This window comes from Gossypium hirsutum, chromosome A08 (genome assembly GCF_007990345.1).
Source record: "Gossypium hirsutum isolate 1008001.06 chromosome A08, Gossypium_hirsutum_v2.1, whole genome shotgun sequence".
In the NCBI taxonomy this organism is placed as follows: Eukaryota; Viridiplantae; Streptophyta; class Magnoliopsida; order Malvales; family Malvaceae; genus Gossypium; species Gossypium hirsutum.
In genome coordinates this window covers 21,180,837-21,252,925 of record NC_053431.1, presented here as the reverse complement: position 1 = coordinate 21,252,925, position 72,089 = coordinate 21,180,837, and the positions used below count along the sequence as shown (strand labels likewise).

General features: G+C 36.6%; 1 protein-coding gene, 2 long non-coding RNA genes and 2 other non-coding genes across 6 annotated transcripts; all 5 read right to left on the bottom strand.

Annotated features, from left to right (window-relative positions):
• Nucleotides 1-25,771: 25,771 nt before the first annotated feature.
• Nucleotides 25,772-25,877, bottom strand: LOC121205260 (small nucleolar RNA R71). Its single transcript, XR_005900345.1, has one exon. It is a non-coding gene; the product is annotated as a small nucleolar RNA R71 (small nucleolar RNA).
• A 5,894-nt stretch (nt 25,878-31,771) lies between these two features.
• Nucleotides 31,772-33,126, bottom strand: LOC121204563 (uncharacterized). Of its 2 annotated transcripts, XR_005899621.1 has the most exons (3): nt 33,073-33,123; nt 32,784-32,985; nt 31,772-32,103 (listed from the first exon to the last, which is right to left on the bottom strand). It is a non-coding gene; the product is annotated as an uncharacterized lncRNA (long non-coding RNA). The 2 variants fall into 2 exon arrangements; XR_005899620.1 differs by having other exon boundaries at nt 32,784-33,126.
• Nucleotides 33,127-33,321: 195 nt separating this feature from the next.
• Nucleotides 33,322-34,979, bottom strand: LOC121205004 (homeobox-leucine zipper protein ATHB-15-like). Its single transcript, XM_041075935.1, has 4 exons — nt 34,935-34,979; nt 34,674-34,769; nt 34,464-34,577; nt 33,322-33,554 (listed from the first exon to the last, which is right to left on the bottom strand). The coding sequence occupies exons 1-4, from the start codon at nt 34,977-34,979 to the stop codon at nt 33,513-33,515; spliced, it is 297 nt and encodes a 98-aa protein (XP_040931869.1). The 3' UTR covers nt 33,322-33,512.
• Nucleotides 34,980-35,985: 1,006 nt separating this feature from the next.
• LOC121204562 (uncharacterized) lies at nt 35,986-36,404 on the bottom strand. Its single transcript, XR_005899619.1, has 2 exons — nt 36,196-36,404; nt 35,986-36,085 (listed from the first exon to the last, which is right to left on the bottom strand). It is a non-coding gene; the product is annotated as an uncharacterized lncRNA (long non-coding RNA).
• A 27,273-nt stretch (nt 36,405-63,677) lies between these two features.
• On the bottom strand, nt 63,678-63,784 carry LOC121205593 (small nucleolar RNA R71). The gene has a single exon (XR_005900669.1). It is a non-coding gene; the product is annotated as a small nucleolar RNA R71 (small nucleolar RNA).
• Nucleotides 63,785-72,089: the final 8,305 nt, after the last annotated feature.

Genomic DNA, 72,089 nt, shown 5'->3' with positions numbered 1-72,089 from the left:
TCTAAAACCTTATTTTGATGAGAATGATAGCAGGAATGAGGAGTATAAACTCTTCAAACCACCATGACCATTCAATGGAGAGGTAAGTCGAGCTTAGACTATAATTAAGAGCTTCTCGGGAGGCAACCCAAGCACTAACAATATTAATTTCTTTAAATTTTAGTATTTAACACCTAACTTACTAATAGAGATCTTGAATACAGGTTTTCCACACAAACACGACAAAGCACACAGGCGTGCTTAAGGACGTGTGAAAATAGGGGAAAGATTTCCCCAACACGGGCTACGATACACAGGTGTCTAGAACCCATGGTCGAACCTGTAAAATGAATACAGGAGTGGGCCTACATACACAGGCGTGGGAGAAGAGAACAAAGCGAAGCACGGTCATGCGACACGGCCGTGTGCACCCACACGCCCAAGGAACACGGGCGTGGACTAAAAGTTAGACGCACCCAAATTCAAAATTCGAGACTCATACGGGCAAAAATTGGCAAACACTCTCGTATTCCCTGGCCGTGTGCCCCAAAATCTATAAATAGGCTATACTATTCATTGTCTTCTTCACCCAAAAAACCCTAACCCTAGCCGCTGCAAGTCCACACGCCCGTACGCCGCTTCCAACTGTATTTTTGACACCCAACCTCTTTCCTTTAGCGTTTGTTTACTCCTTTCTCTTTTATTTCACTAATTTATAATGCTATTTATCATAGTAATCTATATTTTTCTTATTATTTTCATCTTTCTATCACTCAAATGTCATTTATAGAACAAGTTATCATCTTTTTCTTGTTCAAATTCTTATTCATTACATGATTTCTCTACTCTACTTGATTAGTTAGAAGTGCATATTCATGGTTAGGATAGTTGAAATATTCATGCCTCTTGTGTTGACATTTATGTTCATTCGTATAGTATGATACATTCCATTCTTTTCCATTTTTACATATATCACCATGCTAATGCCACAAAATTAGGTCATTGAACTTATTGTTTTTGCTAAACTTAGTAATTGTGGCTGAACATATTTATGGATTTTCCTCTTTGAATTTAGTCGCATTTTCCCCTGTCTACTCATCAAGACGAATTAATGTTTCCAATTGTAGGCATACAATGTCGTCTTCACGTGGTAAAAAGGCCGCTGTCTCTGCTTCAAATAAAAGGAAGGGAGCGTCATCTTCTTTGGGTCCTACCGCAGAAGTTCGTCACCCTTTCCTGAGGTTCCCCATCGGGTACCAAGAAGAACATTTCCAAATACTCCAGGCCCAACCTTTAATTGAAGGCCGCTGCATTGACTGGGCTGTAATAGAACAAGTTCAGTTGGCTGATGCGATTCGGGCCCTCCTAACCACCGACCCTTGGGAGCTTTTCTTTGGGATCATCGAGCCAATGTATCTCGAGCTCACGATGGAATTATGCTCCACATTTCATCTTCAGACCGTGATGACAAACTACGATAATCCCGGCACGGTGCAATTTCGCCTAGGCAGATTAGTCTTCCAGCTCAGCATCCCAGAATTCGGTACTGCATTGGGTTTGTATACGGAGGAATTCAAGAAGGAGAATGACTTACATGCTCTCAACTGCCACATCCATCATTCTCCTTCACGGTGTTGGGACGCACTAATACTATGCGCGGCCACCTACAATCCTAGCCAGTCGAAGGCATTGGCTCTCCCTCCATCTCTGAGGTACCTACACGCCATTTTGGCTCACACGATAACAAGAAGGTGAGAGAGCACTAGCGTCATCAATACTCACGAAGCCTACTATGGTGTATGTCGCACGGGCACGTCATCGATCTTGCCTATTTTATTGCCCTCGCCATTCAACACTAGACAGAGTGGCATAGGAAGGGGGTCATCTCCATTGGCCCCTATGTGACGTGATTGGCTCAACACTTCGGGCTCCTCAGCACTGCGGCCCAAGAATCATCCTTGACCTTCATTGGTCAGATGTCTCCACAAGGTATCTCGAGCATGCTTAGCATGAGGATGATCGAAAAGCACCGAGAAACCTACCTTCCTCAATATCGTTTCACCCAATCTACCGAGGAGGAGGCCAACGAGGACATTACTGATGATGTCCCCCCATAGCATGAGGACCCACTATCTCAGCCACCACCACCCTCTCGTCAGTTCATGCGGTGGCTTCATATGCTGACATCTCTGAGCGCTTCACTCGATTCAAACAGCAATATTTTCAGTGATTTGACAACATTGATGCTACTCTTCAGCAGATTTGTCAGCACCTCCACATCTCATCGCCACCCCCACCTCACGAACCATTTAGCGATGAAGATGTTTAAAAACATTTATTTATTATTTTATGTTTTTACTTTTGTTTTATTTTAAGACTACTTTTTATTTTTCTTTCACCTTATTTTTATTAGGACTTATAATTATTATTTTACAATTTTTAATTTTGGCTAATTCCTATTGAGCACTTACCCTTCCCTATATATTTCCTAAAAGAGTTCTTGATTCTATAATAGTTATAAAGAGCTCCACAGCTCACTATTACTCAGGAACTTGAAACTCTACTGGGAAAGGTTCTCCACGACTACCATGTACTGCTCGACCACGACCATAACCAACTTCAGATATAATATTATTTTGGCGCAAGACTTATGGACTAATGAACCTCTACCACCGCCGGAGTATCCTCCTCCACCCTCACGCCGATTATTCTCCAAAACTTCAGTTTCAAGGAAATTCACTCATCACTTAGGAAGTTTCACTCCTCTCCCTATCTTATTTCTATATTCTTATATCTATCTTTGTACATTGAGGACAATGTACATCTTACGTGTGGGGGTATTCATTTCATTATCAGAAAAATCCCTGAATGACTGCCTTGTTCTCTTAAAAAGCTCTCATATCATATTTAGGATAAATTTTGATTGATTTATGATTTTTATTAATATATCTTGAATTAAAACATAGGCATTTATGCATTGATTTTTAAACTTTAAGACATTAGAGAATCAAGCATGATAAGTTGATTTTTAAGAATTTAAAATTTTAAGTTGTTTCCCCAAAGTTTAGGTATTACTTTGAGTTGGAATTCACAAGTTTTAAACATCAAAAAGCCATAATTTTTGTGAGATTTTTGAGCCTTTTGAGCATCTATTAATTCTTTCATGCTCACTTTTATTATTGCTTTGAGTGCGTCAGTATTGAACTGTTATTCTAGAACTTGCTTGATTATGCATGTCAAGACCACACCATTTGATTTGATATGTCAAAATGATTAAGGCACTTAGGATTAACCCACTCATGCCACGAAAAGCCTACCTCTAAAATTAACCCCTAATGAACCCTTTGAGCCTAACAACCCATTTTTTTGTAGCGGTTAATATTAACCCTTAACACATTATTGTTGAAATCCCCTAAATTAAATTTGATCCCTATTTTTGTCGAGATTTGAATTGAAATAGTTACTCAGCTATGTCTTGTTCTTAATAGTTAGTCTATGTTATTTAACTTGTTCTTAAAAAAAACTGTGTATACACATTAGTAGTAATCTTTTGTTTTTGAGCTTAAGTATTTAAATTCCATATTCTGAGAAGAAGCTCTGTTGTATGCAAATGATGATTAAATCTTTTTCTAGTTAAGTGATTTTCCAATTCAATCTCAATTCTAACCGTTTCTTTCAGCTTGTGACCACAGCCTCTAACCAAAGCTACCTTACAACCCTTTAAAGACCTTTTGATTGATGGATCATCTCAAATTATAGTGGTGGAGATGTGATTTTCATGCAAGCCTATGGTAATACCTTTTCATATTAACTGATGAGTGCTACTTACATTGTCCTTAAACACTTTGAGTAATTTGAGTGAATCTTTAGCGAGGATGTTAAACTCCGTGAGATTTTGAATCAAGGTAACCACTTAGATAAGGAGAGATGCTTAAAGTTTTGCATGATTAAATACTCAACTTGGAATGTTTGAAACTTTGATGTTCTTTTAGTTGAATTTTCAATGTATGATTACCTATGGATTATTTTGAGATATTATCGATAGAAATTATAGGTTGAGAAGAATTTATTTTGATTATGAGTTGAGAATTTTGCTTCAGGACAAGAAAATGCTTAAGTGTGGGGGTATTTGATAAACCGTAATTTATACATATTTTTACCCCATGCTTAACGCATTTTATGGATGATTTTTCCTTAGAATTGGTGAATTCGATGCTCCTAATGCCTCAATTTCATGTTTTATACTTAGCTGAGCATAGGAGAGCGAAAGGAACGAGAAACGAGCCAAAAACTGACAAAATGGGCCAAAGTACGAAATCAACACGGCCTGGACTTCCTCACACGGGCATACCACACGGCTGCGTCAATCTGGCAAAATCGAAGCACGACTCACACGGGCGTGTCACACGGGCGTGTCCCTGGCGAGGCCAAGTTGAGTCCAATTCGGAAAAGGCTAATTTTGAGGGCTTTTAGGCATTCTAAAGCCTATAAATACACCCTAAAGGAAGAGGAAAGGGGAGATAGAGAGAAGGAGGTAGGGAACTGCTCAAGGGAAGCCGATTGATCCATTTCAGAAGCCGGAGTCACCATCAAGACTGAAGATCTCCCTCAATTTCCCTTCAGGAGTTTTGGGTTTTCTTTATGTTTTGTATTCGTTATTCTTCTGAGATGTTTTCCTTTTTAGTTATGAACTAAATCCCCTAAATACCTAAGGGGAATGAAACCTAAGATGAATCTTGTTATTATTTTCTGAATTTTATGATAAATATTTAACTTGTTCTTAATTATGTGTTCTTAATTCTTGTTTTGATATCCCAGGATACTTATTCAAGATAAGCTCTTATTTAGAGGAGGAATAGACCCTGTTTAAGAGTACATTTGTCATAATTAAGCAGAGTTAATTGCACGCCTAGACATAGGGTGACAAGATTTTGTCGGATTAGGGTGAAACCTAATACAGAGATCCACAAATCGAGTTAATGCAACCCTAGGGTGTTAATTAGAGAAAAGTCTCAATTATTCAATCTAGGGATTAGAAGTTATTAGTCCTGAATAGTGATAATAACATAACTTAGGGATCTCTACGGGACAAGTTAAATGAATAAATCGTCCTATTCGGAGCCAGAATAACAAGTAAAATCTAGGTGGATTTTTCCTTAGGTATTGTCTTAATTCAATCGTTTTCCAAAAGTAATCCCCCAATTCTACTTTTTGCAAATTCTTAGTTTAGATAATTAGTTAGTTAAAACAAAACCCCCTTATTCTTAGGCTAGATAATAAAAAGACAGTCATTACTAGTACTTTTAGTTCCTTTAGGTTCGACAATCCGGTCTTGCTAAAACTATACTACTGTTCGATGGGTACACTTGATTACATCATGATAATAGTTAGTTTCAAGAACGATTCTTTATAAATATTTAAATCATGTCACACAAAAATCGCGATCAAGGCGCTACCTATCTCAACACATGCAAACATAAAATTTTCTAGTTACGAAATTTCGCTCCAATTTAAAACTTTTCACAATACCTTAATGTCCCTACTATGGGCCTATGAGGCGCCAAACACACTTTGGGATTGATTCGGGACTAATCTGTGCACTCTAGAAAACTTTGTAAAATTTCAAGAAGATAGGGGCACACACCCGTGTGGAAAGGCGACACGCCCGTGTGTTTTCTTAACATGGCCATGTTGAAGGCCCGTGTGGCTCACACGGCCTGAACATATCGAAACACGCCCGTGTCCCTAACATGTGCTAATTTATTTCTCGATTCGAATCTATAGGGGTTTTCAGACGGCTTGGCACACGCCCATGTCAATGACCCGTGTCCCCCACACGGCCATGACACGCCCATGTCTCGACCCGTATACAAAAACCTTGACATTTTGTTTCTGAAGTCAGCAACCCTTTAAGGGCACACGGCCACGGTACATGCCCATGTACTAGGCCACGTCCTCTACATGGTTGAGACACACGATCGTGTCTTCGCCCATGTGTTTGCTATGGGCATTCTGTTTTGCAAACTTTAGGTGCAGGGGACACACGGCCTGACTACATGCCTATGGGGCAAGTCGTGTGTCACATACAATCTAGACACACGCCCGTGTGTCTTCCTGTGTAGACAAAAATAAGGCTATCTACCAAGCCTTTTTTCCACCCTTAATTGCACCAGCCTATACAACATCAAACATAACAAATCCAAGCATAAACACACATAACCAAACAGCCACAACCATGGAAATTTTCATCAAATGCATTTCATAATAATAATCAATATTAGCCAACATTAATGGCCTATACAAAATGAATATCACATCCATATGAGCCAAAACTTGTGGCTAAACTAACATGACATTAAACAAAAGATCAAGTCCTTATACATGTCACACTCAAAACATTTAAACTAGCTATACCAAAAGCTTCAAGTGATAGTGTGATTGATGCCTTCGACGTCCTTTGATTCCCTATGTTAACTAGGCAGACCTATACGAAAATGGAAAAGAGAGGGAGTAAGCATAAAGCTTAGTAAGTTGCGTGTAAATAAGTAATAACATCAACCATGCATATTTAAACGCATAGCATATTATAAATCAACACAACATTCTTGAGTGAACAAAGGTAGATATCACTACATACTTATATATCACAAGTGTAAGCCAAATATAACAAAATCATCCCAAAATCATTTTCATAGATAGAACTTACTCACGTTATTCTTACCATTAAGGCAACATAACTAGACTCATATCTCATGAGTTTCAAATAAGAACTTGCACCACTCATAACATGATTATATCATTCCATATCTTTATCATAAGCTTTAAAATAACTCGTGAAACCATTTGGAATACTAAAAGATATTTGACAAGCCTTACACAAAAGGGTAAATTACCGATGCGATGTCCCAGGCATGGTCTTATACTAGCTTACATGTCGAGGCTGATGTCATGTCCCAAACATGGTCTTACACTAGCTCTCATCTCAATGACAATGCCATGTTCCAAACGTGGTCTTACACTGGCACCCATAATGTGGCCGATGCCATGTCCTAAACATGGTCTTACACTAGCACACATATCACCCAAATGTAATGGCATGGATATCCAATCTATTCCTAGGTTCAACCGGGAATTTACCACATTAAATTTCATCATGCATTATTCATAAGCATATTCAACATTATTATGCAAATTCAATCATTCAACACATAATAACGATAAAGTTGCCTTACTTACGTACAACTTACCTCGGTATACAAAAGGTGGGCGACTAATTGGATTTAGTCTACTAGCTTGGCCTTTCCTCGGTCTAGGCCCGGATTTCGTATTTCTTGATCTAAAAGGATAAAAATTCACTGATTTAATCATCATATTAATCAATGCATATCATAATTCACATTTTGGCAAAATGACCATTTTGCCCCTAAACTTTCGCAAAATTACGACTTTTTCCTTAGGCTCGTAAAATGATTTTCATCAAATTTCCACATTAACCAAGCCTATCTGAAACTACTTTAAGCCTATAGCATCTCACAATTTCAATTATTTTACACATTTGCAACCTATTTTATGAACTTTACAAAATGGTCCTCTTAGGTGTTTTCATGGAACCCACTTCACAAAAGTTATTTATTTAGCAACCATGATTCATTTTCTTCTATAATTTCAGTAAGTAACATGAGTACTCTCATGGATAAACCCTATACTCTCAACAATTTTGCAAAATAGTCCCTCCATTAGCTAAATTAAGACAAGGGTCCCAAAAGTACAAAAATTATCAAGAAAAGTCATCAAAATCACTTACTTATGAGAGAACTTAATGGCTGAAAGTTTCAAGCTTCAAAAACCCGTTTCTTGCTAATATTTTTGGTGGAGAAGATGAATGATAAAAGATGAAGCCCTTTTTGTTTTATTTAATCTTATTTCTAGTCAAAATAAGTTACCAACTTCACCAAATTTAATTTTTTCTATTCATCTTTGTCTCTGTAGCTGGCCACCCTTATTGAAATGGAACTATTTTCCTTTTAAAGACCCCTAATTATGATTCTCTAGTTATTTAACACCATTTGCTAGAAAAACAAAACTTTTTTCCATTTATGGGATTTAGTCTTTTTTTCGCAATTAAGCATGCAATCGCTAAAATTATTTCACCAAAATTTTCATGCACTCATATAATTATGCTATGACCCATAAAATAATATAAAAAAATAATTTCTCTGGCTTTGGATTAGTGGTTCCAAAACCACTTTTCCGACTAGGCCCAAAATTAGGCTGTTACAATTCTCCTCCTTAGGGATTTTCGTCCTCGAAAATCTTACAAGTGAAAAGACTTGGGTATTGGTCTTTCATGGCCTCTTCGAGCTCCCATGTGGTCTTTTCAATCCCATGTATATGCCATAATAGCTTCACAAGTGCTATACTCTAATTCCTCAATTTTTTAACCTCCCAAACTAAAATCTTAACCGGTTCTTCGCCATAAGTCATATCTAACCAAATCTCAATTTCTGTTGGCGAAAGAACATGCAAAGGGTTAGAACGGCAACGGCGCAACATCGACACAAGGAAAACATTGTGGATCTTCTCTAGCTCGGATGGCAAGGCTAGTCAATAAGCTACTGGTCCAATTCTTTCAGTCACCTCATAAGGTCTAATAAAACATGGACTTCATTCTCCTTTCTTACCGAATCTGAGGACTTTCTCCTACGGGGACACTTTCAAAAACACCTTATCACCACCTGAAACTCAATTTCTTTTTGTTTCAAATCCACGTAGGATTTCTGTCTATCTGAAGTGACCTTTAAACAATCACGAATGACCTTTACTTTCTCTTTGGTCTCTTTAACTAAGTCAACCCCGTGAATCTGATTTTTTCTAAGTTCAGTCAAAAACAAAGGAGTTCGACACTTACTCCCGTATAAAGCCTCATAAGGCGCCATTTTCAAACTTGACTGATAGCTATTGTTGTAGGCAAACTCTATCAACGGTAAATACTTTCCCAACTGACTTGGAATTCAAAAACACAACACCGTAACATGTCTTCAAGAATTTGAATTACTCTATAGAAAGCCGTGCTAAAACTCAACTTTGTCCCTAAAGCTTCTTGTAACTTTTTCCAAGACCGCGAGGTGAATCTCAGATCCCTCTCCGAAATAATCGACAATGGTACCCGATGAAGACTCACAATCTTAGAAATATACAACTCAACTAGCTTATCGAGTGAGTAGTCGGTACATACCGGAATAAACTGAGCTAATTTCGTTAATCAATCAACTGTGACCCAAACAACATCTTTCTTTCTTGGTGACAACGGTAATCCCGTCACAAAATCCATGGTAATTCAATCTCATTTCCACTCGAGAACCATCACAGGTTGAAGTAAACTCGAAGGTACTTGGTGCTCAGCTTTCACTTGCTGGCAAATTAAAAACTTAGGGACAAACTCTAAAATGTCTCTCTTCATTCCCGACAACCAATACATTTTCTTCAAGTCATTGTACATTTTCACACTACCCGATGGATAGACATACAACTGATATGTGCCTTATGCAAAATTTTTCAAATAAGCTTATCATTTTTAGGTACACAAATTCTGTCTCGAAACATTAAACAGCCGTCTAAACCAATCTGAAAGTTTGATTCTATACCCTTCTAGCACTGAGTCATCTTATCTTGCAATTCTTTATTACCGTTCTGAGCTTCGCAAATCTCTTGCAAAAACATTGATTTTGCTCTCAACTCAGCTAAAATCGAGCCATCGTCGGTTACTAACAGCTGAGTGTTCATAGCCCTCAAGACAAATAATGACTTCCTACTCAAAGCATCAGCGACCACGTTCGCCTTCATCAGGTGATAGTCGACCACCAGCTCGTAATCTTTTATGAGCTCTAACCATCTCCGTTGGTGAAGGTTCAATTCCTTTTAAGTCATCAAATACTTTATACTTTTATGGTCGATGAATACTCGGCATCTTTCGCCATACAAGTGCTGTCTCCAAATCTTCAGTGCAATCACTATGGCTGCTAGCTCTAAGTCGTGTGTCAGATAATCTTTCTCATGTGGCTTTAGTTGTCTCGAGGCATATGCTATTACCTTGCCTTCTTACATGAGCACACACCCCAATCCATTCAAGGATGCGTCACTATACACTACAAATTCTTTTCCCGGTTCCGGTTGCACTAGGACTGGTGCTTCAATCAACAGTGCTTTCAGTTTCTCAAAACTCTACTGGCACTTCTCTGTCCACTTGAACTTGACATTTTTCTGTAGTAACCTCATCATCGGAGTAGAAATCATGGAGAATTCTTTAACAAATCATTGGTAGTAACCTACAAAACCGAGAAAGCTTCTAATTCTCTGATATATTCCTCAACGGTTTCCATTTAACAATAGCCGAGATCTTAATCGGGTCAACTCTAATTCCCTCACCTGACACGATGTGTCCTAGGGATCCGACCCCTTGGAGCCAAAACTCACTTTTACTAAACTTGGAATACAAATACTTATCTCTTAGTGTCTACAAAACAGTTCTCAAATGCTTCGCGTGTTCACCCTCATTACGAGAATAGATTAATATATCATCGATAAAAACAACAATGAACTTATCCAAGTACGGTTGGAAAATATAGTTCATTAAATCCATAAACACAGCGAGAGCATTTGTTAAGCCAAAGGGCATGACAAGGAACTCATAGTGCTTGTACCTTGTCCAAAACACAGTTTTTGGTACATCTTGCTCCTTAACTCTTAGCTGGTAGTAGTCAAATCTTAAGTCTATCTTAGAAAAAACTATAGCTACTTTCAATTGGTCAAACAGATTATCGATCCTTGGAAAAGGATACTTGTTCTTCACAGTCACCTTGTTGAGCTATCTGTAGTCTATACATAACCACATCGACCCATCTTTCTTTTTCACAAAAAGTACCGAAGCACCCCATGGAGAATAGCTTGGTCTCGCAAAACCCTTATCCATTAACTCCTGTAGCTAAGCCTTCAACTCTTTTAACTCCAATGGTGCCATCCTATACGAGGCAATTGATATAGGCGTAGTACTAGGGACTAACTCATACCAAACTCGACTTCCCTAGTTTGAGGCAGTCCAGGCAACTCTTCTAGAAACACATCCAAAAACTCACATACCACAGGCACTGACTCAATCTTTACTTCTGGCACATGGGTATTCAACACAAATGCGAGATGAGACTTATACCCTTTTCTCATATATTTCTCGATCGTCATAGAAGAAATCACTACAAGTAAGCTACCTAGTTCACCTGATTCAACCCGAGGAATATCCCCATTTTCACATTTCAGTTCAATTAATTTCTTTCCACAATTCACTATAACGTCATGGGTAGACAACCAATCCATACCAAGGATAACGTCAAATTCATAAAAAGGTGGGTTAGCCGGAAAACAATGACCTCTAATCATCAAAGGACAGTTTCTACACACTTTTTCAACTAACACATGCTTGCCTAACGGGTTTGACACTTTTATCACAAATTCTGTAGACCCGACAGGCATATTCATGATAGACACCAGTTTTACACAAGCATACGAATGGGTAGACCCAGGATCAATCAAAGCAACAACAAAAATATCGTGAAGAGAAAAAGTACCTGTAATCACATCCAGTGATGATGCCTTTTCGCGAGCGCGAATGGCATAAGTCCTTGCAGGCGCTCTGCCCTCGCACCTCATGGTGGAATCTCTAGGTGCACCTCTACTGTTAGCCCCTCTTCCCGGGCTCTTCTGTGGTCTGCCTCTCGAAAGAGCATTACTCATTCTTGCATCTTACTTTTCGCCTTTCTCCTCCATTTGAGGACAGTTTCAGATGAAATGGTCTAATTACCCACATTTGAAATAGTCTCTTTCATTTCCTAGGCACTCACCAAAATGGCATCTACTGCACTGTGAACATTTTGGTCTGTTCGGTCGAGCACTACCAACACTTGCGACAGAAGTGGTTTCAGCCTTAGATGTCGTGTACTGTTTGTTCTTATTTCTACTCGAGAATCCCACTAAAGATTCGATCGAATAGTGAACTCTCTCGATCTCTTGGACGAGGTCTGAAACGATTTTCCTATTTGTCTTTTCTTTGAGTCATGAGACTCTTTATTAGCTTTTCTCTTATCCTTGACCAATTATTCTACCTTGCAAGCTCTCTCAACAAGTACCACAAACTCCCTTAACTCTAAGATGCCAACTAATAATCGGATGTCTTTGTTCAATCCGTCCTCAAATCTCTTACACATGATGGTGTCGGTAGATATGCACTCTCTATCGCATTTGCTGAGCCTTACGAACTCACGCTCATCCTCTATTACTGTCATTCGACCTTGCTCCGATTCTAGAAATTCTTTCCTTTTATGATCTATAAACCTCTGACTAATATGCTTATTCCAAAATTCTTCTTGGAAAAATTCCGAGGTAACCCTTTCCCTTGGTACAACCGGCACAAGCGTGCTCCACTATTGGTAGGCTGAGTCTCGTAAAAGTGACACAACACACTTCATGCACTCCTCAAGTGTGCAAGACAACTCATTGAATACCCTATTGGTATTTTCTAGCCAGAACTCTGCCCTCTCTGGGTCATCATCTATATTCGTTCTAAATTCCTCAACACTCTGCTTCCAAATTCTATCAACTGGAAGTTTCTCCCTTCTTAACATCTCCACCGCTTGGGGCGCTATGGGGTTAGACTGAAGGATTAGAGGGGGTGGGGGAGGTGGAGTGTTCAGATTTGCATAAACAAACTCAGAATACTAGGCATCCATCAATGGAGGTAGGCTTCTCTAGCCCCTCCACCCTGACTCAGTGTCACGGGCCCACTCTTGACTGGTGCAGTCCCCTCAGTAGGAGCCAGCGCATTTCTCTCCACATTATCTGCCACTACTTTTTCGGGATTCATTTACTATATGAAAACACAATTTAAAGGTCAGGAGTCGTCACACTATCACACTGTATTTATGGCATGTATAGCTAGACTTGTACACTCGCTACGTTAGTCTGAGAATAGACTAAACCGTAGCTCTGATACCACTAAATGTAATACCTTTTACTCTTATCCGACGCCAAAACAGAGTACGAGGCGCTACCTATCTCAACACATGCAAACATACAATTTTCTAGTTATGAAATTTCGCTCCAATTTAAAACTTTTCACAATACTTTAATGTCCCTACTGTGGGTCTACGAGGCCCCAAACACACTTTGGGATTGATTCGGGACTAATCTGTGTACTCTAGAAAACTTTTTAAAATTTCAAGCAGACAAGGGCACACGCCCATGTGGAACGGCGACACACTCGTGTGTCTTCTTAACATGGCCATGTTGAAGGCCCGTATGGCTCACATAACCTGAACATATCGAGACACGCCCGTGTCCCTAGCCCATGCAAATTTATTTTACAATTCGAACCTACAGGAGTTTTCACACGACTTGGCACATGCCACTGTCAACAACCCGTGTCCCCTACACGGCCATGACACGCCTGTGTCTCAGCCAATGTACAAAAACCTTGACATTCTGTTTCTGACTTCAGCTACCCTTTAAGGGCACACGGCCATGGTACATGCCCGTGTACTAGGCCATGTGGGCAAGCCGTGTGTCACACATAGTCTAGTCACATGCCCATGTGTCTGCCCATGTGGACAAACACAAGGCTATCTACCAAGCCTTTTTTCCACCCTTACTTGCACCAACCTACACAACATCAAACATAAAAAATCCAAGTATAAACATACATAACCAAATAGCCACAACCATGGAAATTTTCATCAAATGCATTTCATAATAATAATCAATATTAGCCAACATCAGTGGCCTATACAAAATGAATATCACATCCATATGAGCCAACACTTGTGGCTAAACTAACATGACACTAAACAAAAGATCAAGTCCCTATACATGCCATACTCAAAACATTTAAACTAGCTATACCAAAAACTTCAGGTGATAGTGTGATTGATGCCTCCAACGTCCCTTGATTCCCTATGTTAACTTGGCGGAACTATACGAAAATGGAAAAGAGAGGGAGTAAGCATAAAGCTTAGTATGTTGCGTGTAAATAAGTAACAACATCAACCATGCATATTTAAACACATAGCATATTATGAATCAACACAACATTCTTGAGTGAATAAAGGTAGATATCACTACATACTTATATATCACAAGTATAAGCCAAAGATTACAAAACCATCCCAAAATCATTTTCATAGATAGAACTTACTCATGCTATTCTTACCATTAAGGCAACATAACTAGACTCATATCTCATGAGTTTCAAATAAGAACCTATACCACTCACAACATGATTATATCATTCCATATCTTTATCAAAAGCTTTGAAATAACCCGTGGAACCATTTGGAATACTAAAGGATATCCGACTAGCCTTACACAAAAGGGTAAATTACCAATGCCATGTCCCAGGCATGGTCTTACACTAGCTTACATGTTGAGGCCGATGCCATGTCTCAAACATGGTCTTACACTAGCTTTTGTCTCAATCCGATGCCATGTTCCAAACATGGTCTTACACTGGCTCTCTCAAGATTGCTGATGCCATGTTCCAAACAGGGTACGAGGCATTACCAGACTTAAACATAAGCAAACATACAAAACCGAGACGTAAATTTCCATTCAAATTTAAAACTTTTCATCAATATTCATATTGTCCCTATAACGAACCTATGAGGCCCAAAACATGCATTGGAAGCGGTTCGGGACTAAACCGAGAGCTTTGGAAAATTTCACGACACTTAGAAAATTTTACATGTTTTAAGAGCCACACGCCCGTGTGGCTAGGGACACCCCTGTGTGGCTTGGGACATGCCCGTGTAGGCCAGCCGTGTGGTCACACATGCCCGTGTCCCTAACCTATGTAACTCTCTATTTCTCACATATGAACGAATTGAAGTCACACGGCCAAGGCACACTCGTCGATTTAATTTTCATAATTTCTCATAAAATAGGTGTAGACTTCACACGCCCCTGCCTAAGGCCGTGTCATCCACACGACTGATATACACGCCCGTGTGCTCAATACTGAGCATTCTATTTTGTAACAATTAAGGTGTAGGGGACCCACGGCTAGATCACACACCTATTGGGTAAGCTTTGTGTTACACACGGTCTAGACACATGCCCGTATGTCTACCCATGTGGACAAAAATAAGGCTATTTACCAAGCCATTTTGTCACCCTTCCATGCACACACCTACTCAACAAAAATAACACCAATCCAAGCAATTATATTCAACCAATTCTGTCACAATCAAGACATCCACACATCATTCATATGCTACCATTTACCACATACAAACATTACAAACTTATCTACTTCAAATCATGCAATTTTCCACATCCATGACATACATCATCATATGCATATATACTTAAATCAATATTAGCCAATTTCATATGGCCATTTACAAAATGAATTATTAACCAATATAGGCCAACACATTAGGCCAAATCAATTATGACACATAACAAAATAACCTAGTCCCTATACATGCCATAACTCAAAATATTGAAATCATTGGTACCCAAAATATTAAGTTGATAGTGTGACTGGCTCTCCGACAATCTTCGATCCCTGAGAAAGCTTGGTGACACTATAAGACAAAGGAAAAGAAAAGGAGTAAGTTATATAGCTTAGTAAGTTCCCATGCAAATAATAAGCATTATAAACTCACATTTAACATACAATTAACTTGAAGTAAATTAATATAATGATGCCATGTCGTAGATATGGTCTTACACATAGTCTAGGTAACCCTAATGTTATGACATTTGTATCCTATCTATTCCTAAGGTTCAATTAGGATTTCACGCTTGTCATAACTTTTTCAAACATGCTCAATAGTCGAACATAATTCATACAATAGTCAAACATTTAAAATATAATTAAAGCACTGCATTATTTACATAAGAACTTACCTCGGTACAAAAATAGTAGAAATAAGACCTAATCGTTAAATACTTTATTTTTCCCCCGATCTAGGTCCGAACCTCAGTTCTCTTGATCTATAATAGCAAATTTAACTCACTTATTATTCAAATTATTCAATTCAGTCCAAAAATTACATTATGGAAAAATTACAATTTTGTCCCTAAACTTAGACATATTTACATTTTAGTCCTTAGGCTCGTAAATTAAAACGTATTCAATTACTTTGTTACCTAAGACTAGTCGAACCATATACATACTCATATTAGCCCACATTATTCATCAAATCACATTCTTACTACACATTTTATAACTTTTTTACAAATAGGTCATTTTATGTATTTCCATAAAAAATCACTTAGTAAAAGTTGTTTATTGCACATCAAACTGTCATTTTCTATCATAAAACATCAAAACACATGCATGTCAACATGGGAAAAATTTTAAACATGATCCCTACTTCAAAAAAATGGTAGAAATAGAAAGATCGGGTGAATACGACTTTAAAAACATAAAGAGCATTAAAAACGGGGCTAGGATGTACTTACAATCAAGCTTGAAAGATGACAAAACCCTAGCTATGGTGTTCTTCCAAGTTTCGGCCAAGGTTGAAACAAGATGTGAAAATTTTGGCTTTATTTTTCCTTTTTATTCTTTTATTAACCAAATAACCAAAATGCCCTTTTCCAAATCACTAAAATTCTCTTACCTCATGTCCATATCTGTCCAATAACTTAACAAATGGTCTAATTATCATATAAGGACCTCTAATTTAAAATCCCATAGCTATTGGAAACCTTTAACATGTAGAACTCAACTTTTGCACTTATTACAATTTAGTCTTTTCGACTAAATTGAGTGCTCAAACGTCAAAACTTTAGAATGGAATTTTCATGAAATCATTCCGTAAAACTGTAGACCATTACAATATAATAAAAATAAATTTTTCTATGTCGAACTTGTGGTCCTGAAACCATTATTCCAACTAGGCCCTAAATCGGGTTGTTACATACATAGCAATTACACAATTCACATATACAACATTCAACTCAAACATATAAATATACACAATTTAGTTACATGAACTTACCTCGAAAAGTGTTCGTGTATGTAAAATCCACTAATCCAACACTTTATCTTTTCCTCGATCTAACTCCGTTTTTAATCTATCTAGATCTATATGAATAAATTTAACATCAATTTAATACATCTCAAATTCAATTCAATCCAATTCACATCTTAGGCAAAATTATCATTTTGCCTCTATACTTTTGATAAATTATGATTTTGTCCTTAGGCTCGGAAAACGAAATTCCTATAATTTAATCCTTATTCCAAGCCTAGATAATTTTTACATGTAACATTAACAGTCCATGTATTTCATAAAATTTAGAATTTTTCCATGAATTTTACATCTTTATGATTTAGTCCCTAAATCACAATCTCATCAAAATTCACTTTACAAAAGTTGTTTATCTATCAACAACCTTTCATTTTCTACCATAAAATTTCATAATTCAACTATATTCATCCATGGAAAAATCCTAACACTTTTTTACAAATTAATCCTTGAGATAGCAAGATTAAGCTATTACGATCTCGAAAATATGAAAATTATTAAAAACGGGATAAGAAAACATACCTAATTGAGCCAAATAAGTTTGCTCAAAACCAAAATTCCATGGCTAGGGTTTCCATCTTTTTATTTGGGAAAGATGATATAAAATGATGATATATTAGATTTTTTATTATTTATCATCTTTAACTATTTCATATTTTGAATTTCATCCTTTTCTTTATTTAAGTTTTCCATGGATGAATCATCATACTTATCTACTAACTCATCTTAATGGTCTATTTGCCATATAAGGACCTCAAATTTTGAATTTCATAGTTATTTAATCCCTTTAGCTACTAGAATTCAACTTTTGCATTTTATGCAATTTGGTCCTTTTTATCAGATTAAACATGAAATCAGTAAAATTTCTTAACAAAATTTTCATACGATATTCCTATCATATCGTAGACCATAAAATAATATTAAAATCAATTTTCTTTCAGACTCAATTTGTGGTACCAAAACCACTGTTTCGATTTTATTGAAAAGAGGCTATTACATTTTGATTCGTTGTAACAAGAATTTCATGTTTTAATCAAAATTGAGATTGATAATGGTCGAATTCAGGTTTTCAAATTAAACTATTGTTTCTAAGTTTTTTTTTACTTGTTTTGATGATAATCAATCGTTAAGAGATATTAAACATTTAATGATTTTTAGATCAAACTAGTCGTGAACGTCAATATTTTTCAAAAACTTAAATATGAAATTATGGGTGTTTTAAGGGTTGAAATATGTTCTAAAGTGAATAATTAGATGTTTAGAATTGATTTTAAGAAATAGAAACAAGTTTGGATCAAGAAATCTAAGTTTCGGCTAAACTAGTCAAAATTTTCGGTTTAAAGAAAAGCTAGGTAAAATATGTGTTTTGTTTGATTTTTGATGTGGTTGTGGCTATTAATGATATTTACATATTATGTGTATTATGTTTTTGAAGTTTCGAAACCGTTGGAGCCCTCTACGAGCAAGGCGAAAGGCAAGGCGAAGCTTTTATAAGCTTTTGGCTAGCAAACGAAAGCGAGATCGGTGAGTGTTCTAGAGTCGTTGTTGGTATGCGCAATTCATAGTGTTGATCAAGAGCTTAGGATTAGCTTAAAACCCTATCCTAAGTTCCAAGAGTAAGCATTTCCTATACTTTTGCTTTAGTTGTAAAATCATGCCTAAGTAAGTTGAGTTGTGTTATATGATGTTATTATGGTAGGAAATATGTGGAAATATGTGAATGTGATATGTGATTTACTAATTTTAACACACACATATGAGGTCTGATATATAATAGCTCAATGACCGCTATTGTGACACTTAATGTGCAATTGAATGTGAACCTGATAAGCATGTATTGTGTATAAGATTGTGATGTGAATTTAAGAATATAAATAAAGGTTATATGTATTAAAATAGTAAATAAAAATGTGTAATTGTGGATATTTTGGCCTTATGATCTCTTGAAACCATTGGATATAGTTGGCATGCTATAGGATTACAAGTATTCACCCTTGTGTTTTGTGATTTGGGCGTTGAGGCCCCAAGACAGGTTGGAGAGATAAGGGAATGTCAAGCTATGCTCCATTCATTAGGACATTCTGGTGTGTTGGAAAGTGTTTAGCTTAATGATACACTTTTTGGACATGTTAGACTCTTTGAGTCATTCGTGTGATGGAGATTCTTCTATCCAATGTGTGGTGATTGAGTGCACGTATATGTTTCATAATCCCAAGTTGTAAAATTATCATTATGTGAATTATAAATAACATATGTTGTGTGCGAATACATGTGAAAGAATATGCTAAACTTGTGAGATAATGAAGCATGAGAACATTCTTTTGACTTGATGAAAATGAGGTTGCAAATGTTCCTTAGTATGCTCTTGTTTAACTTATGCTATTGTTGTAACACCCATCACCCTTATTCAACGTCAGAATAGGGTTACGGAGTATTACCAAACTTATAAACATTTAAACATTCAATTCATATATAATTTCATATTTCATACAAACATTAATCAATCTCAAGCACAATGTCCCTATAGCGAGCCTACGAGGCCTTAAACATACATTAGGAGTAGTTCAAGACTAAACCGTTAACTTTGGAAACATATGGAACACTTATAAATTTTTTTCTCAAAACAGAGGACACACACCCATGTAGCCAGGCCTTGTGTCTCACACGGCCACCAGACACGCCCATGTCACAAGCCGTGTGAACATTCAAAATAGAACACGTGCCCGTGTCCCAGATCATGTTCGACCCTGTGTAACTCTCTAACTTGGGTCACACAGCTAACACACATGCCCGTGTGGCTAGCTCGTGTGCCCTAAAAATGGCCATACATGCCTGTGTGCCAAACCGTGTGCTAGGCCGTGCTAAACCTATAGGGTATACTGACTTATGCCACACGACCAAGTCACACACCCGTCTATAAGGCTGTGTGGAGCATACTGACTTGATTTCTAAAACCACACCAGGGGACACACGGCTATGTACTTAACCGTGTGTCACACATGGCTAAGACACACACCCGTGTCTCTACCTGTGTGGACAAAAATAGGCTATTTACCAAGCCATTTTGCCACCCTATTTTGTGCACACCTACACCAAATTCAAAGGCACCCATCCAATACACATATATGAGCAAATAATCTAGCCAATTAAACATATATCATGCATATCCAATACTTACATTTTACATATACACAAATAACCAAAACATGCCATACCAATCCTTATCTTCTCAAATCATCAAAATGACCATTAACAAATATGCATTATTTGGCATAATTTATCAAGCATACCAATAACCACAAATCATCAATTTAACACTTATAATACCTATTACCATCAATCATCACACAACCATCAACCAACTCAATTCACAAGACATAAACATACATATATGTACATGATTCAAACATACCAAATAAACCAAAATAAGCCATCACTCATGGCTATATATACATACCAAAACATAAACATTTACAATGCCAATTTAAATGGCCAAAATCATTATCAAGTCATAACTAAAATGATCAAAGTCCCTATACATGCCATATACTCTAAAAACCAAAGTTCATAGATACCAGGAGATAGGTGGATAGTGTGATACAATCTCCAACGATCCCCGAATCCGAGCTAGCTTTGAAAACTATAATACACAAATAAATACACAAAGTAACCTTTATAGCTTAGTAAGCTTGTATGAAATAAACTTAATGCAATCACATAAATATAATTTAATAATTTGAATACAACAACATATAGCTTACATTAGGTAACAAACCTTTCACATACTCAATTGTAAGATTATACACTACCTTCACAAGTTTCTTCGATTTGAAACTTATATAATTCATGTATGTACCTGTATCCTTTAACATCAATCTCATACTCATCCACTTCTTTCATTTACCCGTTGAACCATTCAGAATAGAAGTTAGATACTCAATGGTTTCACACGATAAGTACCTATACCATGGCTTGAAGCCAAATCAAGGTAACTTATCTCTGAAGTACTGATATCATGGCCCGAAGCCAAATCAGTCGATATTCATGGCCGAAGCCAAATCGGTATATCTTGCACCCGAAGTGCTAATATCATGGCCCGAAGCCAACTAAATGTATCCCCTAATGACATGTCACTAGTATCCTAAACTATTCCTAAGGTTCAACCGGGATTTCGAATGCCGAATTATCATCGCGTCCTTGTCGAACTTATCTGAAGTCTCATATTCACAACATATACAATATCAAAGCATTTAATATACATTTAAAATGAAATTTATCACATACGAACTTACTACGAATGTGGAAACGAAAAAATAAGTCGTTTAGTCGATAACTTTAGTTTTCCTCCAATCTAGATCTGAATTCCGCTTTTCTTAATCTAAATATATTCAAAATTAACTTATTTAATCATCTATTTATTTAATTCAATCCAAAATATACATTTTATCTATTTTAAACATTAGCCCTTAAACTTTTATATTTTTATAATTTAGTCCTTATTACACAAAATCGCAAATTCATGCAAATTTCAGAACACCCATGCTTAGCCATATTACCATTATACCCCTAACAGCCCATATTTTTCATTTATTTCACATTTTAACGACAAAGTTTCAACATTTCTCAATTTAATCCCTATTTTTCATTTTCACAAAAAATCACTTAACAAAACTTGTATATCTATCAACAAGCATTCAAAATCTTTAACAGTTTTGCAAAATAGTCCCTAGGCTAGTTAGTACTAGTTACAACGATCACAAAAACATAAAAATCATTAAAAATGAAACAAAAAAACAGACTTACAATTGAATATCAAAGTGACCGAAACTTTCAAGCCCTAAAATGCTTTTTTCCACGCTTCATTCAGCCAAGAAAGATGAATGAAACAAAATCTTTTTGTTTTGTTTTAATTAATAACCTTATTAAACATATTACCAAATTAACCTTGTTAATAAAACATTTATATCGTCCATTAATGTCCACTTACCATCATTATCGTCTAATTACCACTTAAGGACTTTTACTTTAAAGTTCTATAGCTATTAGACACCTTGAGCTATTAGAACTCAAGTTTTACGCTTTACGTGATTTAGTCATTTTTATCAAATTGACCATTCAAATGATAAAATTTCTTAATGAAATTTTCACATAATCACTCAATCATGCTGTAAACACTAAAATAATAATAAAATAAATATTTTGAATTCGTATTTGTGGTCCCAAAACTACTCTTTTGATTTGACTAAAAACGGGCTGTTACAATTGTGTATGCTTAGTGGTACTTTACGAAAATTCACTGATCATGAAAAAGCTCACACTCTTTTCCAAAAGCTTGCACACTGGTAATGCATCTAAGGAGTAAGGAGTGGGCAAGTGTGGTGATCTCTCCAAGGCACAACTTTCAAGTAGGTGGTTTTGTGATTTTTGGACATTTTGAACAAAGGCAATATGGGTTATTGTTATTATTATTATTATTATTATTATTATTATTATTATTATTATTATTATTTTGGGATTAAACTTATGGACTATTGATGTTATTTTTTCTTTTTTTTTGGATTTTTATTGTGGACATTTTGATGTTTGAGAATGAGTTTGATGATGCATGTTACTTTTTCTTGACGAATATGTATTAATATGGCATGTAAGATGGTTAAAAAATGTTAGTAGGCTTGAAACAATATTCTGGAAATTTGAGCATGTTTAAAATGAAAAAATGGTGCAAAATGGACATTTAGGAACCTTAGGAAACCTTGAGATGCTAATTAGCTATGTTGAGTAGTGATTTATTGGGGCGAAAGTATGATTGCTAGCATGATGGTTACATGGTATGTGTGCATGTTCTATTTGATGTTTGAAACACAAAAATATACACACTTTTTCATGCCATTTTTTAACTCAAATTCATGCAGTTTCAATAAAATTCTTGTCGAAAATAAATAATAATTATAAAATAGTTAAATTGCACTAAAATTATGAACATATTGCATTTTAATAAATTTTATATTAAATTTTGATTATTTCTGATAGATTTGCACAAAGGGCGAAAAATGGCTCGACAAACACTACTAGAAGCACAAAAACGAGAAACAATTTTGAAGCATCAAGGGGAAATAATTTTACAGCCTGAGACAGTCCAAATTATGTGTATTAATTCATAATATAATTAATTTTAATTTTAAACCAATTTAATTTGGGTTAAATAAATTATTATTAATTAATTATGAAAAGGGGCTCAATTGAGCTGAACCGAGAAAATTGATCCAACCGAGCACTGAGAAGCCCAAAACCATCCCACACGCTTCCCCAATTAGCTTGTTTGGCTGATTATTTGGTTTGTAAAATGGCCCTTCAAGACTCATTCAATTTGCATTCAATCCCCTCTACTATTCATGCCTTTCAAGATTTGCCCCTACCTAAAAATAGCATGTTTAAAATCTTCAAACATGCCACATGGGTGGCAAGCCATGGGGGGAGTCTTTGGCTGCTAATTTTGGGTATTTTTAGCAGCATTTTCAACCTATAAATACCCCCTTGGCTTCTCAATTCAAACACATCTAAAACCCATTCAGTTCTTCACTTTTCTCTTAGTTTTCTCTCTTCATTCCCTTCCATTGTTCTTCATTTTCTTCCCCTTTCCTTTTCCAATTTCACCTCTTGAAAAAGAGTCATTCAACCACCATTTTGAGCAGCATTCAGGTGTTATTGGAAGCCTCAGTTCAACAAAAACAAGCAGAGAAGGAGTGGAGCAAACTAGGCAAGCCTTAGAGAAACACTAGATTTGATTCTTATTCCCTATTGATAAACTGTAATTTATACATATTTTTACCCCATGCTTAACACATTTTATGAATGATTTTCCTTATAATTGGTCAATTCTATGCTCCTAATGCTTTAATTTCATGTTTTATACTTAGGTGAGCATAGGAGAGCGAAAGGAACGAGAAACAAGCCAAAAGTGGACAAAATGGGCCAACGTACGAAATCAACACAACCTGGACTTCCTCACACGGATAGACCACACGGCCGTGCCAATTTGGCAGAATCAAAGCATGACTCACACGGGTAGAACACATGCTCGTGCCATTCTAACAGGTTCGAGCACCGCCTGAAGTAGTCGCACACGGGCGTGTCCCAGCCAAGCCCAAGTTGAGACCAATTTGGAAAAGACTAATTTCGAGGGTTTTTGGGCATTCTAAAGCCTATAAATACACCCTAAAGGAAGAGGAAAGGGGACGCTGAGAAAATGAGGCAGGGAACTGCTCAAGGGAAGCCGATTGATCCATATCAGAAGCCAGATTCACCATCAAGACTAAAGATCTCCCATCAATTTCCCTTCAGGAGTTTTGGGTTTTCTTTATGTTTTGTATTCATTATTCTTCTGAGATGTTTTCCTTTTTAGTTATGAAATAAATCCCCTAAATACCTAAGGGGAATGAAACCTAAGACGAATCTTGTTATTTTCTGAATTGTCTGATAAATATTTAACTTGTTCTTAATTATGTGTTCTTAATTCTTGTTTTGATATCCCGGGATACTGATTCAAGATAAGTTCTTATTCAGAGGAGGAATAGACCTTGTCTAAGAGTACATTTGTCATAATTAAGCGGAGTTGATTGCGCGCCTAGACATAGGGTGACATGATTTTGTCGGATTAGGGTGAAACCTAATAAAGGGATCCATAGATCGAGTTAATGTAACCCTAGGGTGTTAATTAGAGAAAAGTCTCAATTATTCAATCTAGGGATTAGACGTTATTAGTCTTGAATAGTGATAATAACATAACTTAGTGATCTCTACGGAACAAGTTAAATGAATAAATAGTCCGATTCGGAGTCAAAAGAACAAGTGAAGTCTAGGTGGATTCTTCCTTAGGTATTGTCTTAATTCAATTGTTTTTCCAAAAGTAATTCCCCAGTTCTATTTTCTATGAATTCTCAGTTTAGATAATTAGTTAGTTAAAACAAAACCCCATTATTCTTAGGCTAGATAATAAAAAGACAGTCATTACTAGTACTTTTAGTTCCTTTGGGTTCGACAATCCAGTCTTGCTAAAACTATACTACTGTTCGATAGGTACACTTGCCTACATCGTGATTAGAAGAAACCCGTCAGGTGTTTATAGTTTATGACTAGAAGAAACCCGTCAGGACCACTACTTTTTAACGAAGAAATCAATTGCACAGCTAACAGAAACCAAAGAGAAATAAGGTGAAGCTTAACATACACAGAGAACGAGCAAGAGAAAGTTATTCAAACCCCAACTAAGAAGATGGCTGAAAACCAAGACAATTAGCTACCTCCGGCGATACCCGTTGAACTAGCAAATCAAAATCCTACTCCTCGTACTATGTATGATTATGCTAAACCTACTTTAACAGGAACTGAGTCAAGTATAGTTAGGTCTGCTATTGCTGCAAATAATTTTAAACTAAAACCTAACACTATTCAAATGATACAGTAATTTGTTCAGTTTGATGGTTTGCAGGATGAGGATCCAAACACTCACTTGGCAAATTTCCTAGAATTCTGCGATACATTTAAAATTAATGGCATTTCTGACGATGCCATTCATCTTCAGTTATTCCCTTTTTCATTAAGGAACAAAGCTAAACAATGGTTGAACTCGTTACCACGAGGGTCAATTACTACTTGGGAACAAATGACCAAAAAATTTCTACTAAAATATTTCTTGCCGGTTAAAACAGCCAAATTACGTAATGATATCTCTTCGTTTGTGCAGATGGACTTAGAAACTCTTTACAATGCATGGGAGAGATACAAGGACCTACTGTGAAAGTGTCCTCACCACGGATTACCTTTATGGTTGGAAGTTCAAACATTCTACAATGGTGTGAACCCCTCAATAAGGCAAACGATTGATGCAGCAGCCGGGGGAACCATCAACAACAAAACACCTGAAGAGGCTTACGAATTTATTGAAGATATGTCATTGAATAACTATAAGTGGCAAGTCATGAGGACTAAGCCAACTAAAATAGCAAGCGTTTATAATGTCAATTCGGTTACTATGCTATCATACCAGGTAGAACTTCTAAATAAAAAGATTGATGGTTTACTTGGTTCTACTCAAGTACATCTAGTAATGAGGTGCGAGATGAATAGAGGGGGAGTATGCACAGAGTATCAACCCTTCAACCCTAGCATCGAGGAGGAACAAGTCCAATATATGGGTAACAATAACTCTAGATCCTAAAATAACCCATATAGTAACATATATAATGCAGTTTGGAGGAACCATCCCAATTTCTCGTGAGGCGGTCAAGGAAATCAAAGACTACAACATCCTCTGGGCTTTCAACAACCACCCTATCAACAGGAAAAGAAACCAAACCTTGAAGAGATGCTGTCTAAATTTATCTCGGTGTCAGAAACCCGTTTCCAGAACACTGAAACAACACTTAAAAATCAACAAGCGTCGATCCAAGGGCTCGAAACTAAAATAGGCCACCTTTCAAAACTAATCTCCAAATGACCACAAGGTAGCTTGCCAAGTAATACTGAACCTAACCCAAGGGAACAGCTCAACGCGATTAATGTTCAAGATGAAGAAAGATTCGTTGAGCCTGAGCCAGAATCGAAGTAAGAAACTGTGGTGAGCAGAGATCAAGGTGAGGTAGGTCATAATAAAAACAAATCAGTGAATGATGAATATAAACCTCGTGTGCCATACCCCAACGCGACAAGGAAAGACCGCTCAGATGAACAATTTGGTAAATTCCTTAAACTCTTAAAAAAATTACATATTAACTTACCATTTATTGAAGCTCTATCACAAATGCCAAACGCAATGAAATTTTTAAAGGAGCTTTTAGCAAATAAACTGAAGTTGGACGAGGTGTCGCATGTGGAGCTAAACGCAGTTTGCTCAACTATTCTACAGAATAAACTACCCAACAAACTAAAAGATCCAGGGAGTTTTATGATTCATTGCTTAATTGGTAGTTTAGATGTTAATAATGCATTAGCTGATTTAGGGGCTAGTATTAACGTCATGCCCTACAAAATGTTTAAGAATTAGGTCTTAAAAAATCCAAGCAGACTAGGATGAGCATTCAATTAACAGATAAAACTATAAGATTTCCTAGGGGTATTGTTGAAGATGTGCTAGTTAAAATTTATAAATTTATATTTCCCGTTGACTTCATTGTTCTAGACATAGAGGAGGATAGCAACACTCCTTTCATTTTAGGACGGCCCTTTTTAGCAACTGCTAAAACGATTATTGATGTTGGCACTGGTGAGCTCACACTCCCTGTGCGAGACGAAACAATCACCATTCAAGCTCGCAATTCTGGCAGCACATCAGAAATTGAAGGTGATCGTCTAAACCATTCTACTAAAATTGACAATATGGTGCAACCTACTTTACAGGAAATGAGTCTGAAGGAAGTACATGAGCCATTCTCAAGCAGTAGCAGAGGACCTATTTATGAAGATCGAAGGCTACAAATCGAGGAGCTAGATGAATGGCAGACGCATAAACCGAGAACACAAGATAAACCAAAACTACTCCAGAACAAGCTCAATACCTTTCTAAATCAACTTAAGGTTGGAGATAAAGTATTATTAGATGCAGCAGATCCTCACATTGTCACTACCAAACTGAATGAAGAAATCCCTCTTACGGTACTTAGTATTTTCCCATTTGGTACAGTCGAGGTAAGTCATCCCAAGTTCGGCACTTTTAACGTAAACAACACCCGTTTAAAACCTTATTTTGATGAGAATGATAGAAGAAATGAGGAGTATAAACTCATCGAACCACCATGACCATTCAATGGAAAGGTAAGTCGAGCTTAGGCTATAAATAAGTGCTTCTCGGGAGGCAACCCGAGCACTAACTGTATTAACTTCTTTCAATTTTAGTGTTTAACACCTAAGTTACTAACGGAGCTCTTGAATACAGGTTTACCACACAGACATGGCCAAGCACACGGGCGTGTTTACGACTTTGTGGAAACAAGGAAAAGATTTTCCCAACAAGGGCTACGATAAATTGCCATGGTCGTGCGACATGGCCGTGGGTGAACCTGCCAAAACAGCACGGGCGTGCGACACGCCCGTACCTTGAACCCGTGGCCGAACCTGTCAAATTAACACGGGCATGCGACACACCCGTGCCAAGCAACCGTGGGTGAACCTATTAAATTAACATGGGCGTTGGCCTACATACATAAGCGTGAGAGAAGCGAACGAAGCCAGACACGATCGTATGACACGGCCGTGTGCACCCACACGCCTAAGGGATACAGGCGTGGACAAAATGTCACATGCGCCCAAATTCAAAATTCGCGAGTTACACGGGAAAAAATCGGGGAACACGGGCATGTTCCATGGCCGTGTGCCCCAAAATCTATAAATAAGCTACATTATTCATTGTCTTCTTCACCCAAAAACCCTAACCCTAGCCGCTGCAAGTCCACACGCCCTCCCTGCCACGCCCGTGCATTGCTTTCAACTCCATTTTTTACGCTCAATCTCTTTTCCTTAGTGGTTACCATGTCATCTTCACGAGGAAAGAAAATTGTTGTCCCTGTTTCAAAGAAAAAAAGGGAGCGTCATCTTCATCGGGTCCTACCATGAAAATTCACCACCCTTTCCTGCAATTCCCCATCAGGCCCAAAGAAGAACTTTTCCAAATACTCCGGGCCCGACCTCTAATTGCGGGCCGCTACATCGACTAGGCTGCAGTAGAACAAGTTCAGTTGGCTGATGCAATTTTGTCCCCCCTAACAACTGATCCTTGGGAGATTTTCTTTGGGATCATCGAGCCAACATATCTCGAGCTCACGATGAAACTATGCTCAACGTTTCATCTACAGACCGTAATGACGAACTACGATGATCCCAGCACAATGCAATTTCACCTAGGCAGATTAGTCTGCTAGCTCAGCGTCCCAGAATTTGGTACTTCACTGGGCTTATATACGGAGGAGTTTAAGGAGGAGAATGACTTAGATACTCTCAACCGCCATATCCATCGTTCTCCTTCACAGTGCTGGGACGCACTATTACCAGGTTCAGCCACCAATAATCCTAGTCACTCCAAGGCATCAGCTCTCCCTCCATCTCTGAGGTACCTACACGCCATTTTCACTCACACATTAATAGGAATACGAGAGAGCACTGGCGTCGTCAACACTTACAACGCCTACTTTCAATGGTGTATGTCGCACGGGCATGTCATCGACCTTGCCTATTTTATTGCCCTTGCCATTCAACACCAGACGGAGTGGCATAAGAAGGAGGTCATCTCCATTGGCCCCTATGTTACTCAGTTGGCTCGACATTTCGGGCTCCTCAACACCGCAGCCCAGGAATCATCCTTGACCCTCATTGGCCAGATGTCTCCACAAGGCATCTTGAGCATGCTAAGCATGAGGATGATTGAAAAGCATCGAGGAACCTACCCTCCTCAATATCGTCTCGCCCAATCTATCGAGGAGGAGGCCCCCGAGGACATTACTGATGATGTTCCCCCACAGCACGAGGACCCACCATCTCAACCACCACCACCCTCTCGTCCAGTTCATGCAGCGGCTCATATGCTGACATTTCTGAGTGCCTAACTCGATTCGAGCAGTAGTGTTTTCAACGATTTGACAACATTGATGCTACTTTACAGCAGATCTATCAGCACCTCCACATCTCATCGCCACCCCTACCTCAAGAACCATCTAGCGATAAAGATGTTTAAAAATTTTCATTTATTATTTTATGTTTTTTCTTTTATTTTATTTTAAGACTACTTTTTATTTTTCTTTCATCTTGTTTTTATTAGGATTTATAATTTTTATTTAACAATTTTGAATTCCGAATATTTTTTGCCGAGTAATCATTCTTCCTTATATAATTTCTAAAAGAGTTCCTCATGCTATCACAGTTATAAAAAGCTCCAAAGCTCACTATTACTCAGGGACTCAAAACTCCACTGGGAAAGATTCTCCACGACTGCCATGTCCTGCTCGATCACAACCATAACCAACTTCAGATATAATATTCTTTTGGCGCAGGACTTATGGACCAATGAACCTCTACCACCGCCGGAGTATCCTCCTCCACCCTCATGCCGATTATTCTCCAAAACTCCAGTTCAAGGAAATTCATTCATCACTCAGGAAGTTTCACTTTTCTCCCTATCTTATGAACTTACACTTACATTTGTCAAAATATCTATCTTTGTACACTGAGGACAATGTACATCTTAAGTGTGGGGGGTATTCATTTCATTATCAGAAAAATCCCTGAATGACTGCCTTGTTCTCTTGAAAAGCTTTCATATCATATTTAGGAAAAATTTTGATTGATTTATGATTTTGATTGATATATATTGAATTAAAACATAGGCATTTATGCATTTATTGTTTAAACTTTAGGACATTAGAGAATCAAGCATGATAAGTTGATTTTTAAGAATTTAAAATTTTAGGTTGTTTCTCCATAGGTATTACTTTGAGTTGGAATTCACAAGTTTTAAACATCAAAAATCCATAATTCTTGTGAGATTTTTTTGAGCCTTTTGAGCATCTATTAATTCTTTCATGCTCACTTTTATTATTGCTTTGAGTGCGTCAGTATTGAACTGTTACTCTAGAACTTGCTTGATTATGCATGTCAAGACCACACCATTTGATTTGATATGTCAAAATGATTAAGGCACTTAGGATTAACCCACTCATGTCATGAAAAGCCTACCTCCAAGATTAACCCTTAGTAAACCCCGTTGAGCTAACAAGTCATTTCTTATATTACCCTTAATATTAACCCTTAACCCATTATTATTGAAATCCCCTAAATTAAATTTGATACCTATTTTTGTCGAGATTTGAATTGAAATAGTTACTCAGCTATGTCTTGTTCTTAATAGTTAGTCTATGTTATTTAACTTGTTCTTAAAAAAATGTGTATACATATTAGTAGTAATCTTTTATTTTTGAGCTTAAGTATTTAAATTCCATTTTCTGAGAAGAAGCTCTGTTGTACGCAAGTGATGATTAAATCTTTTTCTAGTTAAGTGATTTTTCAATTCAATCTCGATTCTAACTGTTTCTTTCAGCTTGTGGCCACACCCCCTAACAAAGCCATATTACAACCCTCTAAAAACCTATTGATTGATGTCTCATCTTAATTTATAGTGATGAAGATTTGATTTTCATGCAAGCTTATGGTAATAACCACTACAGCAAAACAGGTTTTTAGTGGCTTTTTTTTGGGCCTATAGCGGCACTAATAAGCGTCACTAAAACTATTTGCGGCGCTTTTACAAACGCCGTAAAAACCGCCGCTAAAGACGACGCCGCTAACATTTTGTGGCGTTTATGAAAAAAACGCCGCTAAAAGTCATGACCTTTAGCGGCGCTTTTCCCACAAACGCCGCTAAAGGTCATGACCTTTAGCGGCGCTTATCCCACAAACGCCGCTAAAGGTCATGACCTTTAGTGGCGCTTTCCCACAAACGCCGCTAAAGGTCATGACCTTTAGCGACGCTTTTCCTACAAACGCCGCTAAAAATTATGACCTTTTAAAAAATTATTTTATTTTAATTAAATAATATTTATTTCTATGTTAAATATTATATTATGTTTAATTTTTGAAATTTGAAATCTAAACTATATACTTTTAAGGATAAATAAAAAATATTAATTAAATTAAATTTTCTATTAAAATTTAAATTTCAAAACTAAATATAAAAACTAATGAATTTAAATTTAATACATAAACATTGATTCAATATGTAATTTAATACATAAAAAAATAACACACACAAACACATAAAGTATTACAATTTCTAAAGCAAAATTCATCCTCATGAGAAAAGAATGCCAATTCATCATCACCTCTCATTAATCAAAGGAAAAAATCAAAAAAAAAAGAAACAATATACAACAGAAGGCTGGTTCAAGCTTATGTGAAGCCAAAGTATTGCCATGCCTGCATATAACTTAGAGAAGTCCTTTGATGCTTTCAATTCAACCGCCAGAAAATCCAAAACACCGAAACAGAAAGCCAAAGTATGCACCTGTAAGCCAAAGTCAGGCCAATAAGGAAATCACTTATACGACCCTCAAAGCCACATATGTCAAAGAACATTATCTGATCTCTTTGAATTATGATATGGAAAGATAAATTTTTAATAATGCCACCATAATGCAAGAATTAGAATTTGTTTCGACAAAAGTCATTGTTCATGTTATTAATCATGTGCCTTTGCATGTACATGCGTTGCATCTAAAACCTACATAGTTTAAATAAAAAATATCACCAAATCCATGGCCTATCCTCAAACAATCTATTATTTAGATATGTAAACAAGTCAAACGCAGCTCATGGCAAAGCATTTTCCTGATCCACTATGTTAGTTGTTTTTATCTTTATTTCTTCCCCGAGTTCAATTTTAAACCTCAAAATATCTAAATATATTGATCCTCAGAATGCTTAATATTGCGGACAACCAACACAATAGTCTAAAACTGGTTTATCTACTATGAAAAAAATACTAAATTGTAAGTTACATAGAGAACAATTTCAATTATTTTCACTTCAGAAAGCACCAAAAGAATTGAACAACCTGCCTAAATTTCATCTGTTAAGGTGGAAAACCTCAGTTACACAAAAGCCTCTCTCAGCCTTTTTGAAATAAATAACTAGCAACTACTATGAATCTTATAGCAAAAATATATATAAGAACAAGTATCTTACCTCTGCAACAAAAGGCCATAATTTGCTCAATTGCTTGTTCAACCATTTTGCCTAAAAGGACAACATAGTGTAAGACAGTAAGCAACTACACTGCATAAAATCTTAACACCAAAATGGAAACACCTTTTTCTACACCTAACACATGCAAATGTATCTAGTCTTTGAGATGCATATTTTATGCCTTGTCGCATAATGCTCTGACCTAAACAAGATAACACGAAAATAGAGTTACAACCAATTATAACCCAGATGAAACAGGGAAGAAAAACGAGGACTTCTATTGATCAACCTGAGAACAAAACAATACAAGTAAAACGTAGAAAAGTCTTGCAAATACACCAAGTTCTTCCGAAATCAACTACATCAAATAAATCAAAAGAATATATAAATGTTTTAAATGGAAGAGAGAAAAAAGCTGATTTTTTTCATTAATTATAACTAAAAGTTCACACGGTGATAGAAACTAATGCTATTGGAATAATATCTTAAAACAAATGTAATATAATAAAATTTGCTATTCAAGTGATGGAAATTAACTAATTAGATCTGCTATTAAAGTGATGGAAATTAACCTCGCGATCAAAACGACCTTGCCTGAGAAGTGCAGGATCTAACAAATCTCTACGATTTGTAGTAGCCGAAAATATAACACCTTTGCCAGTATCAAACCCATCAAGCTCTATTAGTAGCTGATTCAAAGTAGTTTCCCACTCCTGAGTCGCTGTATTATTATACATGTGGTCTGTTGTTTCCTTGAAAATCTCCTGACGTCTGATCAGATAGAAAGAAAGAGATAAAATCATTTACATATGATCTTAAAGACAGCTATGTTTTTCTCCTCTCCACTAAATTCATCTATAGTTATCTTCCTAATCATAATTGCAATGATAATTGGCCTGTAAAAGTATCGAATGTAGCCCATTCTCAGTGTCTTATAAAATACTATAAAAGATAACCAAGGCAACTATATTTCCATTTCCAATCACTTGATTTAAATCAGATGCAAAATATCAATCATGAAACTTTTAGCACCAAAAAGAATCAATTAATGAGAAATTTCAGTACTTGCAAAAAGGATGCAAAGTTAAGTCAAATTAAGAAAATGGCGATGCCTTTTTAACTGATCTTATTCAGCATTAAGCTTCCAGTTATCCAACAAGGTGGTTGAGATTTCAAAATAGCTGGGTTACAATATCAGACAAACCTTTTGATGAATAAAACACTATTAAAACCAGTAACAGAGAGTTGGACAAGCCGATTTGTTAATTGCTTGCCTTGATTTATGCACAATTCCTAATTGAATTTTTGTTTATCATTTAGGTAGAAGGTCATGGCATTCACTCTTCCAATATATGATGTTGACAAATCAAGATTGAAGAGGACAGAAATGAGTTATAGATATGTACTTGGATCCCGAAAATAGAAATGCTTTTCTTTATTTTCCTAATAATTTACCACTATACTATTTATTATGCTATTCTTTTCTTGGATTTATATCAGAAACAGGTCTTGGGAGTTGAAATTTGTGGGGATAGCGTATGTACTCACATGCACAGTATACCCTCAATAATTGGGTATGGTGAACAATTTAAATACACATACTAAGATCTCTGGTTTTGTCCAAATATTCACATAGACTTAGTTGGAAAAGTAGGATAAATTTGATATTAATTAGCTTACCTGCATATAAAGCAGTTCAATGGTTCCACCATTTCCAGTGGACAACACGTTTGTAACATCCACAGCTCGGCAATCACGATACCATGAAGGCCGATCTTTAAGGATTTCAGCGACCTACATGAAAAAGAAAACATATATTGATCAGTCAATTCTTTTCCAAATTTGAGCCAAGAAACGTATCTTTTCAGTAGAAAGCAAAAATGAACTTACTCTTGTAGGATCTAGTCCCACAAGTCCGCATGCACGTGCTGCCACACCACTGCAACCATGAGAAATAGCAACAATTCCAATAGAATCCGGACCAGGCTACACAGGTAAGAAAGATATTAGCAGTAGCCAGCAGGTAAAATTGGCACAGGCATTTGGAGCTAAGATTACTATTCATCAAACAAGAAGTTTTAACAAGGTTAGCTCTTTTTCTTAACTAGCATAATGATATTGGATTACTATTTAATTCAAGTTATGTTCTACAAAGGGAGCAAAAACAAGAGATCCATTTGAGAATATCATATGCATGTTTGAGTCCCAAGGTACAATCTACCTGGAATCTGTATGTAATGATTTAAAAGAAAGATAACAGCATGCTATTACCTAAAAATTGGTTCTCTAGTTTTATCTTTATCAGTATTAATTCATTATTAAAAAAAATCCGTAGATTAAAAAATTTTAAAGGTAAAAAGAAAAGAAAATCCAACTCATATGGGAAACAGGGAAATATTAGTAACCAATAGAAAAATGAGAAAGTGGGGTTGTCCTCGATATTGACATAACAAATATGGATTAGGATGTTGCTTAGAAGATTAGCAAGATTTTATGCTTTGTTATATAAATAAGAATTTATCGATAATGACAATGAATAATGGACTACATTAATATAGTTTAATAGTATTTTACAAAGAATAAAAGAATGATGACAGTAGAGAGAGAGTTACCTTCATCCCAGGCATTTGGACCCACTCGACAGCAGTTCCAGTGACCTTTGAAAGAAACTCTGTTAAAGTTTCCTCTGCAATGTACAAAAGTCTGGAATGCAAAAACAAAAGCACATAAGGCGCACTAGCAATTACACAGCAACAAAACAAAGATTCAATTTCATAGAGAAACGAGGAATGAAAGGGACATAACAATGGGAGTGTATAACAGTGACAAAATTTCCTACTACTACTAACCCTGCAGGGCTGGCGTCCCTTGGCGGATGTTGAGGAGTCAAATGGTGTTGACCACTCGTCACTACTGATTCACAACTTGTATCCGTGGTAGCTAAAGTCGTCTCCAACTACAACAACAACCAAAAAAAAACACCACTGCAATTAACAAAAATTCCCATATTTGAAAGCAAATCAAACACTTTCAAGTAAAGGGTACAAAAAAATTATAATATGATTGTACTGTAAAGTCCTCTTCTTCTTCTTTTTTTTTCCTTTAAAAATATGAAACGTGAAAGGGAAGATGAAGTTCTTACATTTTGAGTCTGTTGGCGGAAATAGTTGTTTTCATAAATAAGTTGTGAAACTTGCTTTTGTAACCTATCATTCTCCTCCATCAACAGTTTATTCATAGCTGTCAACTTCCTATTCACAGCTTGGAGGCGTGATGCTTCTTTTCGTTGTTTTTCTCTACATCTGTGATTAAAAATAAACAAAAATTCAACAACTACATAAAATCATCAAAAAATGGTGGAACCATTGAACTGCTTTATATGCAGATAAGACTTTATACGACACAACCCCACCTTCAACGCCGCCGTCTGGTTCACTGCCATCTCTTTTATCTCAGAGTCTAACTGGAAACCAAATCAAGACTGCTGCTGGAGAGTTTCTTAATTGAAAACAGCAACGGAGGGGTGAGATGGGGGTGTTTTGAGAATATGATTTTAGGGGGAAAAATTAGGGGTTTCAGAGGGGGAAAATTTGGGAATATAACCGTGCCCTTCTGAGATGATTTATTTGTGGCGTTTTTTATAAAAACGCCGTTATTGTTAACATTTTGTAGCGTTTTTCATAAAAACGCCGGTAAAAAATTATTTCATTTTAAATAAAACGACACTGTTTTGCTCTGTTAAAAGTTTTTTTTTTAAATTTTATTTTACTTCAAAAAAAAGTTTTTTATTTTATATGTTAAAAATTATTAGTTAAATAATTTTATAAAATATTTATTATTACTATTTTTTATAAATTAGTTTTTATAAATAAAAAATTAAGTACTCTGAAAATAAATATCGTGTATTTTAATAAGAAAACAAATAATAAATGGCTGTAATTAATTATTAAGTTAAAATTATCCAATGTAAGCAATTAATTTCTCACATATCAAATTTTTATTAAATATTGAGACGTTAATCATGATTTTATATTATTCTTTTCCGATCTAATCTCCATTTCATTAAAGATATTTCTTCCTAACTAAAATATAACTATTTTGCTAGAATTCGATGTGGAATGATTTTTGTTTTTGTATTTCATTTTTATTTGTTATAATCTGGTCCTATCCAAAATAGATAGTTACCTATCCATATCAATGATCTGTTACTTTTTTTATTTATTTATCAATGTTTTTTTAAATCTAATATTTAAATATATCAAATGGTTTAGATTAAATATTTTTAAATATAAAAGTATTAATTGATTGTAAAAAATTTCATCATTTAACAAATCTTAAGTAAATTTTAAATCCTAAACCATTTAATATATATAAAGTTTATCTATTATCTCTTAAATAATTTAAATTATAATCATAATTTTAATATATTAAAATTAATATTAGCTTTTTTACAATTATATAAGAAATTATTTAATATATAAATTAAAAAACACTAATTAATCTAAACCCTAAATTCCTAGCCCCTAACCCTTAAACCTTAAACAATAAAACATAAACCCTTAACCCCTAAACCTTAAACCCCAACCCCCCTAAAACTTAAACCCTAACTTTTAACCCATAAACCATAAACCATAATCCCTAAATCCATAATACATAAACCTTACAATAGTAACTCATAAACATTAAACCCTTAACCATATATCGTAAACCCTAAAATATAATGATAATTAATTCAATATTTTAAAATTAATACTATCTCCTAAAATATAATGATAATTAATTCAATATTTTAAAATTAATACTATCTCATTTACAATTATATAAGAAAATATTTAACATATAAATTAAAAAACAATTAGTCATATACCAAAAATCTTTAAAATTATTTTAAATAATAGTATTTTAATTTTTTCCGTTTTGTGGCGTTTTAAAAAAAAACCCGCTAAAGATCGAGCATTAGCAGTGTTTTTTAAAAAGCGCCGCTAAAGGTGTACTTTTAGCGGCGTTTCTTAAAAAAGCGTCGCTAAAGCCACTAAAATTTCAATACAAAACGATGGCGTTTTACAAAATTATTTTGCGGCGTTTTCTAAAAAGCGCTGCTAAAGGTGTACATATAGCGGCGTTTTTAAAAAAGCGCCGCTAATACTCGATCTTTAGCGACGTTTTTAGAAAGCGCCGCTAAAGCCACCAAAGGCTCAACACAAAACGAAGAAAGTGTTAATTTTTTTGCGGCGCTTTCTAAAAAGCGCCGCTAAAAGTGTACATATAGCGGCGTTTTTAAAAAAGCGCCGCTAATACTCAATCTTTAGCGGCGTTTTTGAAAAGCGCCGCTAATGCTCGTTCTTTAGTGGCGTTCTTCATTCAAACGCCGCTAAAAACCTGTTTTGCTGTAATGAACTTTTCATATTGACTGATGAGTGCTACTTTCATTGTCCTTAAACACTTTGAGTGATCTGAGTGAATCTTTAGTGAGGATGTTAAACTTCGTGAGATTTCGAATCGAGGTAACCACTTAGATAAGGGGAGATGCCTAAGTTTTGCGTGATTAAATATTCAACTTGGATGTTTAAAGCTCTAATGTTCTTTTAGTTGAATTCTCAATGTATGATTACCTGTGGATTATTTTGAGATATTTTCGATAAAGATTATAAGTTGAGAAGGATTTATTTTGATTATGAGCTGAGGATTTTGCTTGAGGACAAGTAAACACTTAAGTGTGGGGGTATTTGATAAACCGTAATTTATACATATTTTTACCCCATGCTTAACACATTTCATGAATGATTTTTCCTTAGAATTGGTGAATTCGATGCTCCTAATGCTTTAATTTCATGTTTTATACTTAGGTGAGCATAGGAGAGCAAAAGGAATGAGAAACGGACCAAAAACGGAGAAAATGGGCCAACATACAAAATCAACATGGCTTGGACTTCCTCACACGGGTAGACCACACGACCGTGTCAATTTGGCAGAATCAAAGCACAACTCACACGGGTAGAACACACGTCCGTGCCATTCTAATAGGTTCTAGCACGGCCTGAAGTAGTCGCACACGGGCGTGTCCCTATCGAGCCCAAGTTGAGTCCAATTTGGGAAAGCCTAATTTCGAGGGTTTTTAGGCATTCTAAAGCCTATAAATACACCCTAAAGGAAGAGGAAAGGGGACGCGGAGAAAAGGAGGCAGGGAACTGCTCAAGGGAAGCCGATTGATCCATCTCAGAAGCCGGATTCACCATAAGACTGAAGATCTCCCCTCAATTTCCCTTCAGGAGTTTTGGGTTTCTTTATGTTTTGTATTCATTATTCTTCTAAGATGTTTTCCTTTTTAGTTATGAACTAAATCCCCTAAATACCTAAGGGGAATGAAACCTAAGATGAATCTTGTTATTATTTTCTAAATTGTATGATAAGTATTTAACTTGTTCTTAATTTTGTGTTCTTAATTCTTGTTTTGATATCCCAGGATACTGATTCAAGATAAGCTCCTATTTAGAGGAGTAATAGACCCTGTCTAAGAGTACATTTGTCATAATTAAGTGAAGTTGATTACGCGCCTAGAGATAGGGTGACAAGATTTTATCGGATTAGGGTGAAACCTAATAAGGGGATCCATAGATCGAGTTAATGCAACCCTAGGGTGTTAATTAGAGAAAAGTCTCAATTATTCAATCTAGGGATTAGACGTTATTAATCTTGAGGGATAATAACATAACTTAGGGATCTCTACGGAACAAGTTAAATGAATAAATCGTCCGATTCGGAGTCAGAATAATAAGTGAAGTCTAGGTGGATTCTTCCTTAGGTATTGTCTTAATTCAATTGTTTTTCCAAAAGTAATTTCCCAATTATGTTTTCTGTGAATTCTTAGTTTAGATAATTAGTTAGTTAAAACAAAACCTTCTTATTCTATACTACTAGTACTTTTAGTTTCTTTGGGTTCGACAATCCGGTCTTGCTAAAACTATACTACTGTTCGATAGGTACACTTGCCTAAATCGTGATAATAGTTAGTTTTAAGAACGGTTAATTATAAATATATAAAACTTACCTGTCACGAAAATCGCGATCACCTATCCTTTTAATTTTGTTGTTGTTATGATGAACATGTTTATGAATATTTGTGATGTTGATATTTTTAATTTAATTAATATCGCTTAAATTTAATACATGTTAGGTTGATTGCATTTCGCCTACTTGAGTTATTGAAATTGTGTTTGTGTTGTTATAGGTCTCGGTAAAATGCTTGATTGAGTAAAACCATGACTAAATTATTCTTACATTACAATTATAAGGTAACTAATGAATTAATTATTTAAATGGATTGAAATTGTAATTAATTGACACAAAATTTAATTAGTGCATGTTTAATCATCTAAGGTAACTGAGGATTAAATTAGCAATCGTATCTAACGATACATTAGCCTTGCATAACTTACAAGATTATTGTGATTAAACTGTTTCAAGGTAGAAATACATTGTTACCTCACGTAACCTTTTATGTGATTATGAGATTGAATTAATTATTTGAATTGGCATAGAGATAAGTACAAGAGATTATTTTAATTTCATAAGTATGTATGTGCATTAACACATTATCTTATTAAAATTTGTTTAATCGGTTGAATTGACATAGAGATATAGTCAGGGGATAAATGGATTTTTGTAGGTAAGTATGTTCATAAGTTAGCAAATTACCGAATTGCCATGAATTTATTTGTAACAACATAAACTTGAGTTTAATAATTCTAAGTTAAGAAATGTAATTAATCTAGCACAATTATGTCATCTTGATTAAAATCATCTTTTGAAATCCTACATTGGAACTTTTATTTTATTTTTATTTATTTTATTTAGTTAAAATCTTAGTTTTTAATCACCTCCTCAAATAAAAATATTTTTCTTCACTAAAGTGTTTTTAATTGATTCATAAATAATTCTTTTCACAATCCCTGTGGGTACGATAACTCTACATTCACTTGTCACTTTATTATTTGTTGCGATTGTGTACACTTTCACATTTTCGTCGTTCTAAGTTTTTGGCGCCGTTGCCAAGGACTGTTTCTGTAACACCCCTAACATGTATCTTCGCCAAAACAGGTTTAAAAAGCATTACCGGAGTTTACAGATCAATTACAATTAATTCATGTCTTTTACTATTTATATCCGAAACAAATCATAATTCAATCATATTGTCCCTTAAATGGACCCTCAAGGTTCTATTTATAGATTAGAAACAAGTCGGGACTAAATCGAAAATTGAGAAAATTTTTCACAAAATTTCAAAAATTTTCCTAGATGCAGGGGACATAGGCCAATGTGGGTAAGCTGTGTGGCTCACATGGCCAAGTGACACGCCCGTGTCTCAAGATATGTGGACATTAGATGTGAGGCACATGACTGTGTCCCAGCCCGTGTCCATACCCGTATAACTCTTTATCTTGAGTCACACGGCCAGTCACATGCCCTTGTTCTAGGCCGTGTGGATAATTTAATTTTCAAAAATTAGGTGCAGGATTCACATGGCCAAGACATACACCTGTGTGCTAGGCTGTGTCACACACAGCTGAGACACACGCCTATGTCTCTACTTGTGTAAACAATTTAAAGCATTCTGTTTCTAAATTTTTAGGATGCAGGGGACACATGGCCAAACCACACGCCCGTGCGCATGGCCGTGTGTCACACACGGTTGAGACAGACGCCCATGTTCCTACTCGTGTGGACGAAAATAGGCCAATTTCAAGGCCACTTTTCTTACCCAATTTTTCCTTCAACCTACAACAATCTTTGCACATTTTCACCAACCAATTTAAGACATTATAACCTACCCCAAATTCAATCTTATGCACAATATATCGCTTCTTAAATGCATTTATCCAATTTACTTATTTGGCTATATTAACATATATATATTACCAAATCATGCATTCTTAAACATACTTGTATAACTCCCATCATTAATCCATTATAATACACATATCAAACATGTTAATACCTTATATAATTACATCAAAATATACCAAGCACTAGCCATTCCAATGGCTAGTTACAACCAAAACATTAGTGTGCCAACATTGGCTAATTTACCTATACATGCCATTTTACTCACAATAAAGTTTACTTTTTATACCAAAATGAGCTGAAGGATAGTGTGATGATACTATGACTGATTCCAACCTTTACGAGCTTCCGAGCACTATAAAACAAAGAAAAGAAAACTGTGTAAGCATTTCAAATGCTTAGTAAGTTCGTATAACAAGAATTTAACTTACCAATTATATTCAATTTAAGTAATCATGTAAATAACATGCATCCCAACAAATTGACCAATTGTCTAACCACATACACTCAATCAAGCAAGTTAGTCATGAATTTCTAAATACTTTTCAAGTAATAAAGATGAACTCATCATGTAATAACTTTCATACATATATCCTTTTCTTATCATATTTCTATATAACATATACATTTCTATGATAAATCATCTCAAGTTCAGATTAGCCATAATAGAACTTTGCCCGTTGAATTTAATTGAAATATCAATGGATACACATGTAGTACACTTAAAGTGTACAAAACTATAAACTGTCAACTCATGTTCAGGGGTACTCCTTAGGGCACATAATTAGGAAACACTCTCTCGAGCCATATAAAAGGATGCTCATGTGAGCCATGTAACATGAAGCTTATCTGGGCTAAATCAGGAAACTCATAAGAGTTTCAAATAGGAAGCTCATTGAGCTTAACAGGTAACTCCAAAGAGTTATTATCAAGGAGCTCCGGATAGCCATATAATAGGATGTTCAAGTGAGCCATATAAGGAAACTCACAAAGAGCCTATATCAGGATGCTCATAAAGAGTTGTGTCTGTGTCTGCAATATATGCAGGATCACAACCAACCATATAACAGGACGCTTGCAAAGAGCTGCGGTAGTCCGTAACATATGCAAGATCACTACTGATCAGGATGCTCACAGAAACCCTGTAATAGAAAGCTCGAGAGGGCTTATAACAGGATGCTCGTAAGATTTGTGGTGTGTCTGTGACATACGCAGGACTACAACCAATTCGGGAAATCCTGTATCCAACGAATTCCATTATTCAAATGGGATTTACCACACATCAGGCTTTGTCAGATATAAGACTTGTAACACCCCGAACCCGAGACCGACACCGGAGTCGGACACGAGATGTTAACAAACTTTGAAAAATTTTTCCAGACACTGCCCAGTCTGAGTACTAGTCGCTTCAAAAATCATATCTTGAGTTTCACAACTCGAAAATCAGTTTTGTGATTTTTCCCTGAAACTAGACTCATGTTCCCACCTATGTATTTTTTTCTAGAATTTTTGGTCGGGCCAATTAGTACAGTTTATTAGTCAAAGTCTCCCATGTTACAGGGGTCGACTACACTGACCTTTTCCCATTACGACTTGGATATCTCTCTTCACAGAACTTCAATACTGATGCCGTTTGTTTCTATGGAAACTAGACTCAGAGAGAAATCCATACATATATGGTATGACCCCTAATTATCTCTGGTCAATTTATAGTGAATTTCCAAAGTCGGAACAGGGAATCCAGAAACTATTCTGGCCCTGTTCCACAAGAACCCGAATATCTCTTACTGTACTGTTCATATGATTGTCTCGTTACTTTCATATGAAAGTAGATTCATCAAGGTTCGATTACATAATTTATTCGCTATTTAATTACACTCCTACGAATTCTTGTGATTTTTCCAATCCACACCACTGCTGCTGTCAGCCTCTGTTTTCAAAGTAAACCTTACCTATTTTCGGGGTTTCATGGACCAACTAGGGCCTTGTCATACATATGCCCACATATGATCATACTTAGCCATTCCAATGGCTGATCATTTGCTCAACACTTCCATTCCAACTATAGTTACATCATGAAACCATCTATACATTCATAAACACGAATGGTCTAATGCCATACTCCACTTCTACAAGCCATTTTCGCATGGCTGTACACTTATACATTTCATAAAGTACTCGAGAAACAACAATGGGTAGTCCTATACATGCCATATCAAAATTCAACCAAAATAGTACCCAAAAGAGCCTTTGATAGTGTGGGCGACTTTGACTTCAAGATCCCGAGTCCGATAGCTGGAGAACCAAAAATCTATAAAACAGAGGAGCAGTGTAACGAGTAAGCAATTTATGCTTAGTAAGTTTTGAGCAAGGAATTCCAGCATAAACAAAGAATAACACACATTTAGCTAAACGGAATATTTCATAATACGCAATTTACCGATATCAAACTTGCTTCACAACATTAACAACCCTTATGTACATACACAATAGACTAACTTAGCCGAAGGCCGGTAGCTCGTTTATCAACTGAGCGAACATTTATTTGTAAGGGCTCGATTAAATTCAACACATACGTAACATATCCCCATATTGGGATGTTTTTCGAGTATTCGCTGGAATTTTACAGCAAGCTCATTCATTACCAAATCACGTACCTTCGGGATTTAACCGGATATAGCTCCTCGTTCAAATGCCTTCGGGACATAGCCCGGTTTTAGTAACTCACACAATGCCTTCGGGACATAACCCGGATTTAATAACTCGCACGAATGCCTTCGGGACTTAACCCGGATTTAGTATCTCGCACAAAGGCCTTCGGGGCTTAACCCGGAATTTGTATCTCGTACAAATGCCTTCGGATCCTAGTCCGGATATATTCACTTAGCACAAAGCCTTCGGGACTTAGCCCGGACAGCATTCAATTAATCATGCACATCTAACAATAATTCATGGCACATTCATATTTCATTTTCATTTGCGAAACTCAAACACAAGGCACATATCGTCCTTGCACATTCGGCTCAATAGCCACACATAGAGCACGATTTAATCACATCGTAATTTAAGCTCTCTTACTCAAGAACTTACCTCGGGTGTTGTCGAACGATTCCGCTAGCTATTCAACCACTTTTTCCTTCCCTTTATCGGATTTATTTCCCCTTTGCTCTTGAGCTTAATTAAACAAATAAATTGATTTCATCATTTAGGCATCAAAAAGATGAACACAAGGCACTTAGCCCATATTTATACATTAGACATTAAAGTCTCATACATGCAAAAATCATGCATCAACACAACATATTAGCTAATTTCTTTCCCCTTGGCCGAATATGCATGTCTATTTTTGGGGTCGATTTCAACACTTAATACACACATATACACACTAGTAAAGCATCCTCCCCCTTTTCATCAATTTAACACATGCATTGCTCATTAACATGCAAAGTTACATTCGGCCTTAGCACACATCTTGCTAGCCGATTCTTCTCTATTTAGCAACCAATGCACATATGTGCTCACACAAAAATGCTAAAAAGGAGGTTCAAGAATCATCAAGCCATCATCACATGCATCATTAACAAGCTTCATATTTTGCATGCAATGGCATTAACACAACCTCCACCTAGGCCGAATCTTAACTCATCCTCATGCCTCATCACCACAACATCAAACACCAACCAAGAATGATGCATCCATGGTCAAGTGCCAATTCCATCACATAGCAAGATTTAGACCATGGGCTAGGTAGAACTCAAGCTAACAACTAAAACATGCATGCATCTCATGGAACATCATCAAACATACCTTAGCCTAGCTACATGCATGGCCGAATCTCTTCACCTTTCTTCTTCTTTCCTCCTTAAAATTTTTGGCCAAGGATGAACCAAAGGATGAGAAAATTTTTTTCTTTGTTTTTCTTTCTAATTTAGGCTAAATGAAGGTGAGAAAAGGATGAACAAAGATCTTCTCCTCTCTTTTCTTTAGCTCACGGCAATGGGGGGGGAAAAGAGTCAACTACACACTTTTTTTTTGTGTATTCATCATACTCCTTTTCATTATTTAATTTCCATGCCTATTATTTTATTTTTTTCCACCCATGATGCACCAACAAAACATGTCTATGACATGTCTTGGCCATCAAACTTGGTCTACCATGCTTGTCATGGCCGTCCACTACTAGTAGGGGGGAATTTGACATGCAAGTCCCCCCTTTGTCCACATGCACTAATAGGTCCTCACACATTGACCTATCACATTTTAGAATTTTCTCACATAAGTCCTATTGACTAAATTCACATGAAATCAACCAAATTGAAGCTTGAAATTTTCACACATTCATAATTACATATTCTAGACAATAAGTATCACATTCAAACATTTCGGTGACTCGGTTTAGCGGTCCCGAAACCACTTCCCGACTAGGGTCAATTTTGGGCTGTCACAACTCTCCCCCACTTAAGAAATTTTCGTCCCCGAAAATCTTACCGGTAAATAGGTTTGGGTATCGTTCTTTCATCGAGCTCTCGGTCTCCCAAGTAGCTTCCTCGATCCCGTTTTTGAGCCATAACACCTTTACTAGCGGAACTCTTTTGTTTCGCAACTCCTTCACTTCACGAGCTAGGATACGCATCGGTTCTTCTTCATAGCTCATGTCGACTTGAATTTCAACCTCTGATGGGCTAATTATATGCGATGGATCAGATCGATAGCGTCGAAGCATCGAAACATGAAAGACGTCATGAATCTTTTCTAGCTCCGGGGGCAAAATCAATCTATACGCAACCGGACCAACTCGTTCGGAGATTTCGTACGGCCCAATGAATCTTGGGCTCAACTTGCCCTTACGGCCGAACCTGAGTATCTTTTTCCAAGGTGAAACCTTAAGGAACACTTTGTCTCCCACCTGATACTCGATGTCTTTTCGTTTCAAGTCTGCGTACGACTTCTGACGATCCGTGGCTACCTTCAGACTTTCACGGATTACCTTTACTTTCTGTTCAGCATCTTTAATCAAATCAACTCCGAAAATTTTACTTTCACCGAGCTCGATCCAAAACAATGGTGTACGGCATTTACGACCGTACAAAGCCTCGTAAGGTGCCATCTTAATACTTGATTGAAAACTATTGTTGTAAGCGAATTCAATCAAAGGTAAATACCGTTCCCATGAACTACTGAACTCAAGGATGCAACATCTCAACATATCCTCAAGTATCTGAATTATCCGCTCGGATTGACCATCGGTTTGGGGGTGAAAAGCAGTGCTAAAATGCAGCTTGGTACCCAGAGCTGCTTGCAATTTCTTCCAAAATCGTGAGGTGAATCTCGGATCTCTATCCGACACGATAGAAACAGGTACCCCGTGTAATCTCACAATTTGATAAACGTACAATTCAGCTAGTTTATCCAATGAAATATCCGTACGTACGGGGATGAAATGAGCCGACTTAGTCAGTCTATCAACAACAACCCATATCGCATCCTTCTTACTTGCTGACAAGGGCAGTCCGGACACAAAGTCCATTGTGACTCGATCCCATTTCCACTCGGGTATCATGATCGGCTGGAGTAATCCTGAAGGCACTTGATGTTCCGCTTTCACTTGTTGACATATTAAACATCTCAAAACAAAGTCGGAGATGTCCCGTTTCATACCATGCCACCAAAATTGACGTTTCAAATCGTTGTACATTTTTGTACTCCCCGGGTGAATTGACATTCGGCTACAATGGGCTTCGTTCAGAATCATCGAAATGAGTTCCGAATTCCTTGGAACACACAAACGATTTCTGAACCTCAAACAATCATCATCATCAATTTGAAACTCCGATTCCTCGTTCGGAAAACACTTAGCCCGTTTTGCAACCAATTCATCATCGACTTTCTGAGCTTCACGAATTTGGTGAGTCAATAATGGTTTAGCTTTTAATTCAGCTACTAACACATTGTCTGGTAGAACAGACAAATGCACGTTCATCGCTCGTAAAGCAAACAATGACTTCCGGCTTAAGGCGTCCGCAACCACGTTAGCCTTTCCCGGGTGGTAATCAATGACAAGCTCGTAATCTTTCAACAACTCAAGCCAACGTCTTTGTCGCAGATTCAAGTCTCGTTGAGTCATCAAATATTTGAGACTTTTGTGATCCGAAAATACATGGCACTTCTCACCAAACAGATAATGTCGCCATATTTTTAAAGCAAACACGATGGCAGCTAGTTCGAGATCATGGGTCGGATAATTCCTCTCGTGTGGCTTCAATTGTCTCGACGCATAGGCCACGACTCGACCTTTTTGCATCAATACGCAACCCAACCCAAGTAGGGATGCGTCACTATAAATGACAAACTCTTTACCTGATTCGGGTTGCACCAAAATTGGAGCTTCAGTCAAATGAGTTTTCAGTTGGTCGAAACTTTTCTGACATTTCTCCGTCCACTCGAACTTAACATCCTTTTGAAGTAGCTTCGTCATTGGTGTGGCTATCATCGAGAAACCTTTCACAAATCGTCGGTAATAACCGGCGAGCCCCAAAAAGCTCCGAACTTCAGTAATATTTCTCGGAGGTTTCCAGTCAAGTATGGCTGAAATTTTGTTCGGGTCAACTCGAATACCCGACGCGGATACCACATGACCCAAGAAGCTAACCTCTCTTGACCAGAACTCACACTTACTGAACTTAGCATATAACTGCTTATCCCGCAAAATTTGCAGCACTAGCCTCAGATGCTCAGCATGTTCGGTCTCATCTCTTGAATAGACCAAAATGTCATCAATGAACACAACTACGAATCGATCCAAATACGGTCTGAAGATCTGATTCATCAAATCCATAAATACTGCAGGGGCATTAGTGAGCCCAAACGGCATCACTAAGAATTCGTAGTGACCATATCTTGTTCTGAAGGCAGTTTTAGGAATATCTGAATCTCAAATTCGCAACTGATAATAGCCCGATCTCAAATCTATTTTTGAGAACACTGAGGCTCCCTTCAGTTGGTCGAACAAATCATCGATGCGCGGCAACGGATATTTGTTCTTTATCGTCACTTTATTCAGCTGACGATAGTCAATGCACAACCTCATGGTTCCGTCCTTCTTTTTCACGAACAATACTGGTGCACCCCAAGGTGAGAAACTTGGTCGAGCGAAACCTCTATCCGTCAGTTCTTGCAACTGAGCTTTCAACTCCTTTAACTCGGTTGGTGCCATACGATACGGAGCTATCGAAATCGGCGTAGTCCCAGGTACAAGCTCAATACCAAACTCTACCTCCCGAACAGGTGGTAAACCCGGTAATTCTTCCGGAAAAACATCCGGGTATTCACAAACCACCGGCACAGATTCAGGTTTCTTTTCTAATTCTTTGTCATCAAGTACATACGCAAGGTATGCTTCGCACCCTTTTCTTACATATTTCTGTGCCAACATTGCTGATATTACAGCTGGCATCCCCTCCAAGTCCGCAGACTCAATTCGGACTACTTCGTTATTTGCGCACCTCAAATCAATAGTCTTGCTCTTGCAATTCACAATCGCATCATGCGCGGTCAACCAATCCAAACCAAGGATAACATCAAATTCATCAAACGGCAAAAGCATCAAGTCCGCCGGAAAACAGGAACCTCGAATTTCCAGGGGACATTTCTCACACACTTTGTCGACAAGCACGTAATGACCCAAGGGATTTGACACCCGAATTACAAACTCAGTAGACTCAATAGGTAAAGTCTTACTGGATGCTAAGGTTTCACATATGTAAGAATGAGTAGAACCAGGGTCAATCAAAGCAATTACATTAGTATCAAAGAGAGTGAATGTACCGGTAATAACATCAGGCGAAGAAGCATCCTCGCGGGCACGTATAGCATAAGCTCTAGCAGGCGCACGAGCTTCGGATCTGGTTATATCATCTCTAGATCCTCTCTGACCACCACTAGCATTGCCTGTATTTCCAGATGGTCTACCTCGAGCAGTGGTAGCACCCGGTTTCCCACTCTGATTTTCATTCTGTTCAAACAACCTCGGGCAATCTTTAATGAAGTGGTCAACTGATCCGCACTTGTAACAGGAGCGGTCAGGGAATCTACAACTCCCCGAATGACATTTACCGCAATATCGACATTTCGTTCTATCTCGACGTTCATTCCCAACACTGGCGACCGAAGTGCCTCGTGTACCCACAGGGGGTCGATCACGATCTCGTCTAAAAAGGCCCGAAGTGCCTCTAAACTGGCCCGCATCATCTCGAAATCTCTTCGATGTCTGTTGAAGAGACCTTCCCGAGGATCTTTTACGAAACTCTCCAGTTCCCTCATCAACTCTTTGCTTTTCTTTTCTAAGCTCTTCGGCTTTACAAGCTCGTTCAACAAGTACCACGAACTCTCGTATTTCAAGAACGCCAACGAACATTTTTATATCTTCATTCAGCCCATCCTCGAAGCGTTTACACATAATAGCTTCGGACGAAACACATTCCCGAGCGTATTTGCTAAGTCTAACAAATTTTCGCTCGTAATCAGTAACCGACATGGAGCCTTGCTTAAGCTCAAGAAATTCCTTCCGTTTTTTATCAATAAATCTCTGACTGATATACTTTTTCCGAAACTCAGTTTGGAAAAACTCCCAAGTTACTTGCTCTCGGGGCACAACAGAAGTCAGAGTACTCCACCAATAGTAGGCAGAATCACGTAGCAAGGAGATAGCACACTTTAGGCATTCATCGGGTGTACAAGATAGCTCATCGAGTACCCGGATAGTGTTGTCCAGCCAAAATTCAGCTTGCTCGGCATCATCGCTATCCATAGCCTTAAATTCAGTAGCCCCATGTTTTCGGATTCTGTCAACTGGGGGCTTATTTGACCTTATTTGGTCCGTTACCGGTGGTATTGTAGGTGCGGGGGTAGTATTTGTCGGGAATGGAGGTTGTGGAACAGCCATATTAGTTCGAATGTATTGGTTGAACCAATCATTCATCACGCTATAGAATGCTTGTCTAGCTTCATCATTCGGATTACTAGCATTAGGTTGAGAGTCTGTCGGCACTGTCCCTTGTGCGGGAGCAGGCGCTACACTCTCAAGATCATCAGCTACCTCTCGGTTGTTATAACTATAATCAGTTAACTAGTTAGTTAATAAACAAACTATTACGTCTGTTGTTAAAGTCAGTTAGTGCAGTTTAACCTTCCTGCTCTATAAATAAACAGCAACTTTGTACTGAAGTTTTCAAGAGTTTTAATAAAAGATTAGTTCGTATCATATCTTAACATGGTATCAGAGGTTTATTACTTCTTGTAGTTTTTTTTTTCTTCTTTTCTTATTTTTGTGTTTGATGGATCTGCCTTCCAGTCCTTCTGGTGTGCAATCCGCTGCTTATACAATGGTGTCTAATCTTGCTGATGGAATTGTTGATAGTCGTTTTTTTGCAACCAAGAAAATTAGCGTATTGCTTGATGATAATAACTATTTGCTATGGCGTCAGCAGATTCTTTTGGCGCTCAAAACCCATCGTCTACAGCATTTTCTTGACTTAAGCACGACTGCTCCGCCTCAACAGGTTATGGATCAAAGTGGGGTTCCTCAGGAGAATCCGGAGTTTGCCAGGTTTGAGCAACAAGACTGCGCTCTTGCCTCCTGGCTGTTATCTTCTGTAAGTCCGGGTGTATTGCCACATCTTATTGGTATGGATTCCAGTGCTCAAATCTGGAATGCCATTGTTACTTTGTATGGCAGCAAGACAACATCTAGGTTGATGTCGTATAGGAGAGCCTTGCATGCACAAAGGAAAGGAGATCTCTCTATGAAAGAATTTCTTGTGAAAATCAAAACCTATTGTGATAGTCTTGCGAGCTGTGGGGAAATTATTAGTGATCATGAGCACATCACTGCCATTCTTAATGGCTTGCCACCTGAGTATGAGTCCGTCATCACGATTGTCACCTCCAGCCAGGTTCCGTATACGCTCCAAGGAGTTACAACCATTCTTCTTGATGCTGAGACACGACAACAAGTTATCGTATGTGAGGTTCCTAGTTCGGCAAATTTAGTATCTAGTCAGGTTCCGAATGTTGTGAATGAGAATGTATCCACACCAGATTATCGACCTTCTTCTAATAACAGAGGACGTGGGCGTGGTCGTTCGTATGGGTCAAGAGTGCAATGTCAGTTGTGTGGGAAGACCGGGCATCTTGTTGATCGGTGTTACCATCGCTTCGATGCGTCATATAAAAGTATAGGTTACAGACCTTCTTCAGCCCCTCAAGCAAATCTCAGTATGTTTGGAGCAGGTTATCTGACTCCATCTTGGGTCGGCCCTACACCTGCAGTGAATCCGAATGTTTCCTCAGGTTGGTATTGTCCACCTACTCAAATTTCTAACTGGTCTAATCCATTTCTTCCTGCCTCTCCACAGCATGGTAACGTGTCTCAAGTCTCTGCATCCACTCCAACTCTACAGTCTCAAGCCTTTCTTACAACTCCTGGAACGGTGGCGGATAATGCCTGGTACCCCGACTCTGGAGCCACTCATCATCTGACCAATTCAGGGGCATCAATCAGTGAAACTATACCGTACAACGGTCCAGGTAAAGTTTATGTGGGTAATGGATCCGCTCTTCCTGTTATGTCAATGGGTCAATCATCCTTAATTACTCGATCACGACCTTTGCTTATGAAGTCGTTGCTGCATGTTCCCGGCATAACAAAGAATTTGCTTTCTGTTTCCAAATTTACCAAGGATAATAATGTGATGTTTGAGTTTTATCCCACACAGTGCCAAGTACGTGATCTACAGACGAGAAAGGTTCTTCTTGCTGGTTCTGTAAGTGACGGGTTATACAAGCTACACTCGAATGCTTCTGACTCAAAGATGAACTCTGCTCACTGTTTAACTGCCAGCACTATGGTACCACTTGATGTTTGGCATTATAGACTAGGGCATCCCTGTAATGCCACGCTTAAAAAAGCGTTGACTCAATGTAATATCTCAGTTGTTGAAAATAAAAATACTGCTTGTTGTGTTGCTTGTCATTTAGGGAAGGAACGCAAGCAACCTTTTGCACACTCTAATTCTGAATACACTGCCCCATTACAACTAGTAGCTGCTGATGTTTGGGGACCTGCTCCAGTCACATCAAATGGCTTTCGCTACTATGTTGCTTTCACAGATGCCTATTCAAGATATACGTGGATATATTTTCTTAAAAGAAAGTCTGATGTTCTGAGTGTGTTTCCTCTTTTTCATAGACAAGCTGAACGGCTTCTTGGGTGCAAGTTGAAAGCTTTGCAAACTGATGGTGGTGGAGAGTTTCAATCTTTGGCTGGTTATTTGTTACATCATGGTATTATTCGACGTGTCACATGCCCATATACGTCTCAACAGAATGGTCTGGTAGAGCGCAAACACAGGCAAGTTGTTGAAACCGGTCTCTCTATGATGGCTCACGCAAGTCTACCCATCACCTACTGGAATGATGCGTTTTCTAGTGCTGTTTTCTTGGTGAACAGGTTGCCTACTTCTCCCTTAGGGGTATCCCCTTATGAAAAGTTGTTTCATGAGCGTCCCAACTATTGTTTTCTACGGGTATTTGGTTGCTTGTGTTTTCCTAATCTACGGCCATTTAATAACTCCAAGTTGCAGTTTAGATCCAGTCCATGTACATTTCTAGGGTATTCCCCTAGTCATAAAGGCTATCGTTGTCAGGCAGTTGATGGTCGGGTGTATATCTCTCGCCATGTTACTTTTCATGAAGGAGAGTTTCCGTTCAAACAGTCTCCCTCCCAGACAACAGTTGCTCAACCTCCTGCTTCTGTTTCTAGCTCCAAGTTGCTGGTTCTTCATTCCAGCCCAACTGTTTCAGCTCCATCCACTACATCAGTTTTACCTGAGCCTTGTAATACTTTAGCTCGACAGCACAGTCCAATGGTCTCCTTCAGTAATAATTTGCTTTCTGACAGCACTAATTCAGATCATGGTTCTCGGTTACATACCAGCTTACACCAGTCTTCAGTTGGCCCTACTATTCCTACTGAACCTAGTTCGTTGCCTGTAAACTCACATGCAATGACTACCAGAAGCAAAGCGGGTATTTATAAACCAAAGGCATATCTTAGTAGTGTTAGTCATGAGGTTCCAAAGACTCCTACTAATATTCATGATGCCATGCAACATGGCTGCTGGCAAACTGCTGTTCAAGAGGAGTTACAGGCCCTACTTCGCAACAAGACGTGGGATCTCTGCCCTCTCCCTGACAATCGAAAGATTATTGGCTGCAAATGGCTTTTTAAGGTCAAAAAGCGGGCTGATGGCACTGTGGAGCGGTATAAGGCGCGGTTGGTGGCCAAAGGGTTTTCTCAACACCCGGGTTTTGATTTTCGAGACACATTTAGCCCCGTTGTTAAAGCAGCAACAATTAGAACTGTTTTATCTATTGCAGTCATGCATGGCTGGGTTCTAAGGCAAGTTGACGTGAATAACGCTTTTCTTAATGGTGATCTGACAGAGGAGATATATATGGCTCAACCTCCTGGGTTTGAAATAAAAGGAGCTAATGGGCAGACACTTGTGTGCAGACTGACCAAAGCGCTTTACGGGCTGAAACAAGCCCCTCGTGCTTGGTTTCAGACACTCAAACAGCATCTTGTTTCTCATCTTGGTTTTCGGGCTTCAAAAGCAGATCCATCTTTGTTCATTCGCTCATCTGGTGGACATCTATTACTGCTTATGGCATATGTTGATGATATTGTAATCACAGGGAGTTCTGATGAGGAGATAGACACTGTTGTTCGCTTACTGCACGAAAAATTTGCACTCAAAGATATGGGGCAACTGAACTACTTCTTAGGGATTGAGGTTCATCACACAACTCAGGGACTGTTCCTCAGTCAAAGAAAGTATGTTTCAGAGATTCTTCAGAAAACGGAGATGACAGGAGCTGCATCCACTCCAACACCCATGGTGAGTAACCAAAAACTTGTTACATCTGATGGTCATTCATTGTTTGCTGATGGTCAGCTATATCGAAGCATAGTTGGCATGCTTCAATATTTGTGTGTTACACGTCCCGACTTGGCCTTTTGCGTCAACAAGCTAAGTCAATATATGAACTCTCCTAGTGATGATCATTGGAAAGCAGTAAAACGTGTTCTGAGATATCTCATTGGGACTATGGACCATGGTTTATTTTTTTCCAAAGGGCAGTGCGAGTTAGTGGGTTACTCGGATGCAGATTGGGCTGCCTCGGTTGAAGATAGGCGTTCCACCACGGGGTACGTAATTTACCTTGGTCCCAATCCAGTTGCATGGTGCTCTAAAAAGCAATCAGTTGTATCTCGGTCAACTTCTGAGGCTGAGTATCGCAGTTTGGCTAATTGCGTTGCTGAGTTATTATGGTCTACTGTCTCCATGGCCGCCAATCCAACCCATCATGCACGCATGAAGCACGTCGAGATTGACCATCATTTCATACGAGAAAAAGTTACTGCAGGAGCTCTCCAGGTCAATTTTGTTCCCTCTGCAAGACAGATAGCTGATGTTCTCACAAAACCCATACCTCCAAAGCAGTTTGCTGGTTTTCGACAGGATTTAAAAGTTCAACTGTGTGATCAAAGTGAAAAATTCAAACCGAACCAGGAGAATGTTATAACTATAATCAGTTAACTAGTTAGTTAATAAACAAACTATTACGTCTGTTGTTAAAGTCAGTTAGTGCAGTTTAACCTTCCTGCTCTATAAATAAACAGCAACTTTGTACTGAAGTTTTCAAGAGTTTTAATAAAAGATTAGTTCGTATCATATCTTAACATCGGTCACGATCGGGATCCATTACTATAAACACATTTACAATTGTCAGAAATCACCACACTATCAAGTAATCACATAAAATGGCATGTATAGCTAGACCCAACACATTACGGTAGTCCTAGAATCGACTAAACCGTAGCTCTGATACCAATTTAATGTAACACCCCGAACCCGAGACCGACACCGGAGTCGGACACGAGATGTTAACAAACTTTGAAAAATTTTTCCAGACACTGCCCAGTCTGAGTACTAGTCGCTTCAAAAATCATATCTTGAGTTTCACAACTCGAAAATCAGTTTTGTGATTTTTCCCTGAAACTAGACTCATGTCCCCACCTATGTATTTTTTTCTAGAATTTTTGGTCGGGCCAATTAGTACAGTTTATTAGTCAAAGTCTCCCATGTTACAGGGGTCGACTACACTGACCTTTTCCCATTACGACTTGGATATCTCTCTGCACAGAACTTCAATACTGATTCCGTTTGTTTCTATGGAAACTAGACTCAGAGAGGAATCCATACATATATGGTATGACCCCTAATTATCTCTGGTCAATTTATAGTTAATTTCCAAAGTCGGAACAGGGAATCCAGAAACTGTTCTGGCCCTGTTCCACAAGAACCCGAATATCTCTTACTGTACTGTTCATATGATTGTCTCGTTACTTTCATATGAAAGAAGATTCATCAAGGTTCGATTACATAATTTATTCGCTATTTAATTCCACTCCTACGAATTCTTGTGATTTTTCCAATCCACACCACTGCTGCTGTCAGCCTCTGTTTTCAAAGTAAACCTTACCTATTTTCGGGGTTTCATGGACCAACTAGGGCCTTGTCATACATATGCCCACATATGATCATACTTAGCCATTCCAATGGCTGATCATTTGCTCAACACTTCCATTCCAACTATAGTTACATCATGAAACCATCTATACATTCATAAACACGAATGGTCTAATGCCATACTCCACTTCTACAAGCCATTTTCGCATGGCTGTACACTTATACATTTCATAAAGTACTCGAGAAACAACAATGGGTAGTCCTATACATGCCATATCAAAATTCAACCAAAATAGTACCCAAAAGAGCCTTTGATAGTGTGGGCGACTTTGACTTCAAGATCCCGAGTCCGATAGCTGGAGAACCAAAAATCTATAAAACAGAGGAGCAGTGTAACGAGTAAGCAATTTATGCTTAGTAAGTTTTGAGCAAGGAATTCCAGCATAAACAAAGAATAACACACATTTAGCTAAACGGAATATTTCATAATACGCAATTTACCGATATCAAACTTGCTTCACAACATTAACAACCCTTATGTACATACACAATAGACTAACTTAGCCGAAGGCCGGTAGCTCGTTTATCAACTGAGCGAACATTTATTTGTAAGGGCTCGATTAAATTCAACACATACGTAACATATCCCCATATTGGGATGTTTTTCGAGTATTCGCTGGAATTTTACAGCAAGCTCATTCATTACCAAATCACGTACCTTCGGGATTTAACCGGATATAGCTCCTCGTTCAAATGCCTTCGGGACATAGCCCGGTTTTAGTAACTCACACAATGCCTTCGGGACATAACCCGGATTTAATAACTCGCACGAATGCCTTCGGGACTTAACTCGGATTTAGTATCTCGCACAAAGGCCTTCGGGGCTTAACCCGGAATTTGTATCTCGTACAAATGCCTTCGGATCTTAGTCCGGATATATTCACTTAGCACAAAGCCTTCGGGACTTAGCCCGGACAGCATTCAATTAATCATGCACATCTAACAATAATTCATGGCACATTCATATTTCATTTTCATTTGCGAAACTCAAACACAAGGCACATATCGTCCTTGCACATTCGGCTCAATAGCCACACATAGAGCACGATTTAATCACATCGTAATTTAAGCTCTCTTACTCAAGAACTTACCTCGGGTGTTGTCGAACGATTCCGCTAGCTATTCAACCACTTTTTCCTTCCCTTTATCGGATTTATTTCCCCTTTGCTCTTGAGCTTAATTAAACAAATAAATTGATTTCATCATTTAGGCATCAAAAAGATGAACACAAGGCACTTAGCCCATATTTATACATTAGACATTAAAGTCTCATACATGCAAAAATCATGCATCAACACAACATATTAGCTAATTTCTTTCCCCTTGGCCGAATATGCATGTCTATTTTTGGGGTCGATTTCAACACTTAATACACACATATACACACTAGTAAAGCATCCTCCCCCTTTTCATCAATTTAACACATGCATTGCTCATTAACATGCAAAGTTACATTCGGCCTTAGCACACATCTTGCTAGCCGATTCTTCTCCATTTAGCAACCAATGCACATATGTGCTCACACAAAAATGCTAAAAAGGAGGTTCAAGAATCATCAAGCCATCATCACATGCATCATTAACAAGCTTCATATTTTGCATGCAATGGCATTAACACAACCTCCACCTAGGCCGAATCTTAACTCATCCTCATGCCTCATCACCACAACATCAAACACCAACCAAGAATGATGCATCCATGGTCAAGTGCCAATTCCATCACATAGCAAGATTTAGACCATGGGCTAGGTAGAACTCAAGCTAACAACTAAAACATGCATGCATCTCATGGAACATCATCAAACATACCTTAGCCTAGCTACATGCATGGCCGAATCTCTTCACCTTTCTTCTTCTTTCCTCCTTAAAATTTTTGGCCAAGGATGAACCAAAGGATGAGAAAATTTTTTTCTTTGTTTTTCTTTCTAATTTAGGCTAAATGAAGGTGAGAAAAGGATGAACAAAGATCTTCTCCTCTCTTTTCTTTAGCTCACGGCAATGGGGGGGGGAAAAGAGTCAACTACACACTTTTTTTTTGTGTATTCATCATACTCCTTTTCATTATTTAATTTCCATGCCTATTATTTTATTTTTTTCCACCCATGATGCACCAACAAAACATGTCTATGACATGTCTTGGCCATCAAACTTGGTCTACCATGCTTGTCATGGCCGGCCACTACTAGTAGGGGGGGAATTTGACATGCAAGTCCCCCCTTTGTCCACATGCACTAATAGGTCCTCACACATTGACCTATCACATTTTAGAATTTTCTCACATAAGTCCTATTGACTAAATTCACATGAAATCAACCAAATTGAAGCTTGAAATTTTCACACATTCATAATTACATATTCTAGACAATAAGTATCACATTCAAACATTTCGGTGACTCGGTTTAGCGGTCTCGAAACCACTTCCCGACTAGGGTCAATTTTGGGCTGTCACAAGACTAATATCATATTCATAACAATAATACAATTCACATACATATCATTCAATTTAAAACATATAAATACACAATTTAGTTACACGAACTTACCTCGATAAACATTCATAAACAAGGATCAACTAATCCAATACTTTTTCTTTTCCTCGATTTAACTTCGTATTTGAGTAATATGGATCTATATAAATGAATTTAACATTAATTTGATAAAATTCACATTCAATTTTATTCAATTCACATATTAGGCAAAATTACTTTTTGCCCCTATACTTTTGATAAATTCTAATTTCGTCCCTAGGCTCGGAAAATAAAATTCATGCAATTTAATCCTTATTCCAAGCCTAATCAATTTGTACATATAACATTTATATCCCATGTATTTCAAAAAAATCAGAAATTTTTCGTGAATTTTACATCTTTAGTCCCTAAATCACAATTTCATGGAAATTTCCTTTACAAAAGTTGTTTATCTATCAATAATATTTCATTTTCTACCATAAATTTCAAAATTTCAGCATACGCTTCCATCATAAAATTTTAACACTTTGATATCTTTACAAATTGATGCCCAAAATTGCTAGATTACGTTATTCCGATCTCAAAAACATAAAAATTACTAAAAATTGGACAAGATTACTTACCCAATTAAGCTTGTTTGATTTTCTTTCTCTTTCCTAGGGTTTCCATAGAATTTGGGGAAGAAGATGATATAAAATGATGATATTATTTATTTATTTAATTTATCATCTTTTATTTTTTTAATTTCCAATTTAGTTCTTTTCTTTTTCTAATTTTCCATGGATGAATCATCAAAAATACCTACTATCTTTTCTTAATGGTCTAATTACCATGTAAGGACCTCAAATTTTGAATTTCATAGCTATTTAATCCTTCTAGCTACTAAAATTTAAATTTTGAACTTTATGCAATTTGGTCCTTTCTTTCTAATTAAACACAAAATGGGTAAAATTTTCTTAGAAAAATTTTCATGTCTTTCCTATCATGATGCAGACCATGCAATATGTAACACCCCGTACCCGAGACCGTTGCCGGAGTCGGACACGAGGGGTTCACAGACTAAATTCGCTTACTATCGCAGTCCATTTTAAAAATTTCCGGGCAGTTGGCTAACTGCGTCACTGTCACCTTAAAAATCATATCTTGAGTTTCACAACTCGAAAATCAGTTTCATAATTTTTCCCTGAAACTAGACTCATATGCCCATCTACATATTTTTTTCTAGAATTTTTGGTCAGGCCAATTAGTACAGTTTATTAGTTAAATTTTCCCCTTTTACAGGGTGCGACTACACTGACCTTCATGCATTACGATTTGGATATCTCCCTGCACAGAGCTTCAATACTGATGTCGTTTGTTTCTATAGAAACTAGACTCAGAGAGGAATCTATACATATATTGAATGACTCCTAATTATCTCTGGTTAATTTATAATGAATTTCCAAAGTCGGAACAGGGAATCCAAAAACCGTTCTGGCCCTGTCTCACGAGAACCTGAATATCTCTTAACATACTGTCCATATGATCGTTTCGTTACTTTCCTATGAAAATAGATTCATCAAGGTTCGCTTACATAATTTATTCACTATTTAATTCCATTCCTACTATTTTTAGTGATTTTTCACATCCACATCACTGCTGCTGTCAGCATCTGCCTTTAAGGTAGACTTTACCTATTTCATAGTTTCCATGATTCAACTAGCCCTTTTAGCATAAATAGCACAAATTATGATAGTGATTAACCATTCCCATGGCCAATCCTTGTTAAGCATATCCATACCAAATGATTATAACATTATGCTCAAACATATATAAGCCATTTTCGCATGGCTATCCAAAATTATATAAATCCAAAGGGTCCATGACCCACAACAAAAAGGGTAGTCCTATACATGCCATTTCGAAGTTCAACCAAAATTGTACCAAAAGGGGGCTTTGATAGTGTGGGCGACTTCGACTTCAAAATCCCGAGTCCGATAGCTGAAGAACCAAAATCTATAAAACAGAGAATCAAAGAAACGGAGTAAGCAATAAATGCTTAGTAAGTTTTGAGCAAAGAATTTAGACACAACCAAAGTATAGCATTCATGTAGCTAAACGGATAATTTCATATGCACAAATTTTCAATATCATACTTACTTCACATTACCAACCCTTATATTCATACACAAAGATCAACTTAGCCAAAGGCCGGTAGCTCATTTATCAACTGAGCGAATACTTATTTGTAAGGGCTCAACTAATTCAAAGCACATACGAAACATACCTCAATGTTGGGATGTTACAAGCGTATTAACTGAAATTTTTACAGCAAGATCATTCATTCCCAAATCACGTACCTTCGGAATTTAACCGGATATAGCTACTCGTTCAAATGCCTTCGGGACATAGCCCGGTTATAGTAACTCGCACAAATGCCTTCGGGACTTAACCCGGATTTAGTAACTCGCACAAATGCCTTCGGGACTTAACCCGGATTTAGTAACTCGCACCAATGCCTTCGGGCTTAGCCCGGAATTAGTATCTCGCACAAATGCCTTCGGATCTTAGTCCAGATATGGTCACTTAGCACAAAGCCTTCGGGACTTAGCCCGGACATCATTCGAATAACCATGCACATTTAACAATAAATCATGACACATTCGTATTTCATTTTCATTAGCAAAACTCAAACACAAGACACTTATCACTCTTGCCATTTCGGCTCAATAGCCACACACAAAGAGCGCGATTTTGATTTGCTTAAAACATGATCTAATAAAATAATAATTTAAGCTCTATTACTCAAGAACTTACCTCGGATGTTGTCGAACGGTTTCGACGGCTATTCGACCACTTTTTCCTTCCTTTTATCGGATTTAGTTCCCCTTTGCTCTTGAGCTTAATTCAAACAAATTTAACTCATTAAAGTCTCATTTTGCTAGCTTATGGCCGAATATGACAAGGAGTTTGATAGGTCATATGGCCACCTTTTAGCTCAAATACACAATGGTCATACGCATTTTTAATCACATCAAGCAATTTAATACAATTCATTCGAACATCAAAAGAGAAGCTCAAGGTACTTAGCCCATATATACATTAGACACTAGAGTCACATATGTACGAAATCACGAATCGAATTCAACATACTAGCTAATATTTCCCCTTAGCCGAATTTTCTAAGTCAAGCTAAAGCCATCAATAGGCTACCTATGGCCGAACATACACATAACTTATGTACTTATTCATGTGGCCGAACATACATGTCTATGTTGGGGCCGATTGCTTCACAACACCATACCATTTCAATTTTTGGTCATGGTTAAACAAAGAACTTAATGTCTCACTCAAAAATGCTAAAAAGAAGATTCAAGAATCATCAATCCACCATCACATGCACCATTACAAAGCTTCACTTTTAGCATGCAAATGATATCAACACCAATCCACCTTGGCCGAATATCATCTCCATGACATAGTAAAGATTTGAACCATGGGCTATTTAGAACTCAAGCTAACTACTAAAACATGCATGCATCTCATGGAACATCATCAAACATACCTTAGTCTATCAAACCACCATAGCCGATTTCCTCAAAGCTCTTTTTCCTTCTTTTTCTTTCTCCTATTCGGCCAAGAACAACATGAGAGCTTTTCTCTTCTTTTTTTTTTTGGTCATGCATGAGAATGATGAACACATTTTTTTCTCTTTGTTTTCTTCCTTCAATTTCTTATTAGTTTATTGCCCATGCTTCTTATTTTATTCTTCCATTAACACAACATGTTTCATGACATGTTTTGCCCATGCTTCTTATTTTATTCTTCCATTAACACAACATGTTTCATGACATGTTTTGCCCATGCGTCTTATTTTATTTTTCCATTAACACAACATGTTTCATGACATGTTTTGCCCATCATCCTTTGTCATGGCCGGCCACTAGTACTTAAATGGGGGGAAATTGACATGCAAGTCCACCCCTTTGATTACATGCACTATTAGGCCACTTGCATTTGCCTAGCACATTTCTAAATTTTCTCACATAAGTCCTATCAACTAAATTCACATGCAATTAACTAAATCGAAGCTTAAAACTTTCACACATTTATATTCACATATTTTAGGCAATAATTATCACATTCAAATAATTTGGTGACTCGGTCTAGCGGTCCCGAGACCGCTTTCCGACTAGGGTCACTTTAGGGCTGTCACACAATAATATTAAAATAATTTTTTTTCTAACTCAGATTTGTGGTCCCGAAGCCACTATTCTGATTTCACTAAAAACGAGCTTCTACAGTTTTAAAAGACATTATTTGTGAAATTGTTAATTTTGCATTTTAGTCTTTTTTCTGTTAAATTTTAATTCTATTTTTTTTATGTTTGTTTCAGTTGTTTATGAATATTGATCAAATTATTGACTTACTCTTCGTAAACTCTAAAATTGAAAGGATTTTCTAACAAAGGAGAAGACAAGCAAACTAAAGAAGGATCGAAGAGATGAATTTTGAAAATCCAAACCAAAACCCAAGAGGAACGTTCGCTTCTAATACTCACAATCTGATCATTGATGCCAATGATAGAAACTGTGCCATTCAACAATATGCCATTCTGCTATTCAACAAGCTTAATTCGAGTATTAGAAGACCTAAAATTGAGGCATAACAATTCGAGTTGAATCCAGTCATGTTTCAAATGTTGCAAAATATGGGTCAATTTAGTGGGATTCCTACTGAAGATCCAGATCTTCATCTTCAACTATTCATGGAAGTGAGTGACTCATTTAAATTGGTCGGGGTGACGAGAATGCCTTGAGACTGAGATTATTTCCATACTTCTTAAGAGATAAAGCAGGCGCGTGGTTGAACTCCCTACGATCCGATTCCATAACTACATGGCAAGAGTTGGTTGAACATTTCTTAATGAAATATTTCCCTCCATCTTTAACCACCAAAATCTGAAATGAAATCACTTTATTTCAGCAACATGACAAAGAATCTTTATATGAGGCATCTGAGCAATTCAAAGAGTTATTACAAAAGTGCCATTATCACGGCATTCCTTGTTGCATTCAAATGGAGACTTTATATACCTGTCTCAATATTCATACTAGAATGATGGTTGATGCTTCAACAAATGGAGCCCTTCTTTCTAAGCCTTATAATGATGCTTACGAGATTATTGAAAGAATTGCCAGCAATAACTATCCGTGGCCAAACAACCGAGCAGACTCAAGAATATGAGTAGCAGGAATACATGAAGTTGATGCGCTTAATTCTTTGGCAGCCCAGGTATCATTTATGTCTTCTATGCTTAAGAACATAACTGTTAATGGTTTCAATTGTAATCTAACAGGTCAGCAACTGAACCAGTTTGAGTATATTTCTTGTGAATACTGTGGAGATGGCCATTTCTTTGAAAATTGCCCATTCAATCAAGAGTCAAAATATTACATGGGAAATCAAAATTTGAATAGTCCACAGTCAAATTCTTAAAACTCTTCATGGCAAAACCATCCAATTTCTCCATGAAGTAATCAATGGGTGAACCATAGCGACTCTTCTATATCACATTGACCAAATTATCGGCCAGAATATTCTCAACAAGTGCAACAACTCACACCAACTGAATCTTCAAGTAATCATGAGAATTTGCTGAAGGCGTACATAGCAAAGAATGATGAACTAATCCAAAGCCAAGCAGCAACATTGAAGAATTTAGGAAACCAAGTGGGACAGCTAGCCAATGAGCTCAAAAGCAGACCTCAAGGTATTTGGCCAAGTGATACAGAAAATCTAAGAAGCACGGGCAAAGAGCATTGCAAAACTGTCACTTTACAAAGTGGGAAGGCATAAGAACCCAAAGCTGTCGAGATTGAAGATAAGCCTATGTAGTTGAAGGTAAAGAGAAAATTCAACTGAGTGTTGAAACTCCTATTCACAAAAGTCAGATATAGTGATCCTTGATGAGGTAAACTCCAAACCAGTTAGTTTTGATTACCTAACACCCTTATCAGATACAGAAAAATTTCCACAGAAGAGTTTTCTGGTTAAAGATAAGATTCCACCATTACCATATCCTCAACGATTCTAGAAGCAGCAAAATGATTCTCAGTTGAAAGAAATCTTTGATGACAAGGTGACTTTTAATGACTTCGATGCTACTAAATCCCCAGATATAGCTGAAAAATGATCTACTATTTCCGAGATTGAATCCCTGGCTTGTACAAAATTGGAGCTCAATTCTTTCGATGATTTGTTAGAACATATTCTACTAGAGGATTCACCAAGTGATGATAAAGACAAGGAATGTTTGGCTTGGTTAGAAGCTAATTCAAAGGAATTCACTCAAGAAGTTCCACTAAAATCATTAGAGTTGTCATATCAGGAGTATACGAAACCAAAGTCGTTGATTGAAGAGCCAACTAAATTGGAATTGAAGATTTGTCTCCTCATTTGAAATATGACTATTTGGGTCTGTCTTCGACTTTACCTGTCATTATTTCAGTTGAGTTAACCAAAGGTCAAAAAGAAGAGGCACTTCTGATTTTGGAAAGGCACAAAAAGGGTACTGGATGGGTTATTTCACATATTCAAGTCATGGGCTGGAGGATTTGTAGGAATTACATGGAGTTAAAAAGCGCCACCAGGAAAGATCATTACAGGTTTTCTTTCCCTAATAAGATGTTGGACAGATTTGATAGGAAAGAATATGATTACTTCCTAGATGGTTATAATTGGTATGAAAAATGACCATTTGACACCACCATGGTCAATGATGATCCTGAATAAAATGGAGGGAGTTCTCTTCACTTTCTCTATCATTATTTCATATTTTTAGTTTTTTTTCTCATTTGAATACAATGGTAGACTTAGATAAAATTTTCTTTAGTTTATTACATTAATTAAAACTCTGTCTAGGAGATTAGGACTTAAGCAGGACCATCTATGACCCCTCCAGTCTTTCCTGGGAGTTTAATTTAAAGTAATTTTTTGAAAAATATTCTTCTTAGTAGGCCAAAGAATTTAAGTATTTGTTTTGTTAAATAAAAGGTCAACTTTTAAGCCAAGCACTAATTTATTTGAGTTTTTTTTTAGTTGACTTTCAGTACAGGAGCTTAGGATCCAAAAATGAACTGCCATTGAGCTTAAGACACTACTAGGAAGGGAAATATTCAACCATTTTCTACACAAACCTATATCCCTTACCTTGCTCCACATCTACTCCTAAATAGCCCAATAGTACATCTAACTTAACCCCTTAATGTCACAGCCCTTAACTCCTTGAATCACCACTCCAAACACCTTTATTCGAAGTCACCAACTACCTCGCCTAAACTATCCTTAAAATCGCCACCCTCTTTAACTCTAAACCTTACCATCAGCTACTCAACCACTTGCCTGAAACTGAAACCACCCTTAAAATATTTTTTTCCAATATCGAGCATCCCTTCATTTAGCACCTTTTCACAAAGTGAACAGTTTGATATAATGGCTATGCTGCAACACATGTAGTTGCAGCAACAAAGAGATACTCAAAAATTTGGGATGACTCAACCAAAGATATATTTAAAAATATATTTCATAAACCATTTGTTTTTGTGCTTGAATTTCTAAACTTAATACTCAAACCATGGACTCCAATGTCGAGAAAGGAACGAGGTGATCAGATTCTAAGGGTTCTACAAATAAAAAGGGGGGATCTTGTCTCTACTTAATTTTATTTTATCTCTTAGGATATTTCTATTTCTTGCATAATAAATCAAGAGGTTGAAACCATTAATAAAATTGAACAATTTATAAAATAGGAAGTGTGGCAATAGATATGTACATGTCTAGGATTGGATCTGTCTAGGAACAGTTTGGTATTTAAGCAGTCAAACTTGACTCACCTCCTTTTTCTGGGATCCTACCTGGCGTATAGTGTCTATTCACTTCTATATTTTCATTTTCTCTATTGTTTTTCACAATGGGGACATTGTTCATCTTAAGTAGGGGGGACCAAAAAATTGATATTATTTCCTCTTAGAATAAATTTTTCTTTTAATTATGATTAAGTTATATTTTGTTCAAAATTTTGAAATTTTGTTAAGTATGCTAGACTTTAGTATGAATGAAGTTCTATTATTCTAGTAATTGTTGTTAGCTGAAGTATGACACAAATGTACTCTTAATAAAGTTTTTAAATCATACCATAAAATTTTTAGTTCCTTAAGAAAGATAGACATGCATGAAAGTTTAAGTTTCTAGAATTGACTTAGTAGTTTCTTGAGTCGAAATCCTAGGAAGCATGGAATGTTCAAAATGATTTAGTGTAACACCCCTAACCCGTATCCGTCGCCGGACTAGGGCCACGAGGCATTAATGAACATAAACACAGTTCCGAACATTCTCATATTATTGAAAGTCATATTCTTATATACATATAGAGCATATAAGTAATTAAATATAGAACATATTGCATATACAAATCACAGGTTAATTATTTTAATGATAAGTAAATGCCAGAATAAAATTAAACATTTTATTCCTTAATTCTATATATGAGCAGGTTTAACCAATTAAGTCATTTTACAAGGCATTAGGTCTCTTAGCATATATGGCATTTTCAATCCCACAAATAATCAGAAATAATTTATTAAACATTTAAGTTACACTAACTCCATCTTTCCAACTTAAGTTAGAGAGTTTACCAAATACACATCCACAATCAAATATAAATACTTGTTACTTATTAACTAACCATTTTGCTATCAATACATACTTAACACCTACTCAATATTTATCTTCATCAATTGTATCTATTTTGAAAATCATATAAGCATAATATATGCATATATATTTCCAAAACAAACCGAAACATAATGACAAGTATCATTCGATTATACACATATACCAACCCTAGTATAAGCGCAATATTCATATACATATATAAGTTCAATTAACAAAGCGTAATTGATTAGATTAGCACATATCTTTTACCATAACGAACAAATCATGAATTATACATATCATTATTCCGAACCATAAGGGAACACCAAATATACCTCTTGCATATATCTTGATTGTTACCTAACTAGTATATGATATACTTAGCTCATTTAACAACCATTATATATATCATGTAACCAAGACACATAAACAACTTCATGAACATCATATACCTTGGATGTACTCCCAATATAAGCTTATTCCAAGACCAAATATTAACACAACCCTTAACATTATAACTACCACAATTTACAGAAAAATATATGTATGTGTCGAACTAACAATCAATTATATTCATTATCTCTTATTATCATTTAATCGAACATACTTGTCAACCAAATGAGATTTTTACTATCATTACAAGTCACAACCTAAACATTTTAACCAAGAGTAATATAACAAATATAATTTATACCTACAAGTATATCATGGCCGAATCATTCATGTTGCATCCAATTCACATATCAACTTCAAAGCACAATAACACACATCATAAATATCATTTATCCATACCAACTACTATTATAACCAAAATGAACACAAACCATAATCAAACATAACCGATTTCAATCAAGGTAGTTAAGCCATTTTCGCATGGCTTATATCATACATAACCAAAATCCAACATTTCAAAACTATGTCTCAGCCTATACATGCCATAATTCAAGTTCAACTTATTAAATACCGAAACAGTAGATAGTGTGATAAACTTTGCTGGCGATCCCCGAGCTCGTAACTTGATCCAAAATCTATAAAACAAAAACAAACACACACACAGAGTGAGCTTTTATAGCTTAGTAAGTCATAAGCAAATAAACATCCCAATAATATAATCAACTCAATCAAATTAAAACAAATTATATCTTCATTACCACATTTAGTCTCAAAGTTACAAATTTTATAAATAATACATTTTCATATACAAATGCTACCTTGGTCAAATGCTCATATAGTCAATTTAACATAATATTATACAACTTCTAAAGCCAAATAGTCATTATAAAACCTAATCCACATACACGCAAATACATAAGCTCATGTATCAAAATATAACTTCATATACATATTCTAGTTATGTGGCCGAATATACCAAATCATGTATGCACATAGTTAAGAGTCATCTCAATAATACCAAATTATTTATTCACAAGGCCGAATACACATACCATATTCACATATATTCTTCATTTGCATCACACGTAATTTGTAACAAATATCAAGTTGCTTACTTACCTTAGTTCAAATAGGTAATAAGCTAATTCATATCTGGTCATTTAACTCGTTTCACATATTCGTTCACAACATACCATTGCCCGATGAACCATTCAGAATTGGATAGGACACTCAGAAAATCACACATATATCGTACAATGCCAATGTCCCAGACGTGGTTTTACATCTAACCACATATCGATGCCACTGTCCCGGACAAGGTCTTACTCGCACACATATATCGGAGTCACATATCGAAGCCATGGTCTTACTCGCACACATATAGCGGAATCCTATGTCATGACATATGTATCCTAGCTATTCCTAAGGTTCATACAGGTCTTTTGGACGTCGTAACTCGGTCGAAACAAATTTAGAAATATAGTAGCCAAGCTTGTGGTCATTCGGCTATTGTAAATATAAATTCATATATTTCATTTCAACATATATAAGTTGCATTTAATTAAAATTAAGTACGTCTATTTGTTTATAAACTTACCTCGGACGTTGTAAAACAGAACAGGACGACTAGTCGACAACTTTAGTTTTCCCCCGATCCAAATTCGATTTCTTTGGTTCTTGATCTAAAATATTCAAATTAAACCCATTCAAACATATTTTCATTCAATTTAGTCCAAAAACACATAAATGGACAAATTACCATTTTACCCCTGACATTTCACACTTTTTACAATTTAGTCCCTATTACACAAAACACAAAATATGCAAAATCTCAACATACCCATGTCAGGCCGAATGTTCCTAGTGTTCATAAAAGTCCAAATATTTCATTTATTTCACATTTTAGTCCCTCAAATTATTATTTTTTCAATTTAGTCCTAATTACTCAAAATAATCAAAAACTCCAATACAAAACATGTAAACCCAAAACATATCTTTCATATTTCATAATCAAACAACAAAAATCACAAGCTTTCAACAATGGCATAACTCAAAATATTCATCAAAATCAAAAATTCAAGCATGGGTCTTGAAGATAACATAGCAACAATCTCAAAAACGTAAAAATTATCAAAAATCGAGCTAAACATATACCTTAATCAAGCTTGAACAAGACCGAACCCTAGCTTCTTTTATTTCTTTTATTTTTGTTAAGTTTTGATCAAGAAGAAAGATTATGAACATGGTTTTATTCTTTTATGTTTTATGATATAATATAACTTAACTTTTAATTTACATTTTTAACCTTAAATAAAACATTATACTATCACTTATATTATGTCCATTGCCGTCCACCTATAAAATCAATGGCATAATTGCAACATAAGCACTTCCCTTTATAAAGACACACTCATTTTGGCCCTTTTATAATTAGCCATCAAATTTTCATTTTAAGCGATTAAGTCCACTAATTTAATCGGACACCTAAACGAAAAAATTAAATCACGAAAATTTCACACACACAAATTCACACATAATAAACACAGAAAATAATTTTAAAATATTTTTCTGACTCGAATTCGTGGTCCCAAAACCACCGTTCCGACTAGGGTCTAAATCGGGCTGTTACATTTAGGAAACTTTTCTTTGGACCATTTAATCCTTTCAAGCCAACATTGATGAAATTTTATCCCTTAAAACCAAAATTTGAGACTATATAGCCTAATTTTATTTGAACACTCACAATATTTAGCCATCACTTTTTCTTAATTATCTTTAAATTGTCCCAAACACTAGACTCAGTACTATTCAAAATGTTCTTTGAAAATAAGTTTGGGGGAGTTGAAAAGAAGTATCAAATGCTCAAAAATATTGTAGTACATATAGTAAAATGCTCATGAAAAAAAAAGAGAAAGCATATGTACTTCAAAGAAAATAGATGTACAAAGTGCATGTGAAAGCAAAGTAAGTTGGTGAATTGAAAGAAATTATTCTGAAGGTCCGGTTGTAGCTGAGTCTAGGGTTTTTAGCCTAAATTTATCTATCTTTTACCTACCCCTCGCCTAGCCATGATACAACCTTTTTAAAGATATGCTACCTACATTAGTGGAGAGAAATTGCTATGTTCAACATATGAAGGCATAAGTTAAACTTAATGATTGCAACTTAATCTTGAATAAGGGAATAAAATCAAATTCGTAAGAATTTACCATGTCTTTATTGAGAAAGCATTTAGTCTATTTTTTCTATCACAAGAATAATTGAGATTAATTTGAATGATATGTATATATAAGTAGCATAAATATCAAATTTCTTGTTTTTGAGCGTAAGTATATTAAAATCATAATTTTGGGAATTTTGAAGGAACTTTTCAAAGGGGTTTCCGAGAAATTCTTTCAAATTTGTGCATTACTCGAGACGAGCAATGAAATAAGTTTAGGGGTGTGGAAATACAAAAATATACACACTTTTTCATGCCCTTTTTAACTCAAATTCATGCAATTTCGGTAAAATTCTTATCGAAAAAAAATAATAATTATAAAATAATTAAACTAAACTAAAATTATGAACATGTTGAATTTTAATTAATTTTTTTTATCAAATTTTGATTATTTTTGAAAGATTTGCACAAAGGGCGAAAAACGGCTCAGTAGACACTACTAGAAGCACAAAACCGAGAAGCAATTTTGAAGTATCAAGGCGAAATAATTTTTCAACCTGAGACGATCCAAATTATGTGTATTAATTCATAATATAATTAATTTTAATTTTAAACCAATTTAATTTGGGTTAAATAAATTATTATTAATTAATTATGAAAAGGGGCCCAATTGAGCTAAACCGAAAAAACTGATCCAACCGAGCACTGGGTAGCCCAAAATCGTCCCACATGCTGACCCAATCAGCTTGTTTAGATGATTATTTGGCTTGCAAAATGGCCCCTCAAGACTCATTCAATTTGCATTCAAACCCCTCTACTATTCATGCCTTTCAAGATTTGCCCCTACCTAAAAATAGCATGTTTGAAATCTTTAAACATGCCACAAGTGTGGCTAGCCATGGGAGGAGTATTTGGCTGCTGATTTTGGCTATTTTTAACAGCCTTATCAACCTATAAACACCCCCTTGGCTGCTTAGTTCAAACACATCTAAAACCCATTCATTTATTCACTTCTCTCTCACTTTTCTCTCTTCATTCCCTTCTATTGTTCTTCATTTTCTTCCCTATTCCTTTGCGGATTTCACCTCTTGAAAAAGGAA

Excerpts from the sequence above, each read along its gene's own strand:
- LOC121205004 (XM_041075935.1), bottom strand. The coding sequence starts at position 34,979 with ATGCATATGATATTCTCAAATGGATCTCTTGTTTTTGCTCCCTTT. Across the intron at positions 34,578-34,673 it reads TGGGACTAGATCCTACAAGA|GTCGCTGAAATCCTTAAAGA; the intron begins GTAAGTTCATTT and ends TTTTTCATGTAG. Across the intron at positions 33,555-34,463 it reads TTGAACTGCTTTATATGCAG|ACGTCAGGAGATTTTCAAGG; the intron begins GTAAGCTAATTA and ends CTATCTGATCAG.